The sequence below is a fragment of the Vicugna pacos genome, unplaced genomic scaffold (assembly GCF_048564905.1).
Source record: "Vicugna pacos unplaced genomic scaffold, VicPac4 scaffold_20, whole genome shotgun sequence".
Taxonomy (NCBI): Eukaryota; Metazoa; Chordata; class Mammalia; order Artiodactyla; family Camelidae; genus Vicugna; species Vicugna pacos.
In genome coordinates, this window is record NW_027328741.1 from 17,474,143 (window position 1) to 17,546,231 (window position 72,089).

Here is a 72,089-nt window from a genome sequence, read left to right on the forward strand (position 1 = left end):
CTTGTATATCAGTTCCTTACACAGGTTTGGGAAGTTATCAACTATTACTTCTTTAAATAAACCATCAGCTACATTCTAACTTTCTTCTCCCTCCAGGATTTCACACTAAAGTGCATTTCCTGAAGAAGTCTGATGGCTATTGTAGAATTTCCTCACTTTTTAATATCTTGTATCTCTGCCCTCTTCTATCATTTCTAGTTTTGTATTGGTCAGCTTGGTAAATTCTCTTCCACATAGGCAGTCTGCTTCCAGTGCTTTCTGTTGCATTCTTCGTCTCAGTTTTTGAGTTCATCTCGTCCTCCAATTATGTTTGGTTATTTTATAGTTTCAGTCTCTTTGGTAATGTATTGCTTATCAGCATTTAATTTATTCCTAAGCTCACTAAACTGCTATCTGAGTTTTGTTTTATGTATTGAGATTCTGTATGACACCTATTTGGAGTCTCTATTAATTATATGGCAATATACCATGACTTTAAGTTTGCTGCAGGGTTGACATTGTGTGTGTGTGCGTGTGTGTGCTCATGTGTGACTGTGTCTGTTTTGGTGTCTGTGTCTGTGTATCTGTATGTTACCATGCCGTATAATTTTACTGTGGTTGGTCATGGTCTTGGTAATTTACTGCTCTGATGACACTAAATAACAGATTGGGAGTTGAAGACCTTGCTTTTGTTTTCTGGTAGTTTGCAATATTGCACAATTTTTGGTTTTACTTACCTGAGCTACCTCTGATAATATTTCAAAATGGCACTTTCCAGTCGCTACTGTCTGGATAAAAGATGTGCTTTCATTGTCACTTCTTAGAATTCTCCAGTAGTTAATGCCACTCTTGTCACTGGTATGGTGAACACTTCCTTTTATCTGATATGCCTTAAGACTCAGTGTACACATTGAGGAAACATGCAAAGACAGGTGGGTAATTGGAATCAGGCAAGTGCCTTTCCCATGACCAGTTTTGCAAGGTAACTTGTCTCCACCAATATGAATTGGGAGTTAGGACAATGTCATGAATGTCTGAGTGTCTGAAGGATGGAATTTCTGTCTCCATTGTGGCTCCCTCCTAGTTACCTGTGACCATGAGTACTGGTGCAGTTTGAGGCTGAAGCTGTGTGAACCTCTGAGACCCTGTTTCTACTGGGTTCTCTGAACCTGTAGGCTCAGATACCCTAGTCAGTGGTCCTTGGTTGCAGGCACCAAATCTTCTCTTCCCTCAGTAGAGCCTCCTTTATGTGTTTTAGCCCACCAAACGTCAGCTGTACATATGCGTTCTGGAGTATTGTTTTGTGTTGTAGTTATTTTTGTTGAGATGTGAACGTTTTACTGACTGTAGATTTAAGGGGAGAGACAGAAATAATTTAAACTTATGTCACTTTTTTCAAAGCATATACTTTTTCATTTAAATGCTTAAATTATAATAAGGACATTATAAGAAGAATAAAGAAATTGAACAAATCACCCCCCTTAATGTCATAGTACTACAAAATATTTTATTTTCCTGGGTTCTTTTCTTCAATATTTTTCCCACATACATGCACATTTTACTAAAATATATGCCTATAATTTCTTTAAAATCATTTAAATTATTAAAATATTTCTGTGCTGTAATTATAGCACTGTTGCTCCTCTAATTTATAACTAGTAGCTTGCATATTTTTGTCTTCCCCATCCTTCTTGTCTGTCCCCAAAGGAAACCACTACTTGGAACAGTACACATATATATGTGATTATGTTACTGTTTCTTTATGATTATTACACTTATATCTTTAATTTTCTCATGTAAGTTATAACTTAAAGTGTTTTTGTCTGTATGATTTATTTTCATATATACAACACTCTCTGGGTCCAGTCACATTGTTCCAATTTGAAGAATTTTATTTTTTGATATGGCAATGACTATTTATTATGTTATCTATATCTCACATCTACTTCAGCCAATCATCTCTTGATGGGCAGTTGATTTGTGCATCTATCCTTGGCTTTTATAAATGATGATGTAAAGAACATTGGGGTAAAATATCCTTTAAAGTTAATGTTTTCATGTTTTTACAGATCTATACCAAAAACTGGAATTGCTGCAACATATAATGCTTCTATTTCTAGTTATTTGTGCACTGTTTATACTTTTATACAAGTGGATGCATCAATTTTTATTTCCACCAACAGTGTACCTGGGTTCCATTTTATCCTTTGATGGTTGTCATTTGAAGACTTTTCTAATAGCCATTTTGGTTGCTGTGAGATTATATTTCATTCTGGTTTTGATTTATGATTCCCTTATGAATAGCAAAATTATGTTTCTTTTTATGTGCATGAAAATCATCCACATGTCTGTTTTTGAAAAGTTTACATGAAGACCCTTAAACTGTTTTTAAGATGGGGCATGTGTTTTAAAATATTGGGTCTAATATGCTACATATATATTATGGCTATTAACACCATCTTGGTCTCATTGTCTGAAGTTTTTCCTTCTATTCTATGTGTTGTCATATTTCTTGTAGAAGGTTTCCTTTGCTCTGAAAACGGTTTTGCACTTCACACTTATACAAGAATTAGAATCCCTGTATCACGTAGAAAATCTAATTTTTCCTTAGTAAACTTAAAACTATTATTAATTTTCCTTTTTTTAATTAGGAGACATATCAAAAATAAATATTGCTATGATTTATCTCAAAGTAAGTTCTCCTCATGTTCTTGGTCAGAAATTGTATAGTTTCAGGTTTTACATTAAGGAAATTAATCCATTTATTTTTGTATTCTATGGAAGGAAGTGCTCATACATCTTCTTTTTACATGTACTGTCCTGTTTTCCCAGAACTACTTGTTGAAGGGATTGCCAATTTTCCATTGTATACTCTTGCCTCCTTCATTGTGGACTAATTGACCATATGTGTGTGGGTTTATTTCTGGACTTTTTATATTGTTCCATTGATCTATGTGTGTCTTTTAGTGATAAATTTTGATGTTTTGAATACTGTAGCTTTGTAATATGTTCTAAAGTCAGGGAGGGTAATACCCACAGCTTTGTTCATTTTTCAAAATTAATTTTAGAAAATTTGTGTCTTCTGATTTTGAATATTATTATTTTTCTCCTTGTTTTGTGAAGAGACATATGGATTCTGGGAGAATAGAAATTTTCTAAAGGAAAAAACAAAAGAAAAATACTAAAATTTAGATTATAAATCATACAATATTAAACAACCAATGGATTGCTGTATAAATCAAAGGAAATATATATAAAGAAAATGACAACAAAAACAAAGTCCATGGGGTATAGCAAAAGCAGTATTAATAGGGATGAATATAGCAAAATAATCCCACTTATTCAAATAAGAAATATCTCTCTCTTATAACATAATCGTACAAACAGATGATGTAGCAAAATATGAAACAAACTTGTTAGTAGAAGGAAAGACAGCTGAAAGATCATAAGATACACGAATAAAAAGATTAAAAATAGAACCATTCAATCATACTAAATAATGGCTATTGAAAGATAGATAAAATTGATAAAATTTAACCAGACTCATGAGTAAAACCAGAATACAGATAAATAAGCTCATAAATAAATGGAAGTTACAGTTTATATCAAAGAAATACAAAACATTATAAGAAGATACAACAAATTATATGTCAATAAAATGGAAACCCAAGAAGAAATGGACAATTTCTTAAAAAGACATAATCTCCAGGATGGAATGAGAAAGAGAAAATATGAACAGATTATCACTAATGAATTTGAATAAGTTATTAAACAAAATCTTCCAAGAAACAAAATTCCAGGCCTAGACAGCTTCACAGGTGAATTCTGACAAACAATTAGAGAAGAGCTATCACCTATACTTCTCAGAGAATTCCAAAAATTTGCAGAGGAAGGAAGGCTTCCTACCCCAACTTTCTGTATCACACTACTATTAAAACTGGAACAAATACCTCAAAAAATTACAGGTTAAATACTACTGATAAGCATAGGTGTAAAAATCATCACTAAAATGTTAGCAATGAAAAAAATACAGTAAAAGGATTATACAGTATGATTAGTCCATTTTATTCAAGGGATGCAAAAGCGATTCATTACCCACAAATTAATTAATATGATACACCACACTAACAAATTGAAGAAAAAAATAATATGCTCACTTCAAAAGAGTCATAAAATGTTTTGAAATATTCAGTATCTATTTATGAGTAAGTTTCTCCTCAAATTGGGCATGAGGAAACATACCTCAACACAGATAAGATCATATATTACAAGAACTCAGCTAACATGACACTCACTGATTAAAAGCTGAAATCATCTCCTTTATGGACAGGAAAAAGACAAGAATGCACACTCTTTCAACTTTTATTCTGAATAGTATTGGAAATTCTAGCCATAGTTATCCAAAATAAATGTAAATAAAATATGGCTAATTTAGAATAGGAATAAAAGTATCTGATTGCAGATGACATACTTTAAACAGAAATCCTTAAGATGGCACCTCAAAACTACTAGGGCTTATCAATGCATTTGATAAAATTTCATATTGTAAAATTAACATTCAGAAATCTTGCATTTCTGCACACTAACAACAAGCTAACAGATAGAGAAAGTGAGGGAACTGTCTCACTTAGAGTTGCATTACAAAAAAAATAAACCTGGAAATATATCCAATCAAGGAGGTAAAAGAACTGTACACAGAAAACTATGAAATATTTATAAAAGAAATTGAAGATAATGCAAACAGATGAAAGTATATATTGTGTTCATTGATGAGGTAATAATATTGTTTCAATGACAGTATTAGCAAAGAAAATACACTAATTAAATTCAGTGCCTATCAAAATACCAAGGGCATTTTCATAATTTACAATAAATAATTCTAAAATTTACATGTAAACACAAAATTGTTGAAATCACTAAAACAAATAACAAAAGAAAAAAACAAACCATAAATACAAATTTATTTTATAAACAACAAAGAGGATGTATCACTTTCCCTGATTTAAAACTATAATACAAAGCTACAGTAATAAAAAGAATTTGGTAGTGGCACAGAACAAAGGGAATAATGGCACACAAAGAATGCCTAAAAATGAAATCAGACAGTTATGGTCATTTAGACCATTACAAAAAATGAATATACAGTGGGGAAAAGGTAACCAACAGGCATATGAAACCGGTCAACATCACTAATCATCAGAAGAATGCAAGTCCAAAACACAATGAGAGTTTATGTCAGCCCTGTCAGAAAGAATATAATCAAAAAGATAACAAATATAAGTGTTGGTGAGTATGTAAGAAAAACAAACCTGATGCACTGCTGGAGTGAATGTAAATTTGTGCTGCCACTGTGGAAAACAGTATGCATTTTTCTCGAAAAATTAAAAATGAAATATAATCCAACATTTCCATATCTGGATACTTATTCCAAGAAAATAAAAACACTAACCAGAAAAGATAAATTCAAACATATATTCCCTGCAGCATTATATACAATAGACAGGATATAGAAGCAAATTAATTGCTCATCAATAGATGATGGATAAAGATAATGTGTGTTTATAATATATATATCTACACAGCTATATTTTTATCTTTGATTTTATTGATTAATCTATATTTACATGTATATATAAATATATATGTATATATATATGCACACACACAGATAAAATTCCAATGGGTTATTACTCAGCTATAAAAAGAATAATTTTTTCATTTGCAACAAATTTGTAGACCAAAAGGGTAATATGTTAAGTGAAATAATTCAGAAATAGAATGACATATGATATATGATTTTACTCATATTTGTAATTTAAAACAAATGAAAATAACACAGCAGAAAAGGAGATATAGATATACAAAGAAACAGGTTGTTCACAAGAATGGGGGAAATGGGGTGAGGAAAAAGAAATATTTCATGAAAATTAAGAGAGAAAATTTTCCAGTTGCAAATTAAATGAGTCAGGGTCAAGAAATGTGCTGTATGGGGAATAGTAAATAACTACGAAATATCTTTAAATAGCAACATATCATATCTAGATATATTCTGGTTATCAGTTTGAAGTGTACTAAAAGTTGCAAAGAGTTTGATGTTTAAGAGATACTAACACAGTTTATAAATTAATGTTCACTTCGAAAAGAAACATACTTTTAGAAAGAAATTAGATTTGTAGTTAACAGGGGCAGGGGTTGGGAAAGGAGAATTTGATTAATGCACTCAAATGCTATAAACCTCCAGCCATAAAATAAACGTGTTCAAGGGATGCCCCGTAGTAATATGAAAATTACAATAAATACTGCTTTATGTTATATATGAATGTTGTTAAGGAAGTAGACAATAAGGTTTTATATCACAACCAAAAGGCAAATCGTATTTCTTTAATATTGAATCTAAATGAGATAATGAATTCTCCCTAATGTTGCTATGATATTTGTTTCAAGATACTTGTTAATCAAGCCAATATCCTGGACACCTAAACTTACACAATGTTCTATGCCATTTATATCTCAATAGATGCAGAAGGAAAAATGGAAAGACAATATTCATTTTTCCCATGATATTTCTCATGATTGTTTCTGCAGCAAGTAAATTTGAGTTATGATATACTTATCCTAGGTAAAGATACTAATAAATATGTGATTCTAATAAATAATACATAAAGATACTAATATAATTAGTTTTACCATGCCTTAAACATTGTTCATGTTAACAGCCCACTGCTTCTGTAGGCATCAAAATTTCACTCTGTGTATTCATCTGAGATTAGGAAATGGATGCTCTTCTGCTGAGTGATAAAGTTCACTGTCTCTGACCGATGGTCTCATCTCCATGACAGCATCAGTAAGAAAGGAACATGCTAGGTTGCTAAAAATCTCAGCATGGGAAAATCTCAGAACCCCTACAATTCTTAACTGTTTTGCAATGGGAAGTCAATACTGACAAAGACTTGATTTTGGATAACAATGTGGTGTTTTCTCATGGTTGCATTAGAGAATGTGAGGATAATCATTGAGACCCACAACAAATATTCTCGCTCAAGAGCTGGGCAAAGAACTGTAAATGTTCTGCATTATTAGGACTGAGGACTGCTTTCAAAATGATGACAATGCAAACTCTACTCCATGTAGTCCAAGGAAAGAAAGATTATTGCAATTTCTAGGTGAACAGGAATAAGTCAGTGGTTCAGTCTCTATAAATTGGTCAACGGGTTTTCAAAGCCAAAATAAGTTGTGACAACAATGAGAATTAAAAGAAAAATAACTTAGATGTAAGCTTAAATTAAAAAGGAGACACAATCCTGTTCTGGGCTCTGTGGACTGAAGAATGTACCTGCCTCAGTCCAATTCAAGGGTTCAGAGGCTTGGCCCTAGCTTCAGCTCGGGATTCAATGAACAGTTAACAATTAGTATACTGGAAGAAATATAATCTACCTCTCCCTGATCGGTAGAAAATCTGGTGGCTCAATGAAACTCTTAATACACAGATATTCTGCCAAATGCAGAGGAATATTTCACTGATGACTCAGCTAAGACAAACTTAACAATCCATCTTCACACACACACAGTGGTAGACAGATTTGTAGTATTTACTGGGAAGAATTCAGTGGGCAGTGCACAGAGAATAGTTTTCAAAGCACCAGCCAACTTTTGTACTTTTGCCAATGGTCTAGATTTTACCAGGGAGAAAACTACAGATGGACAAACAAACAATATTCTTCTTTAGGATTTTGAATTTTGAAAGTAAACTGTAGCTTTTGGCTTATAAGTATAGAACCTTGTTAAGATGATTACGGTAAGACCCACTGTCTGATAAGAGAGCTGGAAACTAGCTGCTGAACCAGCCCATCTGAACCCAAGACTGCTAATGTAAGCAAAAACATAGCCACCATCAGATTTGAGCTGACAAACTTAAAAGCGTGATGTTTCTGTTGTAGGAAAAACCACTGCTGTCAATACACAGATCTCCTACTGCAAGTGGTCTCTTTCTTCTCTTGATAAAGGTCATATTGGTGGGATGTTCCAAGAGCTTACCCTGGACCATTTGCCCATTCTCCAGATAATCAAATACTTTCTTCACAACTGGTGACACATTTTCAGGACTCAATTTTACCATTCCAGTCTTATCAGCTGACACTGGCTGCATGATTATGACCAGAAGCCTTAGACACCCTGACCTTGCCTACAATTTTTCCAGCCTTTCAGGGCATTTCACATTCTGAAAATGCTTCACCTTTTATTTTAAATAAATGGGAAATACTCAAAGTCTTCCAGGAATATATTATATTTCCTAATATCTGCAGAAATTTGGTAATCTTGCAGTTGGACAAATTTTAATTCCACCACCCTCACCTCCTACTATTCCACACATATTAGATTGCAATTTCGTTACTGAATACGACCACCACAACCAAGGGTCTAGTACCTCTTAGATACTTCCTGTGTTAAGGTTAGAAGGGGCACAAATTATGTGGGGTGTATAAATCTACATTAAAAGTTTGAAATGGCACTGTCTCTTCTGGACAAAGCTCTAATTCTAAGAAGTAAATTAATTAGAAGGCAGTATAGTTATTGGTATGGGGAAGAGAATCAGCTATTTTGGGTGGGTGTGTGATGAAGAGATAGGAAGAAATCCAGCAAATGAGAATGGAATACTTTATGCCTCTCGAGGCATGAATTAAGAAGAAAATAATACTTTGTCTACTTTACCTACTTCCACTTACTGTTTTGAGTGACTAGTCCTTGGGCTATGAAAAGAGCTAGTTTGTGGGGAAGAGTAAACACCATAACGAAATAGTTTGAAAAGTATGAGAGATTTGTTGTTTCAGGAAAGTAGATTTTCCTTAAAGTCAACATGTATCTTTCATTCACTAAATATTAAATTGCATCCTGTGGCATGTGCTGTGCTTACAGTGCTGGTATCCAAGTTAGACAATGAAAGGGGGATAGACAGAAAACATCTGGAGGAGGTGGTTTCATGCTGAGACTGGGAAAGTCTAAGAAGGTAAAAGGAGGATACCTAAAGTCCATGGATGAGCTGGAACAAAAGTGGTAAGGTTGGAGCTTACATTGTTGACAAGCATTTGCCTGGATATATCTCCAGATACTGTGAAACATAAAGATATTCCAAGGAAGTCAGATACCAGATTTATTAAGGAATGACTAAACTAAGTTGAGTTTCTGGGCTTAGAGATGGATAGGCATTAAGTGCCAACCTGAGGACATAAGCTTGTCTTTAGCTGGAACGTAAAAGCAACATAAATTATTGACTTGTTAATATACTGTAGACTCTTTAGTTCAGGAAATGAAACCACCAATTGGAATGTTTTGAGAACAGCACAAAGAAGACCATAGATAAAATTGCTTCTTAAATTCTACCACATGCTTATTATGCTATCTGAGACTACATTATGTGAACTTTATGGTTCCAGGAGTGACACAATAGAGACCATGATCCCTGGGCTTGTCCTACATTTACCTTCTGTTCCAACCTATCCTAACTTAACACTATTAATACTTTCAAGGATGAACCAGAAACCATTTAGTACATTTGTCTCTCTCCATGTGTTAGTTTTTTTCCAAATTCTTCCATTTTCTCTTCTTCCTTACAAGAAATTATTTAAATTTACTTACATATTGTTCCATCAAATGATCAAATCAATCAAATATTTTTTTTCTTAAATGGTTACTTAGTCTCACATTTAAATTTTAACTCCATTTAAAACAAATAAGGAAAATACAGGTACAAATCTATGTTTATTGTTCAAAAAAGAAATTTGCAGATATTTGTGGACATTTGACAACATCAATTTTAATCTTTGTTATCTTGCATAATCTGGTAGTCCTCTGGTAGATCAGTTTTAATTAGGATGACGTTGATAAACTGAAGATGGTTGATGAGTTGGCTTTGAAAGAGAGGTAGTTGATGTATCAGCTATCCCTGGCACTGGAAACCGTGGGTTGCTCCCTGGTTGAAGTTTAGAAAAACGACCTTCACTGGCAGATTTGTTGTGATATCTATTTGGAAAAGTAGAAGGCTCCAACATCAGTCCATAACAATTGCTCTGTATGGGAGACAAGATGCTGTATTGAGAATTAGAAGTTGTAGTTGTAATGAAGTTCACAACAGTGTCATTTGCTTCATTGAAGCTGCTTTGAGAGTGCCCGTGGACAGTGGTAAACTGACTTAAAATAGCACGTTGATCCACTGCAATTTGCACTCGTGGTCTAACTGATATTGATGATGGAGGAGAAAAATCACCTCTGATCGGGGTATTTGTATCACCAATAATGTGGCTAGTAGGGGGCTTACTTATTAGATTCATATTTAAATTTGCAGGAGATAAAAATGGACTTTCTCCACTAGTGTCAGCCACAAAACCAGAATTAAGATTATCCACATTACCACCTGATTTAAAGTGCTTCTTTTTGAAATCTTCATCCAATGAAGATACCAGAGAGGCATTTTTAATCCCAACTCTTCTTTTTATTCTCACTAAAAGCTGGGGACAGACTCGTTTAAAATTTGGATAATGATAGAATTGCAGCTACAACCAAAGGAGAAAAATTTTAGTAATATTTTAAACCAAAATACAAGACTACAATAAGCCTAACTAATAAAACCTCAGATTTCACGTTTACTGTGCATAGAAAATATCATCAAAATATGAACAATGCTGATGATATTTTGAAGTTCCTTATTTGGAAAATACAAATTTAAATTTTATAGTCATCAAATTTAAGAAGTTAACATTTGCAGCAATGGTGAATTCCAATTTTTAAAGCAACTTTAATACCTTTATTTAGATTTCTGGTGTGATTCATAGTTGCAAGCAAAGTTTCTCATAATCTTGACTACTTAAGGCACTGTCCTCATTTTTTTGAAAAAATAAAGGATTTTAGTCTTAGTAGTTCTATACAATTTTCAAAATCTAGCTTTACATTTATATTACCATAGATTGATGTACAAAATAAACTTTTATATATAAGTTACCAAGTCGTAACTAATATTTCTGAATATCTTGCTTAAAACAGAGACTAATTTTTCTTCTGCCAGAATGTCAGCTAGACAAGCAGATCTTTGAAAATTCTGCCACTCTTTACTAAACCCATAAAGCTTAAGCTCTCTAACTAAACTTTTCATACTTCCAGTTTCAAATATAGTGAAAGGGGACTTTCTTTCCAAAACTTCCTTCTTAAAGACATCTTCATCAATCACTACAGAGGTTCCATTATCATCCCAACAGATGGATTTAAATTGGTCACTCCCAGTCATTTTCCAGAGTATTCTGGGAAATGTCAGAGAATGAAAATTATTATCTTCATCTGGTTCAGAGACACAATGTGTGTAACATGGTCTTTTTATCATGGATTCTTCAGAGAAAGTCTGGAAAATATTTTCCTCAATCATAGACCTCAAGTCCAAGTCCCCAGAGAATGTTTGATCACACAATAGAGATCTACCGGGGTTTCCTGAACCAGTTTGTTCATCTTTACGAGACACATCTTGAATTTCTGAAGAAACATGTACCATCTCAAATAAATTTTTCCACAGCTACTTTTCTAATCAGCATGATTTTGAGCACTGCAGCTACAAATGCAGCTTTGGCAGTCTTGCACAGATAAACTGCTAGGCCATCACAATGGTTCTCAATCTGAGTAGCTGTCACATCACAAAGCGACTGATCTCCTACCAACCCAAGAGTAACATTCAGCCACTGTTTACTTCTCATTCATCCAGTTAAAATGAAACATATAGGATGCTTATGTTTATAGTGTTATCTGCAAATCTTATTCCCACAAAATCTTTTTAAATAATTTAATTTTGGGGTCTATGAAATAAAACCAATCTCCATCCTTTTGTACACAAATTTATACCAGATTGGTGAACAGAGTATAAATAATGCACAAAATATCTATAGTAATTTTAAAGTTTTGGAATTTAAAGTGAAATTTGTGTAAAAACTGTAAAGAAATGGTATAATGATTTCATCATCATTTGTAATTAAAGTGAAACTTAGTTTGATTTGGAAATGGAAGTAGTTATTTATCTGTGTACTTTAAAATATGTATCTCTATATTCAAAACGTGAAGAATAAATATGTTTATTTTTTATGTTTATAAATAAATGGTAAATATTTATGAAATAAAATTAGATTAAAATAATCATTAAAATTTAAGAAATCCCAAAGGGTGGCATTTTTGTTTTAAATTGTAATTCAGTGCTATAAGTAAAACAAATGTAATTTAATATACTACTTTAAAATTACAAGAGAGACAATCTTATTGTATATTTACAAATGTTTGTTTTTGCCATTCTTTCACTCAGAGGTTTCTCAGTGCATAGAACTAATAAATTTTCTTGTCATCTATATAATACATACCCTTGGGGCTTCTGTTATGTGTTCCAAAATGATGTTGATTAATACTCTTATGCACAATATCCTGGGTTCAATAAATGTGCCTCCATTAAGGGGGAAACAAACAATCAAAAAACAAAGAAATAACAGTGTATGTGGGTTGGGTTGGAAAAGACCAGGTAATGCATTTTAGGAAGCAACATATTTCTCAGTCCTGAAACATTTGTCATTGTAAGTATAATATGGCATTTTAAGGCAAGTGTCTTGTGCACTAATTGTAACAATAGCTATGTTCTGTATCAGTAAACTGTGGTAAATCCAGTTCTACCAATACTTATATACTTATTTAGAAATAAATTCCGTTAAACATAAGCCAAATTCAAAATGGGAGATAAAATTTTTAAATAAATAAATGTACCCTCAAGCTACAATGTAAAATTTTCCTTCAGTATCTGTAAATTCCATTCTAAATAAATAATAGCAACCTGAATTTATTGCACGTTATAAGTATTAGAAATTATAGTTAAGTTGGGTTTAGTCCTCATTCATAAATATTACTTAACATATGTAAATGAATATATGTGATACCGTCCATTAGAAAACAAAGAATTCAAAAATAACAATCTGAAAATATGTAGGAAAATTATTCACAGATTGGATATTACCTTTTTTTATAAAAATATTCTTAACAAATTTGCTCTAGATTGAATGTAACTAAACATAATAAAAGCCATATATGGGAAACCCATGACTAACATCAAGTTCAATATTAACATACAGTAATGTTTTCATCTGGCCCAGTAATAAGAAGAAGTAGCTCATTTTCAGAAGTCCTAAATTACAGTACTAGATGTCCTAGCCAGAACAAGTAGTCAAGAAAAATTATAAAAGGCATCCAACTTGTAAAAATGCAGTAAAATTTTTACAGATGACATAATTATGCATAGATAGAAAACTCCATATACTCCTCCAGTGACTGTTAGAAATAATGAACAAACTTAGTAAACTTGCAGAATACAAAATCAATATACAAATATCCGTTGCATTTATGTATACTAAAAACACATTATCAGAAAGAGAAATTAGGGAAACAATTGTGTGTAAATTAATACCAAAAATATTAAAATACGAATAAATTTGATAAGTGAAATAAAAGATCTAAGCATAGATGTATAAATTACAGGTGCAAGAAATAAAAGCAAACAAAATAAATACAAAGATATTCTGTGCTCATGGATTGTATACATTGTGAGGAAATATTCTAATCTATCTTTTACATGTTCAATCTCCCAGCACTAATTATTGAGGAGAATGTCTTTTCTTCATTTTATACTCTTGCTTCCTTTATCATGGGTTAAAAGATCATAGGTGTGAGGGATTATATTTGGTTGCTCTATTCTCTTCAATTCATTGGTGTCTGTTTTTGAGCCAGTATCATGTTGTTTTAAATACTAAAGCTTTGTAGGACTATTTAACGTCAGAGAACTTTACACCATTATATTTAATACACTTTTTGAAGATTATTTTGGCAACTCATGTTCTTTGTGGTTACATATAAATTTTGAAATTATTTGTTCTATTAAATGGAAAAATATCATGGGTATTTTGACATGAATCACACTAAATGTAGATTGCTTTGGGTAGTAGGGTTGTTGCAACCACATTGTTTCACATTATTAACACAAGAGATTTTTTTCATTTCTTTGGACCAGTTTTAATTTCATTCATCAATATTTTCTGTTTTTTAATGTATAGGTTTTCTCCTTATTTGTTAACTTATTTGTAGGTTTTCTTTACATATATATAATTAAATACATTGTATTTGTAAATACATTTCCTGCACAAATACAACAGGCAGAAGGCAGTGGCAAGTCATATTCAAAGTCCTGAATGAAAATAGCTGTAATCTAAGATACTTTATCAAGCTAGGCTACCTTTTAGTGTAGAAGGCGAGATAAATAGCTTCCACACAAGCAAATACTAAAAGAATTAAGCAAGAGAAAAAGAAATAATGAAAGATATACTCTAAATAAAAAACAAGCAGGAAGCTATAGAAAAGAGAAAGGTATAATTAGAAAGGAAATAGCTACAATGACTTACAACAGAATAAATATGATGTTGTAAAACAGGACGTCAAAATTTTATGCGTCACCGACTGAAACATGAAAATACAGAGTGTTTTCTTCTTGTTTCTCTTCTCTGCAGGATGGGTTTGAGTTATATTCTTATCAGTTAAAATAAACAGAAATATCATAGGTCAATATAAATATAAAACAACGTAATAATAAGTCAAAAGCTTACAATGAATTCACAAAGCAAAAAAGAAACCAAGATTATAAAAGAATACTTATCAAGCCACAAAAAGAAAAAGAAATGAACAAAAAGGAAATACCAATCAACTGGAAAATGAAGTTAAAAATGGAAATAAACACTAGTCTATTAATAATTATCGCAAATGTTAATGGATTTAGTACTTCAATCAAAAGATATATATTGTCAGATGGGATAATATAACAAGACCCTACATTATGACGAATACAAGAGAACCACTTTTGCGAGAGGAACACACATCAAATTTATGTCAGAAGATGGAAAAATATATTCCATTCAAATGTACATATGAAGAATGCAGGACTAGCAGTACTGACTTCACACAATAGAGACTTTACAAGAAAGGCCATAGAGAAAGATAAACAAGGACATGATATAATGATTAAAGGAACAATGCAAAATGGGGGTATTATACTCATTAATGTATATGCACTCAATATAGTAGCCCCTAAATATATAAAGCAAATACAAATAGATAAAAAGACAGAAATCCCTGGGAACACAATCAGAGTTGGAGACTATAACTCCCCATTACATCACTGGACTGGTCTTTCACACAGAAAATTAATAAGGGAACAAAGATACTAAAAGACATTATAAAATAATTGGAGATGGTTGATATTTTTAAAACAGTAATTCTCCCCAAAACAGAATATGCACTCTTTTCTGTGCACATGGAACATCTTCTAGGAAAGATTATGAACTCAGGCTCTGAAAAAGCCTCAACAAATTTAAGAAGATAAAAAATATTTCAAGCATCTTTTCTGAGTATAATACCATGAAACAGAAAAACAGGGAGAAAAAATGACACCATCCAGAATAAAAAACATGGTACTAAAACAAGGGGGAGAGTTGATGAAGTAAAAGAAGAAATTACAAAATATCTTGAGAAATATGACAAAACACAGCACAAATTCTATGGAAAACTTAAAGCAGTCTTAAGAGGGAAGTTCATAGTGAAACGGCCTTCGTCAAAGAAGAAGAAAAATTTCAAATAAATAATCTAACATTCTATGTAAACTAATCAAGAAAAGAAGAGCAAACAAAACCAAAAGTCAACAGAATGATGTAAAAAATAAAGACCATGGAAGGAAGATTTGGAATAGAGATTAAAAAATAGAAAAAAATTAATCTAATTATTTTTTAAAATAGTAAACAAAATTGACAAATCTCTGTACAGGCTCACCAACAAGAAAAGAGAGAGAACACAAATAATATAAGAAATGAAAATGGAGAAAATACAAAGAGTACAACAAATTTGCAAAATATCATAAGGGATTACCATGAGCAACTGTATGTAAACAAACTGGGCAACCAGGAAAAATGGAGAAGTTTTTGGAAACATTCAGCCCACCAATATTGCATCAAGAAGAAATTAACCATTTGAACAGACAGATCACCAGAAATCGAATAGAAATATCAATAAAATAAAATTCTCTGCAAACAAAATCCAGACCCAATTACCTTCACTGGGGAATTTGATCAAACATACAAAGAAAAATCCATACCAGTCCTCCTCAAACTCTTCCAAAAGATTGATATGGAGAGAGTACTCCCAAACTGACACCATAGGCCAATATCAAACTGATACCAAAAGCAGAAAAAGACACTACCCCAAAAAGAAAACTATAGGCCAATATCATTGATAAACATAGATGTAAATGTCCTTAAGAAATTATTAATAAACAGAATCCAACAGCATGTAAAAAAAGATCATGCACCATTTACACTTTAGGTTCATCCCAGGAACACAAGGATGGTTTACCATTTGCAAATCAATCAAACAATTGTGATACACCATATCAACAAAAGAGAAGACAAAAATGATATGATCATCTCAGTAGATGCAGAAAAAGCATTTGATAAAATTTAACACCTATTTGTGATAAAAGTTCTTATCACAGTGGGCATAGAAGGACCATATCTCAACATAATGAAAGCTATTTATGACAAATATTTAGCCAGCAAATACTCAATGGTGAAAAACTGGAACCCTTTCCACAAAAACCTGAGACAATACAAGGATGCACATTCTCACAATTTCAATATAGTCTTGGAATTCCTAGCCACAACGATCAAGCAAGAAAAATAAATAAAATGATTCAGACTGTAAAAGAAGAGTTAAAACTGTCATGATATGCAGATATGACACTATATATAGAAAACTGTAAAAGCTTCACAAAAAATACTTAGGGTAAAAAAGGAATTGGGCAAGGTAGCCAGTGTAATGTACAAAAACCAATTAGATTTCATTACACTACCATTGAATCAACAGGAAAAAAAAAGTATAGAAACAACCCCTTTTATAACTGCACCCAAAACTATAAAATGCTTAAAAAAACTCTGACCAAGTAGGTGAATGACTTATACATGGAGAACAGGAAATCATTGTTTCAGGAAATCAAAAAGGATTTTAAGAATTGAAAAGATAACCAATGGTCTTGTAATGGAAGAAATAATATTGTTAAAATGGCCATACTGCCCAAGGCAATCCCCAGGCTTAATGTGATTTCCTATCAAATTATTCAAAACATTTCTTTTTAGGACTGAAACAAATGATCATAAGAATTATATAGATACACTAAAGATCTATAATTTTCCAAACAATATTGAAGACAAAGAAAGAGGCTGGAGGAATAACCCTCCTGGTCTCCATACACTATTGCAGACCTACAATAATGAAAACGACATGATATTGGTACAGAAATAGACATATGGCCAATGCAACAGAATTGAGAGACTAGGAATAAATCTACAGGCCTATGTTCAATTAATCTTTGACAGAGTAGCCAAGAATATGACTGAGAAAAGACCATCTCTTCACCAACTGGTGTTGGGAAAACAGGATAGCAGCAAGCAGGGCAATGGAGTTAGAACACTCCTTCGCTCCATACACAAGAATAAACTCAAAATGGCTTGAATACTTAAATGTAAGGCAAGACAGAGTAAATCTCCAAGAAGAAAACATAGGCAAAACACTCTGAGATAAATCTCAGCAATGATCTCCTAGTACAGTCTACCCAAGTAATGGATGTAAGAGCAAAATTATTAAAATTGGACCTAATTAAACTTATAAGCTTTTGCACAGCAAAGGGAACCATAAACAAAGCAAAATGACTAACTACAGGATTAAGGAAAATATTTAGAAATGATGCAACTGACAAAGGCTAAATTTCCAAAATATAGAGTTCATACAACCTAATAATAATACAAAAAAAACGAAACCCAATCTGAAAATGCACAGAAGCCCTAAACAATACATTATCCATTAGAGACATACAAATGCCACATAGAAATTTGAAAAAAAAATTGCTAACTCTCATTATCAGAGAAGGGCAATTCAAAACTATAATGAATTATCACCTCACATTAGTCACAATGGCCGTCAATAAAAAGTCCAAAAACAATAAATGCTGGGGAAGCTATGATGAAATGGAACCCTCTTACACTGTTGGTAGGAATGTAGTTTGTTGAAGTCATTGTGGAAACCAGGATGGGTATTCCTCAAAAGAATAAAAATATATTTAACTTATCCAGCAATCCAACTCCTGGGTATATATAAAAGAGGACCCTAATTCAAAATGTCACCTGCACACAAATGTTCTTAGCAGTGCTATATACAAAAGCCATGACATGGAAGCACCCTAAATGTCCATCAACAGATGACAGTATACAGAATTTATGCCTTATTTACAAAATGGAATAATATTCTGCCATAAAAATTGATAAAACAATGACATTTGCAGCAAAATATATCTCCCAAAATGTGTCATTCTAATTGAAGTAAGCCAGAAAGAGAAAGAAAAATTATACATGGCATGACACATGGAGAAACCTAAAAAAAAAAATTTGGATGAGAACACTATGATTTCATCTACAACTATGAAACACACTTGCAGATCTACATAATAATCTTATGGTAACTGCCGAAATGGTCAAGGATAGGATATATTTGGGAGCTGTAGATTTATAAATGTTATCCACTATATATAAAAATAAATATTTTCAAAATGTCTATTGTATGACACAGGGCAGTATGTTAAATATCGTGAAGTTAAATTTAATAGGCATGCAAACATATGCATGAAGTGGGTCACTGTGTTATGCACCACAGATTGACACGTTGTAAATGGAAGTAGTTCAATGATAAATAAATGAATATATAAGTAAATAAGAAAATAAATAAGTAAATAAATAGACAAATTAAATAAATAAATAAATAAATAAATAATATTTAATAATGAATGTAATACAAAGATTCACGCTACTTAACTTTACACATCAAGAACCTAGGAGAAAACAGAAAGAATGAAGAAGAAAATTGAATGAATGAGAGTAAGGCAAATAACAAGAGAAACAATTGAAAAGATAACAAAAAATATACCTAAGTGTGATTCTTTTAAACATAAACTGGACAAAAGTTTAGGTTGGCTAAGAAAATAAAGACAAATAAAATTTGAAATAGAAGAGAAGATATTAACACTGATGTTGTAGAGATGCATAGCATCATAAAAAATGACCACTAGATAACAATTTGAATGACCTAGAACAAAAGACAAATTCCCAGAAATATGTCTTCCAATACTGAATCAAGAAGTAATTAGAAAGTTAAATATAGCAAAACTGTGTATGAGCAAATCAGTAATCCAAACCTCTGAAACCAGAAAATATTTACAAAAAGTGTTTACTGGTATATTCTGTCATATATTTGAAGACAATTTTTCACCAATTCTACCCCAAATCTTCCAAGAATTTGATGGGGTGAAAGTTTCCAAACTAGATTTATGATGCCAGCTATATTTGCATAAAATGCTAGAAAGGACATTATATGCAATATATATAATATAACCCTCATGAACATATAATCCAAAATTCTCAAGAAAACACAAGCAAAATGGATTCAATAAAACTTTTAATGTATCATACACATACATGAGTAAAGGGATTTATCCCTGGGTTTAAGGAAACTTCAAAATATTCAAATCAATAAAGATGACATGCCACACTAATAGAATGAGAAATAAAACTCACATAATCATCTCAATAGGTGCAGAAAGAGTATTGTATATAATGCAACATCTTTTTAAGTTACTCCCAACAAATTAAATTAAACCTGTCAGAGGCACGATATAATATACACACAAACACTGTGTGGAGATAAGCGAAGCAGTTCTCTGTTTATTGATTCTTAGGAAAAGGGTTTATATACATCATGCACAATGCCTCACATATCATCTAAGTTATAACAATGTTAATAATCGTAAGCTATTTATGTCCCCATGCTCCTGCAGTAAGCATTGGATGTTAAATGATCAAGGATTGTTTAAAAGTTCATCACAGAACTTCATTAAGTAGGCCATCTCTTATCCAGCCGGCTCTGCCTGTCTTACGTTGTCCTCCTATGAGTATCTTATCCAGCATAGGCTATCCAGCCAACCATACAGGATACATTGAATAGGCCATTTCTTTTCCAGCCTGGATATGTAACACTCCTCACAGCTTGTTTATTAGTTCAGCCCATGGGCTTATTCTCTAGAGCCTTCAGACAGGGGCCTACGAACCAAACATCCCTTGACAGAAAACTGGATGAAGAAAATTTGATGTTTATATGTTATGGAATCAATACTTTGCATTCCTATCAACAGTTTCCATGGTGTTCCCTTTTCTCCACAATCTCACCAATATCTATTTCTTTTCCTTTTGTTGAGAGCCTTCTGACAAGTGTGAGGTGTTGTCTCATTTTTGGTTTATGACTTTCCTAATAATTTATAACTCTGAACATATTTTCATGTGTCATTTAGCAAACTGTATGTTTTCTACAGAAAATTGATTCAGATCTATCTATTCAGTACCTATGGACTTTTTTTAATTGAATTGTTTGGTCTTTATTTTGTTGTGGTGTATGAGTTTGCCATATATTTTGGATATTAACACTTGATAGGAAAATATCACTTGCATATATTTTCTCCCATTGTCTTGGTTGACTGTTCATTTTATTGATCATTTCTTCTGCAGTGTAAATCTGTTTAGACTGATACAATCATCTTTTGTTAATTTTGCTTCTGCTTCCCCTGCCAGAGGAGACATATGAAAAATCAAATTAAGTCAAGTGTACTTCTTTTGTTTTACCCTAGGATTCGTTGTTTTCAGGTTTTATGTTTTATATGCCCAGGAGTGGGATTACTGTGTCATAAGATAGGTCTATTTTTATTATTAAAAGGAACTTCCGTACTGTTTCCAAAGTGGTTGCACTAATTTTCATTCCCACCAACAGCGTTGGAGAGTCCCTTATTCTCTACAACCTCCACAGTCTTTATTATTTGTAGACATTTTGATGACAGCCCTTCTCACTAGTGTGAGGTAAAACATTATTATATTTTTGTCTTTCCTTTGTATAATGATTAGCAATATGAGCATGTTTTTATGTTCCTGTTGGTCATCTGTGTGTCTTCTTTGGAGAATTGTCTTCTGCTCATTTTCTGGCTGGGTTGTTTGTAGATTTTTGAAATGGAGTTTTATAAACGATGTGTGTATTTTAGAAATTAGCCTCTTGTTGATTGCATTTTTTCCAAATGTTTTCTCCCATTTGGAATTTCATGTTTTCATTCTGTTTATTTTGCTGTGTATAAGCTTTTAATTTTAATTCAGACTAATTTGATTATTTTGCTTTTATTGTTTTCAGCTTGGGAGAGTGAGATAAGAAAATCTCAGTACAATTTATCTATTGTTTTCCTTATGTTAGTTTCCAGGAGATTTATTGTGTCATGTGTTAGATTCAGATAATTAAATCATTTTGAGTTTATTTTTGTACTGTATGAGGGAGTGTTCAAATTTCATTGATTTACATGTAGCTGTCTAATTGCCTCAACATCACTTGCTGAAGACTGTCTTTTAGGCATTGTATATTTTTGTTTCCTTTGTCATTGTTTAGTTGACCATGGGTGTGATGTTTTATTTCTACCTCTGTGTTCCGTTCCAGTGATATAGATGTTTGTTTTCCAGTATTGTGCTGTTTTGATTACTGTATTTTTGTAATATTGTCTGAGATCTGGGAGGGTTATGGGTTATGCTTCCAACTTTGTTCTTTTCCCACATTGTTCCTTTTGCAGTTCTGGTTCTCTTGCAGTTCCTTACAAATCTTAGGACTGTTTTTATTTCTATGGAAAATATCATGTATTTCGATCTGAATCACTTTATATCTGTAGACATTTTTGTAGTATCTATATTATAGCAATATTATTTCCTCTAAGCTAGGACCTTGAGATTTCTTTCCATTTCTTGCATCATCTTCAATTTTCTTTATCAGTGTCCTAATGATTTTTTATCTTGATTTTTAATAGGTTTTTCATTTTTCATCTGATTTCATATGGTTTTTTAAATTATGGAATATTTCATTGTTAAAGAAATGTGACAGTATTTTATATTAATCATGAATCATGCAACATTGGTAAATGTCTTTATTAGTTTTAGTTGTTCTGATGTGGAGAATCTTTAGAGTTCTCTATATAGATTATTATGTCATCTAAAATAATGACTGTTGTACTACATTCAATCCAATTTGAATACATTTTTTTCTATTCCAATTGTTGTTGCTAGGGCATCCCATACTGTGTTTAATAGAAATCTTGAGAGTGGGCATCCTTGTCTTATTTCTTATTTTGGCTTTCAGTTTTTCACTTTTACATATTATATTTTCTGTGGGTCTGTAATTAATGACTTTAGTTATGTTGAGATTTATTTCCTGAATCCTACTTTTGTAAGAGGTTTCTGTTGTTGTTGTTGCTGTTGTTGTTGTTGTTGTTGCTGTTGTTGTTGTTGCTGTTGTTGTTGTTTTAATGAATAAATGTTGAATTTTTTGAAATGCTTTTTATGGATTTATTGGGGTGACCACATCATTTTCACTTTTTCTTTTGTTAATTTGGTGTATCAAACTGATTTGTGTATGTTGAACCTCTCTTGTGACCCTGCAATAAATCCAAGTTGATCATAGTGCATGATTCATTTTAGCTATTGTTGCATGCAGTTTGCTAATGATATTTGGTAGAACTTTTGCAACTAAATCAATCAAATATATTGGCTTGAAATTCTCTTTGCCTGTACTTTGTTGGCTTTGCTATCACATTGATGAAGTCTTCATTGAATTAATTTGGGAGTTTCCCACATCTTCACTATGTTTGAATAGTTTGAACAGTATAAGTCCTGTTTTGTATGTTTGTACAGTACTCCACGACAGCTGTTTATATCTGCACTAATGTTTAACGATTTTTTTAAATGAAGATTCTAACTTTCTTCTAGTAATTAGTTTGTTCAAATTATTTGTTTTTCCTTATCTCTGTCTCTTTCTAGACATTTGCCTATTTCTTCTAAGTTGTCCAGGTTATTGGCATGTATGTGTTGACAAAATGATCCTTTTTTTGTATATCTGAGGTAACAATTATTATTTCTCTTTTTATTTCTTATTTTATTTCTTTGGAGCATCTCTCTTTTCTTCTTGGTGCACCTGGCTAGAGGTTTTTTGATTTTGCTTACCTTAAAAAGAAAACATAAAACAAAATCTGGTGTTTTACTACTCTTTTGCATAGTGTTTTTGCTCTCTAATTTATATTTACACCTGTAATATTTAGGATCATGTTTTCTTCTATTATTAACTTTTTTTATTCGTTTATATTCATTTTACAAAGTTGACTCAAATTCCAGCGAAGAGCACAATCTTTCAGTTACAATGAACATAACACATTTGTTTTCCCATTTTTTCCTCAGTGAGCTGCCGTAAGATGTTTTCTATATTTCCCTGTGCTATATAGTACAATCCTGTTTATCAATTCTACAATTTTGAATTCCCAGTCTATCTCTCCCTGCCCCGTGCCCCCTTGGCAACCAAAACATTGTATTCTATATTTATGAGTCTATTTCTGTTTTGAATTTCTGTTTTTTTTTGTTTTTTGTTTTGTTTTGTTTTTAGTTTCCACTGATGAGCCATCTCATATGGTATTTCTCTTTCTATATATGGGTTACTTCACTTAGACTGGTTTTCTCCAGGAGCATCCATGTTGCTGATAATGGCATTATGCTGTCAGTTTATAAGCCTGAATAGCATTCCATTGTATAAATATACCACCTCGTCTTTATTCAATAAACTGTTGATGGACATTTTGGACTTTTCCACATCATGGCTATTGTAAATAATGCTGGCTATGAACATTGGGGTGCAGGTGTCATCCTACAATAGGGTTTTTTCTGGATTTATGCCCAGGAGCGGGATTCTTGTGTCATATGATAAGTCTATTCCTTGGCTTTTGAAGAATCTCCATCCTGTTTTCCACAGTGGCTTCACCATACTGCATTGCCACCAGCAGTGAAGGACTGTTCCCTTTTATCCACAGCTCCTCCAGCATTTGTCATTTGTGGATTTTTGAATGATGGCCATTCTGAGTAGTGTGAGGTGATACCTCACTGTAGTTTTGATTTGCATTTCTCTGATAATCAGAGATATTGAGCATTTTCTGATGTGTCTTTTGGTCATTTGTATGTCTTCCTTGGAGAATCGCTTGTTTAGGTTTTCTGCCCATTTTTGTATTATGTTGTTTATTTTTTCTTATTCAGTTGGATGAACTGCTTATATACTTTGGAGATCAAGCCTTTATAGATTTCATATGCAAATTATTTTCCCATTCCGTAGGTGGTCTTTTTGTTTCACTTCCGATTTCTAACTGTGCCGAAACTTGTAAGTTTCATTACGTCTCACATGTTTATTCTTGTTTTTATTTCACCTGCAAGAAAATTTTGGAGACGTAAGTTAGATAACGTTTTGCCTATATTTTCCTCTAGGAGGTTTCTTGTATCTTGTCTTATGTTTAAGTCTTTGACCCATTCTGAGTTTATTTTTGTGTATGGTATTCTAGCTTCATTGGGAGTGTTCTAGCTTCATTGATATTCCTGCTGCTGTCCAGTTTTCCCAACACCATTTCCTGAAGGGACTGTCTCAATTCCATTGTATTTTCTTGCCTCCTTTGTCAAAGATTAATTGACTAAAAGTTTGTGGGTTCATTTCTAGGCTCTCTATAATGTTCCACTGGCCTATATGTCTGTTTTCCTACCAATACAGTGCTGTCATTTTTACTGTAGCTCTTTAGCATTATCTGAATCGTTAGCGTAAAGAAATGCCACTGATTTTTGAACCTTAATCTTGTAAACTGCTACCTTGCTTAATTCTCCGTTCAGCTGTAGTAGTTTTTGGTTGGATCTTGCAGGGTTTTCTCTATATAGTAACATATTATTTGCATATAGTGAGAATTTTACCTCTTCCTTTCCAATTTGCATCCCTTTTACTTCTCTCTCTTGTTTGACTGCTGTGGCTAGGAATTCCATGATTATATTGAGTTGGAGTGGTGATAGTGTGCATCCTTGTCTTGTCTCAGATTTTGGTGGGAAGGTTTAATTTTCTCACCATTCAGTACTATGCTGGCTGTAGGTTTATCTTTAGCTTTCATGATGCTGAGATATGTTGGTGAGATTTTTTATCAAACTTGAGTGTTGAATTTTATCAAATAATTTTCCTGCATCTATTGAGAAGATCATGTGGTTTTGTTCCTTTCTCTTGTTGATGTGCTGTATTACACTGATTGATTTGCATATGTTGAACCACCCCTGTGTCCCTGGCATAATCCCCAATTGGTCATGATGTATAACCTTTCATCTGTGTTGTTGGATTCTATTTGCTACAATTTTTGTGAGGAGTTTTGCATCTGTGTTCATCAGTGATATTGATCTAGAATCCTCTTTTTTGGTAGTGTCTTTGCCTGGTTGTGGTATCAGGGTGATTGTGGCTTCATAGAATGACTTTGGGAGTATTCCTTACTTTTCAATCTTCTGGAAGAGTTTGAGAAGGACTGGTATGAGTTCTTCTTTGTATGTTTGGTAGAATTCTGCACTGAATCCGTCCTGTCCTGGAGTTTTATTTGTAGGGAGCTTTCATATTGCTATTTTGATTTCATTTCTAGTGCTCTCCTTGTTCAGGGGGTCAGTTTCTTCTTGATTCAGTCTTGGTGGACAGTATGTTTCCAGAAAATTGTCCATCTCCTGTAGGTTATCCATATACTTTTAATAATACTTTCGTATGATATTCTGTATTTTTTATTTGTTGTTATTTCTCTATTCTCCTTCCTAATTTTGCTAATTTGTGGTCTCTCTCTTTCCTTCTTTTCGAGTTTGGACAGAGATTTGTTGAATTTACTTACTTTTTCGAAAAACCAGCTTTTGGATTTGTCGATATTTTTCTATGGTGTTTTTAATCTCTATTTTATTTATTTCCTCCCCAATATTTATGATTTCCTTCTTTCTGCTGCCTTTTGTTGTTTTTTGTTCTTCTTTTTCCAGTGCATTCTGCTGGTGGTTTAAATTTTTTTTGAAATTGTTCTTCTTTTTGTGGAAGGCCTGTATTGCTGTAAACACCCCTCTGAGCACTGCTTCTGATGTGACCCATAAATTATGTGTGGTATTGCTTTCATTTTCTTCTGTCTCAAAGTATTTTTCATTTCAGCTATGATTTCTTCATTGACCCATTGGTTTTTTATTAACATATTTTTTAATCTCCGTGTTTTCCTTTTGTTCCCCTTTGTTTCTCTGTTGTTGATTTCTAGCTTCATGGGTTTGTGGTCTGTAAAGATGCTTGAGATAATTTCTATCTTCTTAAAATTGCTGAGGTTTCTTTTGTGCCCAAGTATATCATGAATCCTGGAAAATGCCCCATGTGCACTTTATTCTATTTTTTGTGGTTGCAATGCTCTGAAAATATCCACCAAGTGTAATATTTCTACTGTATTATTTACCTTCTCTGATGCCTTATTCATTTTCTGTCTCAGTGATCTTTCCAGTGATGTTAATGCAGTGTTGAATTCTCCAACTATGATTAGATTCCCATCACTATCCCCCTTTATATCTGTAAGTAATAATTTTATGTACTTAGGTGCTCCTTTTTTTCATGCATATGTATTAACGAGTGGGCTATTCTCATTTTTTAATCACTCCTTCAATCATTATAAAATGTCCTTTTTTATCTTTCTTTATGGCCTTTGTTTTAAAGAATATTTTGTCTGAAATCAGTACTGTAACACCTGCTTTTTTGGATTTCCTATTTGAATGTAATTCCCTGTTCCATCCTTTCACTCTCAATGTATATGTGTTCTTCTATCTGAAGTGGTTCTCTTGTATGCAGCATATTGAAGGTTCGTGCTTCATTATACAACATGCCACTCTTTGACTTTCTACTGGAGCATTTATTCCATTAACATTTACAGTAATCAATGATAGGTTTCTGTTTATTGCCATTTTTACCTTATCTTTGCTGTTGATTTGTTATTTCCTCTTTGTTCATATCACCTTCCTTTTATGGTTTGGTCATTTTCCTTTGTATTTTCATGAATTTTATTTTGTTTTAGTGACTCCCTGATATGTTTTAGTCTTGTTGTCACCCTTCATTATAAGTCTTTTAGACCATTATTATAACTGCTTTTATTAAACTGATAGTAACATGATCTCAATCCCATTTAACCAAAAACAAAAGAATTTTTAAAGACTAAAAAAAAAAATGTTCTATTTTCCTGCTTCCCTCTCCGACTCTCAATGATTTGGATATCTTATTTTAAAATTTTGTGCATATTTTATTTGTAATTCATGAGTTATCATGTTTCCAGCTGTGAATTTCACATTTCTGAAGCATCCTGCTTCTTTTCTATTTAGAGTAGACTTTTCAATATTTCTTCTAGCATGGGTCTAGTGTTGCTAAACTCTTGAAGCATTTTCTTGCCTGTGAAATTCTTTATGTCTCCTTCTACCAAAAAGGATAGACTTGCTTATTAAAGTATCTTAGGGTATATCTTTTTTCACTCAGGCCTTTGAATATATCTTTCCACTCCCTTCAGGCCTGTAGTACTTGTGTAGTGAAATTAGCTGGGAGAGTTATGGGTATTCCCTTGTATCTCACTCTTTGCTATTTTCCTGCTGCCTTTAGGATCATTTCTTTATCCTTGGCTCTGGCCATCTTAATTATATGTCTTGGTGTGGGTATATTTGTGTTCTTCCTGTTTTGGACACTCTGAGCTTACTGTACCTGAGTATCTGATTCCTTCTTTATGTTTGGGAAGTTCTCAGTCATGAATTCTTCAAACGGCTTTGCAATCACCTTTGATCTTTCCTCCCCTTCTTGGACTTCTATCATACCAAGATTGGCATGCTTTATAATATCCCATAGATCTCATGCATTTTTCATTTGTTTCTCATTGTTTCTCTTGTAGCTATTCTGATTGTGTGCTTTCTATTGTCCTGTCTTCTAAGTCAATAATTCTTTCCTCTGCATTGTCTAGTCAGCTTTGTGATGCTTTTATATCATTCCTCATCTCAGTCAATGGGTTTACTAATTCTACTCGGCTCTTCTTTATACCTTTCATTTCATTTTAAACATATTTTATATCTCTAAACACTATCTTTAATTTCCTTCAATAATAAGATCACTATTTTTTTGAAATTTTGATCTTGTAGGATATTGATGTCTATTTCACTGATCATTAATTCAGGGGATATCTCTTGTTCTTTTAATTGTGAATGGTTTCTCAGCTTCTTCATCTTGCACCTACCTCTCTGGCACTGTGATTTATGGAGTATCAGTTATCTACTGCGGTCCTAAAAGAGTTTATCTACCTAATACCTATGTAGTAATACAAGTTAGAAAATGGAAAAAAGAGAGAGAGAGATGAAGAATTTTAAAGAAGGGAGAACAAAAGCTTTGAAGACATTGTATAATGAATAATAGAAAAGCAAGTTGAAGCAGAAATCTGATAAATAATAATAATAAAAATATTTTTAAAAATTTCAAAGGGATTTAAATGGGGGTATATATAATTGCATAAGAAGTAAAAATTAGGAGGGTAATGGAAAATGGAATAGGTAAAACAGATTAAAACATGGGGGTGGTCAGTGTCCTCCTGGAGACTGTGAAACTTTTCTGTATTCATCCTGTTTTGGAATCTCAGCCTGCTGTTTCCTGAGACCCTCCATTGGAGCCCTCATCTGTGGTGCTCCCAGGGCATGTCGGCAAGCAGATAGCTCCCAAACCCAACACTGGGTCAGGTTCAGCTCTCTTTACTATGGGCTGGCTTATCACTGCCCTGCCTGATGCTGCAGTCAGATGTTGCAGACTGACAAGGCAGGATTGGGCATCACAACCTTTCCCAACACCATTTTCAGGGGCTGCATTCCAGCCCAAAATGTAGGGGGCCACATGCACCCTCAGGGTGCCGGTCACTCTGCTGCACTGTGACACTGTACTTTCTGCCTCGGGTTTGCACAACAGAAGTGGGCTCAGGGTAGACTGAGTATCTGCCCTGTCCCTGTTCTGGGCCAAAATCCAGCTCCTTGTTTGTCTTGGTGGACAAGATCTCTGAGAAACCAGGACAGTAGTATCCTATCTGCTTCAGGCTGTAGGCAAGTCTCCATCTGGCTCTTGAGGCATCTAGGTTCTTAGGTGTAGATGCAGGTTTTGCCCCCACTGTCACCTGGGTGCAAAACACCAGAGGTTATGGTGGCTGTGTCTTAGCCCCAACTCTCTTCACCTAGAACTTTTTGCAGATTTCCAGAGATGGGGATAGTACCCTTCCCCCCAAAAGGGCACATCTGCCCTGTCGTTTTATGGAAGGCCCAGGTTGTTCTGCCCTTTGCACCCACAGCAATGGCACAAAGCCTTTTCCATTCCACTGGGATGCCTCAGTGCAGCCATCCCCATCTTCCTCCCAGCTCGGGCAGCAAGGCCCTGCCCCCTGCATCTGGGGTGCATTTTTGGCTGTGTTTCAGAGTGATCCTCTGTGCCTGTTAACTTAGAATTGTCAGTCAAATTATACTTTGTAAAGGTCAAACCTTGGAGGCTCCCCTTCCGTCCTGCCAAACTCTAAGTTGTAGAGGGGAGATACAGTGAATGAGCACCAGTCCTTCTTTGCTGCTCCCTCCCCATGGGATCTGTCCCACTATGTTTTGCCTTTTCTTCTTTCTTTCTTCATTTCTCCTACCAGATTTTTCGCACCTTTATCTATTGAAGAGGACAATGTTCTGGCAGAGTTTTGCAGGTCCTCTGGTTAGCTGAGTGGGTCTGTGGATGTGAGTCTTGGTGCATTTGTGTGAAAGGGTGAGCTACGGGCATCCTTCTGCTCTAACATCTTTGCCTCCCTCCCAAAAAAGTCTCACTTTATGGTGGAAGATAAACATAGTCTGGAAATAAATGGAAATGATATTCCCTGGAAATGACAAGAAAGTGCAGATTGCAATGCTCAACTCATAGGAAATACATTTTAAAATAAGGGCCAAAATGAAAGAAACATGAGATTATATAAAGAAAAAGAGATCAATAAAAAAATAGGGTATTACACTCATTAAATTATATATGGACCCAACACCATAGATCCTATGTATAAAAAGAAATTTTAGTAGACAACAAAGAATTAATTCATTATAAAACAATAATAGTAGATGAGTTTAAGACCTTATTATAATGAAGGCCAGATCATCCAGAAAGAATATCTGTAAGAAAACAGAGGTCTTAATAGCATATTAGATCATTTGAACCTAACTGAAATGTTAGACACTGCATCAGAAAAGCAGAACACATAAACTTTTCAAGTGTGCACAGGATGTTGTCTAAGGAATTAACCACACATTATGTCATGAAATGAGCCTCAGGAACTTTAAGCAAATATAGATTACAGCAAGTATTTTTACATACACAAAAGTATGAAACTATGAATCAACTGTTGAAAGAATAGGAAAAGCACAAACATGAGGTCAAACCACATCCTTTAAAAAAATAAAATAAAACATGTTCAATGATGAAATCAAAGAGGTAATAAAATCATACCTGGAGACAAATTACAATGACAACACAGCTTCATAAAATGTATGGGTTGCAGCAAAGACAAATCTAAGAGGGAAGTTGAGAAGAAGCCAGGGCTTCTACAAGGAACAAGAAAAACCTCATAGAAAGGACAAAGCATACCACCAAAAATAACAAGAACTTAAAGAAACAAAACCCAAAGGCAATAGAAAGAGAAATCTTTAATGATTAAGTTGAAAATAAATAAAGTAAAAGTTGAAAAATAAATTACAATTCATATCATCAACATCTTTAATTTTTCTTAAAAATTTAACAAACATGTAAGCATTTAGCCAGGCTTATCAAGAAATACAGAGACTGGACCAAAACAAAATAAGAAATGAAAGAGTAGAAATAACATCTGATATTTCAGAAATACAAAAAAAAAAAAGGTTATGAAAGCACTATGAGCTTTTACATGACAACAAACTGGACTACCTAAAAGAAATGCACAATTTTCTAGAAATGTACAGCCTGCCAACAGTGAAGTAAGGGAAAACTGAGAACTTGAAAAGAGCAATCAGTATAAGTTAAATAAAATCTGTAATTTTAAAAACACCCCTTGAACAAAATGCCTGGATGCATTCCCTAAAACCACTTTCCCCCCAACTATTTTAAAAAATGAAGATAGAAGGAAAATTCCCAAAGTTATTCTATGAGGCCACCATTACACTGATAACAAAACCAGTCAAAGAAAATACCAAAAAAAAATGAAAATGAAAATCCAATATCCTAGATGAATATATATTCAAAAATCCTCAAAAAACATCAACAAATTAATCCAGCAATACATAGAAAAGATTATACATTATGATCAGTTGGATTCCTTCCAGAGACACAAGGATGGTTCAACATACACAATTCAATCAGTATGACAATTATCTAATAAAGGAAGGACAATATTCACAAGACCATGTCAATACACAAAGAAAAAGCACATGAAAATTCAACATACATTAACCTTAAGAACTCTCATGAAAGTGAGTAAAATGGGAACATCTCTCAACATACTAAAGGCCATTTATAACAATTTATAATACTCAGGGGAAAGGCTGAAAGCCTTCTGGGTAAATTCGGGAACAAGACAAGGGCTCCTACTGTCACCACTTGTGTTCCACACTAATACAAGAAAGGAAGAGGAAAAGAAAAAAAGTAAAAGAAATGCAAAATGGAAAAAGAGGCCAAATTTTCACCAGTACTGATGGCATAAAAATCTACATAGAGTGTCCTAAGGGCTCCACACTGACTATTATGAACAATAAATAATTTCATTAAGGGAGCAGGGTACAAGATTAACCTAAAAAAGTCTCTTGCATTTCTACACATTAATGAAGAGATACCATAAAATGGACATTGAAAGCAATAATGTTTAAAACCCCATTCCCCAGAATATTTTGGATTAAATGTAGCAACATATGTGAAATATCTACACACTGAAAATCACACAACATTGACAAAGAAATTAAAAATGTTTCAAAGAAATGGAAAGATGTCTTGTGCTCTTGGATTGAAATGTTTCAAAGAAATGGAAAGTTGTCTTGTGCTCTTGGATTGAAAGATGTCTTGTTAACATGGCCGTACTACACAAAGAAACCTACAGATCAAGTGCAATTCTTGTTACGAAGCTGTAGTATTTTCTACAGAACCAGAAATTAAATAACTCTAAGTTTTACATGAAACCATTAAAAATTGCCAAAATGATCTTGAGGAAAACAACATATCTGGAGGTATAACCCTCCCGGACACCTTACTATACTACAAACCTACAGTAATAAAAACAGTATGGCATTGGGAAAGAGATATAATCAATTAGAAACAGATAGAGAGCCTAGAAATAATTCCACACACCTATGAGCAATGAATCTATGATAAAAGAGGCAAGAGTACACAATGGAGAAAAGACAGTCTCATCAATGGATGGTGTTGGGATAGCTGGACATCTACATGTAAAACAGTGAAATGAGAGCATTCCCTGACATCATATACAAAAATAAACTCCAAGTATATTAAGGACCTAAATATAAGACCTGATAATATAAAACGTCTAGAAGGGAATGTAGGTGAAACCCTATTGGATATATATCATAGGAATATTTTCTTATATCAATCTCCTAAGGCAAAAGAAATAAAAGCAAAAATAAGCAAGTGGGACCTAAACAAACTTGAAAATTTCTGCACAGCTAAGGACAATATCAATGAAATGAAAACACTGCCTGTGTAATAGGAGAACATATTTGCAAACAATGCAAGTGACCAGGGGTTAATAGATGTATGTTAATAGATGTAAGATGTATTTAGATTACACAACACAAGGTGAAAAACAAAAACCCAATCAATAACAAGAGCAGAGTACCTGAGTTAATATTTTTCCAAAGAAAACTTACAGATGAGTAACAGGCAAGTGATAAAATTGCTCAACATAACTAATTATTAGGTAATTGCAAATCAAAACTGAAATGAGTTATCACTTCACATAGGTCAAATGGCTATTATCAAAAAGTCTACAAATAGTAAGTGTTGGAGATGATGTTGTGGTAACAAATCTCTTGTATACTCTTGGCAGGAATGTAAATTGCTACAACTTCTATGGAAAACAGTATTCAGATTTCTTTAAAACCTAAAAAGTTAACTACCATATGACCCAGTAATGCCTCTCATAGAAAAAATCTGGGGAAACACCCTAAATTGAGAGGAACCAATGTTCCCAATAGCAGTGTTTATAATATACAAGACAGGGAAGCAATCCAAGAGTCCACAATAGACTATGGACTTAAGAAGATATGATGTTTCTATAAATATGCCATAGAATATTACTCAGTGATGAAAAAGTATAACACTATGTTATTTCAGCATCATGAATGAACCTAGTAAATACTCTGCTTAGTGAAGTAACTTAGAAAAAGACAAAAGAATATAACATAATTTATATGTGGAATATAAAGAATAACAATTATCAGTTTACATCAATCTATAGCTATCTTTTGATAGATGACAGATAAATAGATGGACAGATACATACATACATGGTAGGTAGATAGATAGATAGATAGATAGATAGATAGATAGATAGATAGATAGATACATGGATAAATAGACAGAGACATGATGGAGAGGTAAAGAGATTAGATAGACAAGACTTAAGCAGGCTCAAAGATATGGGAAAATATTTATGTTTACCAAAGCGGAAGGAAAAGAGAATTTAATGGTAGGACATTGACAGATACAAACTAGTATAAATAAAGGAGAGAAGCAACAAGAATAATCTGCATAGGTCAGGGAATTATACACAATGGCTTAAAATAATTGTATGTTACAATCATTTTAATAATTCATAATGCAATAAAATCTACAAACTGGTAAAAATAACTATGCTTTACTTCTGAAACTACACAATATACTACATCTACTGTACTTCAATTAAAAATAAAACATCTCATGTGTAATTTAGTCCTTTATCAGCTGATAGAAGCTTCCTTAAATATTATTTTATTTTTAATCTTTACCTTTTATGATTACTGTTTCAATTTATTTCTTTTACTGCTATGAACATGTAACCAGTTTGAAGTATCTATATTTATTGCAACTGATTTCCTATTTTTCTCTCTTTAATCCATATATTATAGTAGCATTTAAAAACATACCCAAAGAAACAGTTGCAAACTTCTCGTGGTCTCTCCTTAGCATTTTGGTCAATGTTTTGCATATTTTTGCCATTTTATATTTCTTGGAAAGCTTCTTTTTTACACCTATTATAAGTTATCTCGGTTGTTTATTTTACCTCATTCAGGTATTGTTTGTCTGTTAAAGTCTTTATTTTCACTGTATCTCTAAGTGATAATTGTGTAAGTATTAATGGGTGAGACATTTTGTATTTTAGTATTTGAAAATGTAATTTTATTTACCCTTGGCCTATGTTTTCTTCTCAGAAATCTGCTGATAGCCTAATGGGGGTTCATTTGTAGATTATCATAACTTTTTTGGATGCTTTTAAAATTTTACTCTGTCATTGACTTGCCAATTTGCATATGACGTATCTTGAAGGAGGTCCCTTTTTCTTATAGTTATTGGTGTTGGCTCACGGACATGTATATCAGCTTCTTACACAGGTTCGGAAAGTTATCAACTATTACTTCTTTAAATAAACCATTAGCTGCCTTCTAAATTTCTTCTCCCTCCAGGATTCCAGTCTAATGTGTACTTCCTGAAGAAGTCTGATGGCTATTGTAGAATTCCCTCACTTTTTAATATCTTGAATCTCTGCCCTCTCCTATCATTTCTAGTTTTGTATTGGTGAGTTTGCTAATCTCTCTTCCACAAAGACAGTCTACTTCCAATGCTTTCTGTTGCTTTCTTCATCTCATTTATTAAATTCTCCTGGTCCTCCAATACTATTTGGTTATTTTATAGATTCAGTCTCTTTGATAATGTATTCCTTATCATCATTTCATTTATTCCTGAGCTCACTAAACTGCTTTCTTAGTTTTGTTTTTTGTATTGTGATTCTGTATGACACCTATTTGGATTCTCTATTAGTAATGTGGCAATATACCATGACTTTAAGTTTGTTTGCTGCAGGGTTGACATTGTGTGTGTGTGTGTGTGTGCAGTTGCATGTGCGTGTTTGACTGTGTCTGTGTCGGTGACTTTGTGTGTCTATCTGTGTGTGTGCACGCCCTATAATGTTACTGTGATTTGTCATGGTCTTGATAAGTTATTTCTCTGTTGACACTAAATAACAGATTTTGAGTTGGAGTCCTTGTTTTTGTTTTCTGGTTGTTTGCAATATTGCACAGATTTTGTTTTACTTACCTGAGCTACCTGTGATAATATTTCAAACTGGCACTTTCCAGTCACTATTTTCTGGATAAAGATATGTTTTCATTGTCACTTCTTAGACTTCTCTGGTAGTTAATGCCACTCTTGTCACTGGGACTGTGAACCCTTCCTTTTATTTGATATCCCTTGAAACTCAGTGTACTCAGTGAGGAAACATGTAAAGACAGGTGGGTATTTGGAATCAGGCAAGTGCCTTTGCCATGTCCAGTATTGCAAGGTAACATGTCTCCACCACTGTGAATGGGGAGTAGGGACAGTGTCATGAATGTCTGAGCGTCTGAAGGATGGAAATTCTGTCTCCATTGTGAGTCCCTCCTAATTACATGTGACCATGAGCACTGGTGAAGTTGGAGGTCGAATCTGTGCGAACCACTGTGACTCTGTTTCTACTGGGTTCTCTGAACTTGTGGACTAAGATATCTTAGTCAGTGGGCCTTGGTTGCAGACACCAAATCTGCTCTTCCCTTAGTTCAGCCTCATTTGTGTATTTTAGTCCATCAAACTTTACCTGTTCACATGCCTTCTGGATTATTGTTTTGTGTTGTAGTTATTTTTCTTCAGATGTGAATGCTTTACTGACTGTAGATGTAAGGGGAGAGACAAAAATAATTTAAACTTATGTCACTTTTAAAAGTATATACTTTTTCAAATGAAAGCTTAAATTCTACTAAGGACATTATAAGAACAGTAAAGAAAGTGAACAAATCACATCCCTTAATATCATAGAACTACAAAATATTTTGTTTTTCCTGGGGTTTTTCTTCAATGTTTTTTACACCCACATACACATTTTACTATAATATATCCATATAACATCTTTAAAATCAATTAAATTATTAAAATATTTCTCTGTGCTGTAAATATAGCCCTTTTGGTTTTCTAATTTATTACCAGTATCTTGCACATTTCTGTCTTCTCCATCGTTCTTCCCTGTCCCCACAGGAAACCACTACTTGGTACAATACACATATATACGTGATTCTGTTTCTGTTTTTTTATGATTATTTCTCTTATATCTTTATTTTCCTCATTTAAGTGACAACATAGTGTGTTTTTCTCTGTATGACTTATTTTACTATGTGCAATAATCTCTGGGTCCACTCACATATTTCCAAATTGTAGAGTTTTATTTTTTAATATGACAATGACTTAGTATTTATTATGTTATCTATATCTCACATCTACTTGAGCCAATCATCTGTTGATAGGCAGTTGAGTTGTGCTTCTATCCTTGGCTACTATAAATGATGATGTTAAGAACTCTGTGGGTAATTTATCCTTTAAAGTTAATGTTTTCATTTTTATCAGATTTATAACAAAAACTGGAATTGTGGCTACATATAATGTTTCTATTTCTAGTTTCCTTAGCACTGTCCACACTTTTATAATAGTGGATGCATCAATTTATATTTCCACCAACAGTGCACCTGGGTTCCCTCTTATTGATATTCTTATTAATATTTGTCATTTGTAGAGTTTTTATTAAAAGCCGTTTTGGTTGTTGTGAGATTATGTTTCATTCTGGTTTTGATTTTTAATTTCCTAATGAATAGCAACAATATGTTTCTTTTTATGTGCATGAAAATCATCCACATGTCTGTTTTTGAAAAGTTTCCATGAAGATCCTTCAACTGTTTTTAAGTTGGGGTCTTTGTTTATTAAATATTTTGTCTAATATGCTATATATATATTATGAATATTAACATCTTGTTGGTCTCATTGTCTGAAATTTTTCCTTCTATTCTGTCTGATATCATGTCTTGTTGAAGGTTTCCTTTGCTCTGGAAAAGGTTTTGCACATCACACATATACAAGAATTAGAATCCCTGTGTCACATAATACATCTATTTTTTCCTCAGTAAACTAAAAACTGTAATTGTTAGTTTTCCTTTATGCTTGAAATTTGAAGACAAATCAAAAATAAACATTGCTATGATTTATCTCAGAGTCACTTCTGCTCCTGTTCTTGGTCAGAAATTGTATAAATTTGTGTTTACATTTGGGAAATTAATCCATTTTTACCTCATTTTTTATACTTTGGAAGGAAGTGCTCTTACATCTTCATTTTACATGTACTGTCTACTTTTCTCAGAAGTACTTGTTGAAGAGACTGCCTTTTTTCCATTGTATACTCTTGCCTCCTTCATTGTAGACTAATTGACCTTAGGTGTCTGGGTTTATTTTTGGACTCTTTATTTTGTTCTACTGATCTATGTGTTTCTTTAAGTACCATATTTTGATGTATTGATTGCTGTAGCTTTGTAGTATGTTATAAAGTCAGGGAGGGTAATGCCCACAGTTTTGTTCATTTTTCGAAATACTTTTAGAAAATTTGGGTCTTTCAGATTTATGTATAAATTTTAGTATTATTCTCCTTGTTTTTTGAAGAAACTTATGGATTCTGTGAGAATGAAAATTTGCTAAAAGAAAAAACCTGAGAAAAATACTAAAGTGTGGAGGATAAATCATGCAATATTAACAACAAATGGATTGCTGAATAATTGAAAGAAAAAATATATATAAAACATGACAACCAAAACAAAATCCATGGGGTATAGCACAAGCAGTATTAATAGGGATGCTTATAGCAAAATAATCCCACTTATACAAATAGGAAATATCTCTCTCTTATAAAATATAGTTACCAGCAAATGTTGTAGAAAATAATAAACAAACTTTTTGCTAGAAGGAAAGACAGCTGAAAGGACAGAACATAATTAAATAAAATAAAGATTAAAATAGAAACATATAATCAAACTAAATAATGCCTTTTGAAAGATAAATAAAGTTGATAAACTTTAACCAGACACAAGAGCAAAAAAGATAGTTACAGATTAATAAGCTCAGAGATGAATGAGAAGTTACATCTTATTTCAAAGAAATACAAAGCATCATAAGATGATACAACAAATTATATGCCAATAAAATGGAAAGCCTAGAAGAAATGGACAATTTCTTAGAAAGAACTAATCTCCAGAATGGAATGAGAAAGAAAATATGAACAGATTATCACTAATGAAATTGAATATGTAATTAAACCAAATCTTCCAAGAAACAAAATTACAGGCCTACACAGATACTCAGGTGATTTCTGCCAAACATTTTGAGAAGAGGTTTCACCTATACTTCACAGAGTATTCCAAAAATTTCGAGAGGAAGGAAGGCTTTCTACCCCACATTTCTGTATCACACCACTAGTAAAACTGGAACAAATACCTCAAAAAATTAGAGATTAAATACTACTGATAAGCATAGATGCAAAATCATCACTAAATTGTTAGCAAATCAAACAATATTTTCAGAGGATTATACAATATGAATAAGTCCATTTTTTTCTAGGGATGCAAAATTGATTAAATACCCACAAATTAATCAGTATGATACACCACACTAACAACCTGAAGAATAAAAATTATATGGTCACATCAATAGAGTCATAAAATGTTTTGACAAATTTGGTATCTTTTTAAGAATATATTTCTCCTCAAAGTGGGTATAAAGAAACATACCTCAACATAGTTAAGGTCATATATGACAAGAACTCAGCTAACATGACACTCACTGATTAAAAGCTGAAAGCATCCCCAATAAGAGAAGGAAGAAGACAAGAATGCTCATTCTTACCACTTTTATTCAGTATAGTACTGGAAATTCTAGCCATAGCTATCCAAAATAAAAGTAAATAAAATATAACTAATTAAGAAAAGGAGTAAAAGTATCTGTTTGCAGATGAAATACTTTAAACAGAAATCCTAAAATTGGTGCCACAAAATTTCTAGGAGTTATCAACGCATTTGGTAAAATTTCCGAATGTAAAATTAACATACAGAAAACTTGCATTTCTACACACTAACAACAAGCTAATAGATAGAGAAAGTGAGAGAAATATCACTTTTACAGCTGGATTACAAAAAACAAAAAAAAATCAAGAAATGTTTCCAACCAAGGAGTTAAAAGACCTGTTCTCAGATAACTGTATAATATTTACAAAAGAAATTGAAGATAATGCAAACAGATGAAAGGATATACTGTGTTGGTAGATGAGAAAATAAATTCTTTAAATGACAGTACTAGCCAAGAAAATAAACAAATTAAATTCAGTGCCTATCAAAATACCAAGGGCATTTTCAGAATTTACAATAAATAAATCTAAAATTTACATGTAAACACAAAATAGTTGAAATCAATTAAAAAAAAGAAAGAAAAGAAAACAAACTAAAAACACAAACGCTTTGACAAAGAACTAAGAGGGTGTATCACTGTCCCTCATTTTAAACTACAATTAAAAGCTACAGAATTAAAAGAATATGGTAGTGGCACAGAACAAACAGAATAATGGAACACAAAGAATGCTTCAAAATGAAATCAGACACTTATGGTCATTTATCCCATTACAAAAATTGAATATACAGTGGGGGAAAGGCAACCAACAGGCATATGAAACCGATCAACATCACTAACCATCAGAAAAATGCAAGTCCAGAACACAATGAGATTTTATGTCACTCCTGTCAGAATGACTATTATCAAAAAGATAACAAACATAAGTGTTCATGAGGATGTAAGAAAAACAACCATGATGCACTGCTGGAGTGAATGTAAATATGTGCTGCCACTGTGGAAAACAACATGGAGATATATCTGAAAATTAAAAATGAAATATGTACCAACATTTCCATATCTGGATAATTATTTCAAGAAAATGATAACACTAATTAGAAAAGATAAATTCAAACCTATATTTACTGCAACATTATTCACATTAGACAGGATATAGAAGCATATTTATTGCTCATCAATAGATGATTGATAAAGAACATGTGTGTTTATAGTATATATATCTACCCAACTTAAATGCAGATTTATCAATATTTATATATACATACACACAATATATATTTATATGCACTATATATATGCACACACACACATAAAAATACAATGAGTTATTACTCAGCTCTAAAAAGAATAATTTCTTGTCATTTGCAACAAATTCGTAGATCAAGAGGGTAATATGCTAAGTGAAATAAGTCAGAAACAGAATGACAAATGCTGAATGATTTTACTCATATGTGTAATTTAAAACAAATGAACATAACAACACAGAAAAGGAGTTATAGTTATAGAAAGCAACAGGTTGTTCACAAGAAGGAGGGAAATGGGGTAAGGAAAAGAAAAAGTTGAGGGAAATTAAGAGAGAAAATTTTTCAATTGCAAATTAAATGAGTCAGGGACAAGAAATATACTGTATGGGTATTAGTAATTAACAATAAAACTTCTTTACATAGCAACAAGTCATAACTAGGTATATTCTGGTGAGCAGCTTGAAATGTATTAAAAACTGCAAACAGTATGTTGTGTAAGAGAAACCAACACAGTGTTTAGATTAAAGTACACTTCAAAAACAAGGAAACATTTTTATAGAAAAAAATTAGACTTGCAGTCAACAGAGGCAGAGGTTGGGAAAGGAGAATTTGATTAATGCACTCAAAATCTACAAACCTCCAGCCATAAAATAAACGTGTTGTAAGGATGTCCCATAGTAAAATGAAAATTACAACTAATAGTGCTTTATGTGCTAAATGAATGTTGTTAAGAGAGTAGACCATAATGTTTCTCATCACAACCAAAAGACAAGTTGTATTTCTTTCAAATTGTATCTAAAAGAGATAATGAATTCTCCCTAAAGTTGCTATGATATTTATTTCATGATACTTGTAAATCAAATCACTATCCTGTGCACCTAAACTTACACAATGTTTTATGCCAATTATATCTCAAAAAAAAGTGGAAGAAAAAATGGAAAACCAATGGTCATTTTTTCTCATGTCATTTCTCATGATTGTTTTTGCAGCAAGAAATCTTGAGTCATGATATACTTATCCTAGGTAAAAATACTAATAAATAAGTGATTCTAATAAATTATACATAAAGATACTAATAAAATTAGTGTTTTGTCATGCCTTAAACTTTCTTCATGTTAAAAGCCCACTGCTTCTGTAGGCAACAAAATATCACTCTGTATATTCATCTAAGATTAGAGAATGGAAACAAATGGTAACCCTGGCTGCTTTTGCTGTGAGTGATAAAGTTCACTGTCTCTGACCGAAAGTCTCATCTCCACGACAGCATCTGTAATAAAGGAACCTGCTGGGTTGCTAAAAATCTCAGCATGGTAAAATCTCAGAACTCCTACAATTCTTAACTGTTTTGCAATGGGAATGCAATACTGACTAAGACTTGATTTTGGATAACAATGTGGTGTTTTCTCATGGTTGCAACAGGGGATGTGAGGATAATCCCTGTGATCCACAACAAACATTTTCGCTCAAGTGCTGGGCAAAGAACTGTAAAGGTTCTGCATTATTAGGACTGAGGACTGCTTTCAAAATGATGACTACGCTCACTCTATTCCAGGTAGTCCAAGGAAAGAAAGGTTATTGCAATTTCTAGTTGAACGGGAATAAGTCAGTGGCTAAGTTGCTATAAATAAGACAACGGCTGTTCAAAGCCATAATAAATTGTGTCAACAATGAGAATAAGACAAAAAAAATTAGACATAAGCTTAAATTAAAAAGGAGACACAGTCCTGTGCTGGGCTCTGGGGACAGGAAAATGTATATACCTCAGTCCAATTCAAGGGTTCATTATAATGGCCCTAATATCAGCTTGGGATTCAATGAACAGGTAACAATTAGTATACTGGGAGAAATAAAAACAACTACCTATCCCTGATTGGAAGGAAATCTGGTGGCTCAATGAAACTCTTAACTCACAGAGATTCTGCTAGATGCAGAGGAATAATTCGCTGATGACTCAAATAAGACAAACAGTTGCTGCTTAACAATCCATTTTCACACACACACACACAATGGTAGACATATTTGTTGTACTTAGTGGGAAGAATTCAGTGGGCAGGTCTCAGATAATAGTTTTCAAACACCAGACTACTTTTCTACTTTTGCCAATAGTCTAGCTTTTGCAAGGTAGAATACTACAGATGGACAAATAAACAATATTCTTATTTAGGATTTCTAATTTTGAAAGTAAACTGTAGCTTTTCACTTTTCATTATAGAACCTTGTTAATATGATCGTGGTAAGAACCACTGTCTGATAAGAGAGCTGGAAACTAGCTGCTGAACCAGCCCATCTGAACCCCAGACTGCTAATGTAAGCAAAAACATAGCCACCATCAGAGTTGAGCTCACAAACTTAAAAGCTTGAAATTTCTGTTGTAGGAAAAAACCACTGCCGTCCAGACAAAGTTCTCCTGCTGCAAGTGGGCTATTTTCTTCTCTTGGTAAATTTCATATTGGTGGGATGTTGCTACAGTTTACCCTGGCCCATTTGCCTTTTCTCCAGATTATCAAAGGCTTTCTTCACAACTGGTGACGCATTTTCAGGACTGAATCTTGCCATTTCAGTCTTATCAGCTGACACTGGCTGCATGATTATGAGCAGAAGCCTTAGGCTCCCTGAACTTGCCTACAATTTTTCCAGCATTTCAGGGCATTTCACATTCTGAAAATGCTTCACCTTTAATTTTAAAATAATGGGAAAAAGTCAGAGTCTTCCATGAATATTTTATATTTCTAATATCTGCAGAAATTTGGTGTTCTTGCAGTTAGATAAATCTTTAATTCCACTACCCTCACTTCCTCCTACTCCACACATTTTAGATTGCAATTGGGTTACTGAATATGACCACTCCAACCAACGGGCTAGTACCTCTAAGATGCTTCCTGTGTGAAAGTTAGAAGGGGCACAATTTATGTGGGGTGTATAAACATACATTAAATATTTGCAATGGCACTGTCTCTTCTGTGTAAATTTCTGATTCTAAGAAGTAAATTAATTAGAAGTCAGTATAGTTATTGGTAAGGGGAAGAGAATCAGCTATTTTGGGGTGGGTGGGTGATGAAGAGACAGGAAAAATTCCAGCAAATGGGAATGGAATGCTTTAGGCCTCTGGAGGCATGAATTAAGAAGAAAATAATACTTTTTCTCCTGTACCTACTTCCACTTACTCTCTTGAGTTATTAGTCCTTGGACTATGAAAAGAACTAGTTTGTGGTGAAGAGTAAAGACCATAACGAAATATTTTGAAAACCATGAGAGTTTTGTTGTTTCAGGAAAGTAGATTTTGCTTAAAGTCAACATGTATTTTTCGTTCACTAAATAGTAAAATTCATCCTTTGGCATGTGCTGTGCTTACTTTGCTGGTATACAAGTTAGACAAGGAAAGTGGGATAGACAGAAAACATCTGGAGGAGGTGGTTTCTGTGCTGAGACTGGAAAAGTGTAAGTAGGTAAAAGGAGGACACACAACTTCCAAGGATGAGCTGGAGCAAAAGTGGTGAGGTTGGAGCTAAAATAGTTGACAAGCATTTGCCTGGATGTATCTCCAGATACAGTGAAACATTAAGATATGCCAAGGTAGTCAGATGCCAATTTATAAAGAACTGACTAAACTAAGTTGAGTTTGTGGGCTTAGAGTTGGAAAAGCATTAAGTGCCACCCTGAGGATGTAAGCTGGCCTTTGGCTGGAACAGAAAAGCAATATAAATTATTGACTAGAAAATATAGTGTAGAATCTTGAGGGCAGGGAATGAAAGCACCCATTCGAATGCTTTGAGAACAGCGCAAAGAAGACCATTGATAAAATTACTTCTTAAATTCTACCACGTGCTGAATGTGCCATCTGAGACTACATCATGTGACCTTTATGATTCCAGGGATGACATAATAGAGACCATGATCCCTGGGCCGATACCTGCATTTATCTCCTGTTCCAACCTATCCTAACTTAACACTTTTAATACTTTCCAGTATGAACCAGAAACCATTTAGTACTTTTCCCACTCTCCATGTTTTAGTCTTATTCCAAATTCTTCCATTTTCTCTTCTTCCTTACAAGAAATTATTTAAATTTACTCCCATATTGTTTCATCAAATGATCATATCAAATATCTCTTTTTTTTTAAATGGTAACTTACTCCCCATTTAACTCTTAATTCTATTAAAAAATAAAAGGAAAATACAGCTACACATCTATGTTTATCGTTCAAACAAGAAATTGGCAGATATTTGTCGACATTTTTCAACATCATTTTAATCTTTGTTACCTGTATAATATGGTAATCCTGTGGTAGATCAGTTGTAATTAGGATGACGTTCATAAACTGAAGATGGCTGATGAGTTGGCCTTGAAAGAGAGGTAGCTGATGTATCAGCTATCACTGGCACTAGAATCCGTGGGTTGCTCCCAGGTTGAAGTTTATAAAAACGACCTTCATTGGCAGATATGTTGTGATATGTATTTGGAAAAGTATAAGGCTCCACCATCAGTCCAAAATAATTGCTCTGTATGGGAGACAATATGCTGTACAGAGAAGTAGAATATTTAGTTGTAATGAAGTTCACAACACGGCCATTTGCTTCAGTTTAGCTGCATTGATAGTGCCAGTGGACAGTGGTCAACTCATTTAAAATAGCACGTTGATCCACTGCAATTTGTTCTGTTGGTCTAACTGACCTTGATGATGGAGGAGAAAAATCACCTCTGATAAGGGTAGTTGTATCACCAATTATCTGGGTGGTAGAGGGCCTTCTTATTAGAGGCATGTTAAAATTTGCAGTAGGTTAAAAAGCACTTTCTCCACTAGCGTTAGCCACAAAACCAGAATTATGATTATCCACATTACCCCCTGCTTTAAAGTGCTTCTTTTTGAAATCTTCAGCCAATGAAGATACCAGAGAATCATTTTTAATCCCAACTCTTCTATTTACTCTAAGTAAAATCTGGGGACAGCCTCATTTAAAATTTGGATTATGATAGAACTGCAGCTACAACCAAAGGTGAAAATTTTTAGTAATATTTTAAATCAAAATACAAGCCAAAAATTAGCCTAACCTGTAAATCCTCAGATTTCACGTTTACAATGCAAAGATAATGTCATCAAAATATGAACATTGCTGACGATATTTTTAAGTTTCTTGTTTGGAAACTACACATTTAAATAGAATAGTCATCAAATTTAAGAAGGTAGTATTTGCAGTAATGGTTTATGCCACGTTTTAAAAGCAGCATTAATACCTTTATTTTGATTTCTGTTAAGATTCAGAGTTTCAAGCAAAGTTTCTCATAATTTTGACTTCTTAAGGTACTGTCCTCATTTTTTAGAAAAAATAAAGTATTTTAGCCTTAGTAGTTTAATACAATTTTCAAAATCTATCTTAACATTTATATTACCATAGGATGATGTACAGAATAAAATTTTATATATAAGTTACCAAGTGGTATCTAAAATTTCTGTATACCTTTCTTAAAACAGAGACTTCTTTTTCTTTTGCCAGAAAGTCAACTAGACAAGCAGATCTTTGAAAATTCTGCTGCACTTTACCAAACCCATAAAGGTTAAGCTGTCTAACTAAACTTTTCATACTTCCAATTTGAAATATTCTGAAAGGGGGCTTTCTTTCCAAAACTTCCTTCTTAAAGACATCTTCATCAATCACTATGGAAGGTCCATTATCACCCCACCAGATGGATTTAAGTTTGTCACTCGCACCTTTTTTCCAGAGTTTTCTTGGAAATGACAGAGAACGAAAATCATTATCTTCATCTGGTTCAGAGACACAATGTATGTAACATGGTCTTTTAATCAAGGATCTTTCAGACAAATACTGAACAGCATTTTCTTCAATCATAGTCTTCAAGTCCAAGTCCACAAGGAATGTTTGATTACACAATAGAGATCTACCGGGGTTTCCTGAACCAATTGGTCCATCTTTATGAGACACAACTTGAATTTCTGAAGAAAAATATGCCATCTAAAGTAACTTTATCTACAGCTACATTTTTATTCTGCATGATTTTGAGCACTGCATCTTCAAATGCTGCTTTGGTAGGCCTGCACAGATAAACTGCTAGGCCATCACAATGGTTCTCAACCTGAGTAGCTGTGACATCACAAAACGACTGGTCTCCTAGCAACTCAAGTGTAATGTTCAGTCAGTGTTTACTTCTCATTTATCCAGTTAAAATGAAACATGTTTGATGTTTATTTTTATAGTGTGATCTGCAAATATTATCCACACAAAATCTTTTTAATAATTTAATTTTGGGGTCTATGAAATAAAACCAATATCGATCCTTTTGTACATAAATTTACACCAGATTGGGGAACAGAGTATAAATAATGCAGAAAATATATAAAATAATTTTAAATTTTGGAATTTACAGTGAAAACTGTTTAAAACCTCTACATAAAATTTATAACACTTTCATGATCAGTTGTAATTAAGGTGAAAAATAATTTGATTTGGAAATGGAAGTATGTATTTATCTGTGTACCTTACAATAAATAACTCTATATTCAAAATATTAGCAGAATAAATATCTGTTTATTTGGTATGTTTATAAATAAATGGTAAATATTTATGAAATAAAATTAGGTTAAAATAAGCAATCAAATTTAAGAAATCCCAAAGGGGGGAATTTTTGTTTTAAATTTCATTTCATTGCTATAAGTAAAACAAATGTAATTTAATATTCTACTTTAAAATTACAAAAGAGAACATATTATTGTATATTTACAAATGTTTATGTTTGCCATTCTTTCACTCAGAGGTTTTTCAGTCGCTAGAAGAAATAAATGTTTTGTCATGTTTATTATCCATACTCTTGTGGGTTCTGTTATGTGTTCCAAAATGATGTTGATAAATACATTTATGCACAAGATCCTTGGTTCAATAAGCAGTGCCTCCATTAAGGGGCAAAGAAATAAACAATCAAAAACAAAGAAACAACAGTATATGTGGTTTGGGGTGAAAAAGACCAGGCAATTCATTTTAGGTAGCAGTACATTTCTCAGTTCTGAAACAGTTGGCATTGTTAGTATAATACGGCATTTTAAGGCAAGTGTTTTGTTCACTAATTGTAAATAATAGCTATGTTCTGTATCAGTAAACTGAAGTAAATGCTGTTCTACAAAACTTTATATTTTTATTTAGTAATAAATTCCGTTAAACTGAAGCCAAATTCAAAATGAGTGATAAAATTTTTAAATAAATAAATGTACACTCAAGCTACAAAGAAAATTTTTCCTTCAGTATCTATAAATTCCATTCTAAATAAATATTAGCAACCTGAATTCATGGCATATTACAAGTATTATAAACTATAGTTAAGTTGTGTTTAGTCCTGTTACATAAATATTATTTAACATACACAAATCAATATATGTGATATCATCCCTTAAAAAACAAAGAACTCAAAAATAACAATCTCAAAAAATGTAGGAAAATTATTGACAGATCTGATCATAACTATTTTATAAAAATATTCTTTACAAATTTGCTCTACAAAGAATGTAACTAAACATAGTAAAAGCCATATATGAAAAAACCATGACTAACATCAATTTCAATATTAGCATACAGGAATGTTTTACTCTGGTCCAGTAATAAGAAAAACTAGCTCACTTACACAAGTCCTAAATTACATTACTAGAAGTCCTAGCCAGAACAATCAGTCAAGAAAAATATAAAAGTCATCCTACTTGTAAAAAAGCAGTGAATTTTTACAGATGACATAATTATGCATAGATAGAAAACTCCATAGACACCTCCAGTGACTGTTAGAAATAACCAACAAACTCAGTAAACTTGCAGAATACAAAATCAATATACAAATATTCATTGCATTTTTGTATAGTAACAACACATTATCAGAAAGAGAAATTAGGAAAACAATTGTGTGTTAACTTATATCAAATAGAATAATATAGGAATACATTTGGTATGTGAAATAAAAGATCTTAACATAGATCTATAAATTTCAGGTGCAAGAAATAAAAGAAAACAAAATAAATAGAATGATATTCTTTGCTCATGGATTGTATACAATGTGAGGAAATATTGTAATCAATCTTTTACATGTTCAATCTCTCCAGCACTAATTATTGAGGAGAATGTCTTCATTTTGTACTCTTGCTTACTTTACCATGGGTTAACTGATCATAGGTGTGAGGAATTATATCTGGTTGATCTATTCTCTTCTTTTGATTGGTGTCTGTTTTTGAGCCAGTAACATGTTGTTTTAATTACTAAAGCTTTGTAGGAGTGTTTAACATCAGAGAACTTTACACCATTAAATTTAATACTCTTATTCAAAATTATTTTGTCAACTTATGGTCTTTGTGATTATATATAAATTTTGAAATTATTTGATCTATTTAATGGAAAATTCTCATGGGTATTTTGATATGAATCACACTAAATGTAGATTCCTTTGGGTAGTATGGTTGTTTCAACCACATTGTTTCACATCTTTAACATAAGAGATCTTTTCATTTCTTTGGATAAATTTTAATTTCTTCATCAATGTTTTCTGTTTTTTTATGTTTAGGTTTTCACCTTATATATTAACTTCATTTCTAGGTGCTCTTTACATAAATATATATAATTATATATATAAAATTTGTAAACTAGTTTCCTACACAAATACAGCAGGCAGAAGGCAGTGACAAGACATATTCAAAGTCATCAATAAAATAAAACTGGGTTCTAAGATACTTTATGAAGCAAGGCTATCTTTGAGAATTGAAGGAGAGATAAATAACTTGCACACAAGCAAATACTAAAAGAATTTAGCAAGAGAAAAAGAAATAATGAAAGATCTACTCTAAATAAAATAGAAGCAGGACACTATAAAGAAGAGAAAGGCATAATTAGAAAGGCAATAGATTCAATGACTTACAACAGAATAAATATTATGTTGTAAAACAGGACATTAAAATTTTTAAGTGTCACAGAGTGAAACAGGACAATACAGGGAGTTTTCTTCTTGTTTCTGTTCTCTGTAGGATGGATTTGAGTTTGTGTTCTTTTCAGCTAAAATAAACAGATATAGTACGGGTCAATATAAATACAAAACAATGTAACCATAAATCAAATACTAACAATGAAGTCACAAAGAAAAAAGAAACCAAAATAGTAAAAGAAAACTTATCAAGCCACAAGGAGAAAAAAAATTAACAAAAAGGAAATACCAAATCACCTGGGAAATGAAGTTCATAATGGAAATAAACACCAGTCTATCAATAATTATCACAAATGTTAATGGACTTAGTGCTTCAATAAAAAGATATATATTGTCAGATGGGATAATATAACAAGACCCTACATTATGAAGCATACAAGAGACCCACATTAGTAAGAGGAACACACATCAATTGAAAATCAGAAGATGGAAAATTATATTCCATGCAAATGCACTTGACAGGAAAGCAGGACTAGCAGTACTGACTTCACACAAAATAGAATTTACAAGAAAGGCCATAGAGAAAGATAAACAAGGACATGACATAATGATTAAAGAAGTAATACAACGTGAGGATATTATACTCATTATGATATATGCACTCAATATAGGAGCACCTAAAAGAAAAGCAAATACTAATAGATAAAAAGAGAGAAATCCCTGGGAACACAATCACAGTAGGAGACTACAGCTTCCCATTACCACCACTGGACTGGTCTTTCACACAGAAAATTAATAAGGGAACAAAGATACTAAAAGTCATTATAAAATAATTAGAGATGGTTGACATTTTCAAAACAGTACTTCTCCCCAAAAGAGAATATACGTTCTTTTCCTGTGCACATGGAACATTTTCTAGGAAAGATTATGAACTCAGGCACTGAAGAAGCCTCAACAAATTTAAGAAGATAATAATAATTTCAAGCAGCTTTTCTGAGTATAATAGCATGAAACTAGAAATCAATCACGGAAAACCAGGGAGGAAAATAACAGCATCCAGATTAAAAACATGGTACTAAAACAAGGGGGGTAGGTGATGAAATAAAAGAATAAATTAAAAAATATCTTGAGAAATATGACAAAACACTACACAAAGTCTATGGAATACAGTAACAGCACTCTTAAGAGGGAAGTTCAGAGTGACAAGACCCTCCTAAAAGTAGAAGAACATTTTGTAATAAATAATCTAATTTTCTATGTAAACTAATCAAGAAAAGAAGAGCAAACAAAACCAAAAGTCAGCAGAAAGAAGGAAAAAATAAAGATGAAGGGAGGAAGAATAAAATAAAGTTAAAAAATAGAAAAAAAATCAATCAAACTCTTTTTTGAAGTAGTAAACAATATAGACAAATCTCTGGACAGGCTCACCAGCAAGAAAAGAGAGAGAACAAAAATAATATAAGAAATGAAAATGGAGAAACTACAAAGTGTACAACAAATTTACAATACATCATAAGGGAATACCATAAGCAACTGTATGGAAACAAACTGGATAACCAGGAAGAAATGGAGAAGTTTTTGGAAACATTCATCCCAGCAATATTGCATCAAGAAGAGATTAACCATTTGAATAGACAGATCACCAAAACTGGAATAGAATTATCAATTAAATAAAAAATCTCTGCAAACGAAATTCAGACCCAAATAGCTTCACTGAGGAAATTGACCAAACATAGAAGGAAAAATCCATACAATTCCAACTCAAATTCTTCCAAAAGATTGATATGGAGGAGTACTCCCAATCTCACACCATAAGGTCAAAATCAAACCGATAAGAAAACCAAAGACACTACCCCAAGAAGAATACTATAGGCCAATATCATTGATAAACATAGATGTAAATGTCCTTAAGAAATTATTAACAAACAGAATCCAACAGCATTTAAAAAAAAGATCATTCACCATGAACAAGTTGGGTTCATCCCAGGAACACAAGGATGGTTTAACATATGCAAATCAATTAATAAATTATGAAACACCATATCAAAAAAAGAGAAGACAAAAACGATATGATCATCTCAGTAGATGCAGAAAAAGCATTTGATATAATTTAACACCTATTTGCAATAAAAGTTCTTATCACAGTGGGCATAGAGGGACCATATTTCAACATAATGAAAACTATTTACCACAAACTTATAGCCAGCAAAATACTCAATGGTGAAAAACTGGAAAACTTCCCACAAAAACCTGAGACAAGACAAGGATGCCCATTCTCACACTTTCAATTCAATATAGTCTTGGAATTCTTACCCACAACGATCAGGCAAGAAAAAGAAATAAAAATTCAGACTGGGAAAGAAGAGGTAAAATTGCCACGATATTCAGACATGACACTATATATAGAAAATTGTAAAAGCTTCACAAAATATAACTTAGGCAATAAAAGGAAATGGGAAAGGTAGACATAGTAATGTACAAACCATTTAGATTTCTTTACACTACCATTGAATCAACAGGAAAACAAAGTATAGAAACATCCCCTTTTATAACTTCACCCAAAACTATAAAATGTTTAATCAAAACTCTGACCAAGGAAGCAAATGACTTATACATAGAAAACAAGAAAACATTGATTAAGGTAATCAAGAAAGATTTGAAGAATTGAAAAGATACCCAATGGTCTAATAATTGAAGAAATACTATTGTTTAAATGGCCATACTGCCCAAGGCAATCCACAGACTTAATCGGAGTTCCTATCAAATTATGCAAAACATTTCTTTTTAGGAATGAAACAAATGATTATATGACTTATATATAATCAAAAAAAAATCCATAATTTCCAAAACAATATTGAAGACAAAGAAATAGGCTGGAGGAATAACCCGCCTGGACTCCATACACTTTTGCAGAGCTACAATAATCAAAACGACATGATATTGGTACAGAAACAGGCATATGGACAAATGCAACAGAATAGAGAGCCTAGGAGTAAATCTACAGGCCTATGTTCAATTAATATTTGACAGAGTAGCCAAGAATATGACAGAGAAAATTCCATCTCTTCACCAACTGGTGTTGGGAAAACTGGATAGCAGCATCAGAGCAATGGAGTTGGAACACTCCTTCACTCCATACACAAGTATAAACTCAAAATGACTTGAAGACTTAAACATAAGCCAAGACACAGTAAATCTCCTAGAAGAAAACATACGCAAAACACTCTGAGATGAATCTCAGCAATTATCTTATAGAACAGCCTACCCAGGTAATGGATGTAAGAGCAAATTTAATAAATGGGACCTAATTAAACTTATGAGCTTTTGCACAGTAAAGTGAACCATAAACAAGTCAAAATGACAACCTACAGGATTAAAGAAAATATTTAGAAGTGATGCAACTGAAAAAGGCTAAATTTCTAAAATATAAAGGGTTCATACAACCTAATAATAATAAAAAAAAAAACAAGAAACCCAATATGAAAATTTTCAAAAGCCCTAAGCAAGCAAATCTCCATTAGAGACATACAAATACCACATAGAAATATGAAAAAAAAATTGCTCACTATCTTTATCAGAGAAGGGAAATTCAAAACTTTAATGAAGTATCAACTCACAATAGTCACAATGGCCATCATTCAAAACTCCACAAACAATAAATGCTGGGGAAGCTGTAGAGAAAGAGACCACTCCTACACTGTTGGTAGGAATAGAGTTTGTTGCAGTCTTTGTGGAAAACAGGACGGTGATTCCTCAAAAGAATAAAACTAGACTTAACATATGATCCAGCAATCCCACATCTGGGTATATATCAAAGAGAACCCTAATTCAAAAAGACACCTGCACCCCAATATTCTTAGCAGTGCTATAGACAAGAGCCACGACATGGAAGCACACTAATTGTCCATCAAGAGATGACAATATGCAGAATTTATGCCATATTTACACAATGGAATTATATTCTGCCATAAAAAATGATAAAACAATGACAAATGCAGCAAAATGGATGTCCCAAATAGTGTCATTCTAATTGAAGTGAGCCAGAAAGAGAAAGAAAAATAATACATGACATCACATATGTAGAACATTAAAAAAATTTTGGATGAGAACACTATGATTCCATTTACAAAAGTGAAATAAACTTGCAGACCTACTTAATAATCTCATGGTTACTGAAGAAAGGGGCTAAGAGACGATGTATTTGGGAGCTGTAGAGTTATATATGTTATCAACTATATATAACAATAGATTTTTTCAAAATGCCTTTTGTATGACACAGGGCTGTATGTAAATATCATGAAGTTTATTTTAATAGGCACAAAAACATATGCATGAATTTGGACATTCTGCTATAAACCATAGATTGACACATTGTAAATGGTAGTACTTCATTGATAAATAAATGAATAAATAAGTAAATAAGTAAATGATTATGTAAGTAAATGAATAAATAATAACTATATAAATAATATTTAATAATAAAAGAAATACAAATATTCACACTACTTATCTTTACACATCAAGAATCTAGGAGAAAACAGAAAGAATAATGAGAAAATTGAATGAATCAGAGTAAGGGAAATAACAAGAGAAATAATTGAAAAGATATAAAATATACATAAGTCTGTTTCTTTTAAACATAAATTGGACAAACATTTAGGTTGGCTAAGAAAATAAAGATTGAAATTAAATTAGAAATAAAAGAGAAGATATTGTAGATGTGTAGAGATACAGAGCATCATAAGAAATTACCACTAGCCAACAATTTGAATGACCTAGAACAAAAGACAAATTCCCAGAATCATATGTCTTCCAATACTGAATCAAGAAAAAATTAGAAATTTAAATAGAGCAAAAGTGTGTATGAGTAAATCAGAAATCCAAACCTCCCAAACAAGAAAATATATAGTAGATGACTTTACTGGTGAATTCTGTCATAAATTTGAAGACAATTTTTCACCAAGTCTTCCCCAAATCTTCCAAGAATTTGAAGGGGGTGAAAGTTTCCAAACTTATTTTATGGTGCCAGCTTTATTTGCAATACAATGCTAGAAAAGACATTATATGCAAAATATAGAATATTATCCCTGATGAAAATATGTGCCAAAATTCTCAACAAAACACAAGCAAAATGAATTCAACAACACATTTAATGTATCATACACATACATGAGTAAAGGGATTTATCCCTGGGTTTAAGGAGACTTCAAAATATTCAAATCAATAAAGGTGACATGCCACACTAATAGAATGAAAAGCAAAACTCACATAATCATCTCAATAGGTGCAGAAAGAGCATTGTATATAATGCAACATCCTTTTAAGACACTCCCAACAAATTAAATTAACCCTGTCAGTGGCACGATAACATATATACAAAAACACTGTGTGGAGAGAAGCGAAGCAGTTCTCTGATCATTGATTATTAGAAGAAGGGTTTATATAGGACATGCACAATACCTCATATATCATCTAAGTTATAACAATGTTAATAATCTTAAGCTATTTATGTCCTGATGCTCCTGCAGAAAGCACAGGATGTTAAATGATCAAGGATTGTTTTCAAGTTCATCACGGAACTTCATTAAGCAGGCCATCTCTTATCCAGCCGGCGGCTGTGCCTGCCGTAGTTTGTCCTCCTCTGAGGAACTTACCCATCATTGGGTATCCAGCCATCTATACTGGATACATTGAGTAGGCCATTTCTTATCCAGCCTGAATATGTGACATTCCTCACAGCTTGTTTATCAGTTCAGCCGATGGGCTTAATCTCTACAGCCTTCAGACAGGGGCCTACAAACCCAACATCCCTTGAAAAAAACTAGATGAAGAAAATTTGATGTTTATATGCAATGGAATTAATACTTTGCATTCTTTGCATACACAGTGTCCTCGGTTATTCTTTTTCTCCACAATCTCTCCAACATCTATTTCTTTACTTTTTGATGAGAGCCTTCTGAGAAGTGTGAGGTCTTGTCTCATTTTTGGTTTATGACTTTCCTAAAAATTTATAACTCTGAACATATTTTCATGTGTCATTTTACCAACTGTATGTTTTCTTCAGAAAATTGATTCAGATCTATCTATTCAGTTCCTATGGACATTTTTTTAAATTGGATTGTTTGGTCTTTTTTGTTGTTGTGGTGTATGTGTTTGCCATATATTTTGAATATTAACAGTTGATTGGAAAATATCACTTGAAAATATATTCTCCCATTGTTTTGGTTGAATTTTCGTTTTATTGATCATTTCCTCTTCAGTGTAAATCTGTTTAGAATGATCTAATCATATTTTGTTACTTTTGCTTCTGCTTCCCTTGCCAGAGGAGACATATAAAGTATCAAATTAAGTCAAGTGTACTTCTTATGTTTTACCCTAGGATTCTTTGTTTTCAGGTTTTATGTTTTATATGCCCAGGACTGGGATTTCTGGGTCATATGATAGGTCTAATTTTATTATTTAAAGGAGCTTCCATACTGTTACCAAAGTTATTGCACCAATTTTCATACCCACCAAGAGCGTTGGAGAGTCCCTTTTTCTCTACAACCTCCACAGTCTTTGTTATTTGTAGACATTTGAATGACAGCCCTTCTCACTAGTGTGAGGTAAAACATTATTTTATTTTTGTCTTGCCTTTGTATAATGATTAGCAATGTGAACATTTTTTTTATGTTCCTATTTGTCATCTGTGTGTCTTCTTTAGAGAATTGTCTTCTGCTCATTTTCTGTCTGAGTTGTTTGTAGATTTTTGAAATGTAGTTGAATGAACGATGTGTGTATTTTAGAAATTAGCCTCTTGTTGATTGCGTAGTTTCCTAATGTGTTCTTAGATTTAAGTTCATCTTTTCATTCTGTTTATTTTGCTGTGTAGAAGCTTTTAAGTTTATTTTTTTTGCTTTTATTTATTTTGCTTTTATTGTTTTCAGCTTGGAAGAATGACGTAAGAAAATTTTACTACAATTTCTCTCTTGTTTTGCATATGTTAGTTTCCAGGAGTTTTATTGTGTCATGTATTAGATTCAGATAATTAAAACATCTTGAGTTTATTTGTGTACAGTTTGAGGGAGTGTTCTAATTTCATTGATTTACATGTAGCTGTCTAGTTTTATCAATATCACTTGCTGAAGATGGTCTTTTAGGCATTGTATATTTTTGTTTCCTTTGTCATAGTTTAGTTGACCATAGATGTGATGATTCATTTCTGCCTATGTGTTCTGTTCCAGTGATATAGTTGCTTGTATGTTTTCCAGTATTGTGCTGTTTTGATTACTGTATATTTGCAATATATTCTGCGATCTGGGAGGGTTTAGGGTTATACCTCCAAATTTTTCTTTTTCCTCATTGTTACTTTTGCAGTTCTTGTTCTTTTTCAGTGCCATACAAATCTTAGGAGTATTTTTAGTTATGAGGAAAATATCATGTAGTTCGAGCTGAATCACTTTATATCTGTAGACATCTTTTGTAGTATGCATATTTTAACAATATTAATTAATCTCAACTAGACCTTGAGATTTCATTCCATTTCTTTGCATCATCTTCAAATTTATTTATCAGTATCCTATTGATTTTTTTATCTTGGTTTTTCTTAGGTTTTTCATTTTTTGACCTGATTTCATATGAATTTTTTAAAATTATGGAATATTTCACTGTTAGGGTAAAGAAATGTGACAGTTTTTATATATTAATCATGAATCATGCTACTTGGCGAATTGTCTTTATTAGCTTTAGTAGTTTTGTTCTGGAAAATCTTTAGGGTTCTCTATATAGATGATCAGGTCATCTAAGTTAATATAATAACAGTTTTACTTCATTCTATCCAACTTGAATAACTTTATTTCTTGTCCGAATTCTGTTGCTAGGACTTCCCATACTGTGTTTAATAGAAATGGTGAGAGTGGGCATCATTGACTTGTCCCAGTTTTTAGTGGGAAGATTTTGACTTTCTCACCGTTGAGTACTATGCTGTCTGTAGATTTGTTATCTATAGCTTTCATGATGCAGAAATATGTTGCCTCTATGTCCACTTTGGTTAAAATTTTTATCATACTTGTGTGTTGAATTACAGCAAATGTTTTATCTGCATCTATTGAGATGATCATGCGGTTTTGTTCCTTTCTCTTTTTGATGTGCTGTATTACATTGATTGATTTGCATATGGTGAACCACACCTGTGTCCCTGGCATGATCCCCACTTGGTCAAGATGTATAATCTTTTTTCTGTGTTTTTGGATTCTATTTGCTACTATTTTGGTGAGGATTTTGGCATCTGTGTTCATCAGTGATATTGGCTTTTAATTCTCTTGTTTGGTAGTGTCTTTGCCTGGTTGTGGTATCAGGGTGAATGTGGATTCATAGAATGACTTTGGGAGTATTCCTTCCTTTTCAATCTTCTGGTAGAGTTTGAGTAAAACTGATATGGGTCCTTCTTTGTATGTTTGGTAGAATTCCTTAGTGAAGCCATCCTGTCCTGGGCTGTTATTCATAGGGAGGTTTTATATTGCTATTTTGATTTCATTTCTAGTGCTCTGCTTGTTCAAGGGGTTAATTTCTTCTAGATTCAGTCTTGGTGGACAGTATGTTTCCAGAAACTTGTCCATCTCGTCTAGGTCATACAGTTTGATTCCATATAGTCTTCAGAATATTCTCATATGATATTCTGTATTTCTATTTTATTTGTTGTAATTTCTCCATTCTCCTATCTTATTTTGCAAATTTGTGCTCTCTCTCTTTTCTTCATTTTGAGTTTTGCCAGAGGTTTGTCGATTTTACTTACTTTTTTAAAAAACCACCTTTTGGATTGGTTTAATTTTTTCCTATGCTCTTTTTAATCTCTATTTTATTTCCTCCCCAGTATTTATGATTTCCTTCTTTTTGCTGTCTTTGGCGATTTTTTGTTCTTATTTTTCTAGTTCATTCAGCTGGTGAGTTAAATTATTTTTTTGTGATTGTCCTTCTTTTTTGAGGAAGGCCTGTATCGCTATAAACTCCCCTATCAGCACTGCTTTTGCTGTGTCCCATAAATTTTGTGCCGTTTTGCTTTCATTTTCTTTTGTCTCAAGGTACTTTTTCATTTCAGCTTTGATTTCTTTATTTTCCCATTGGTTTTTTAATAATATATTTTTTAATCTCCATGTTTTCCTTTTGTTATCATTTGTTTCTCTGTTGTTGATTTATAGCTTCATGGCATTGTGTTCAGTAAACATGCTTGAGGTAATTTCTGTCTTCTTAAAATTGCTGAGGTTTCTTTTGTGCCCAAGTATATCATGAATCCTGGAAAATGTCCCATGTGCACTTGAAAAGAATGTATATACTATTTTGTGGGGGGTGCAATGCTCTGAAAATATCCACCAAGTGTAATATTTCTATTGTATTATTTAACTTCTCTGCTGCCTAATTTATTTTTTATCTCAGTGATCTGTCCTGTGATGCTAATTCAGTGTTGAAATCTCCAAATATGTTTAGATTCCCATTAGTATCCCCATTTATATCTGTTAGTAATTATTTTATGTATTTAGGAGCTCCTCTATTTGGTGCATATATATTAACGTGTGTGCTATCCTCATCTTGTATAACTCCTTCAATCAGAATAAAATGTCCTTCTTTACCTTCCTTTATGGCCTTAGTTTTAAAGACTACTTTATCTGAAATGACTACTGTAACACCTGCTTTTTTGGCTTTTCCATTTGAATGGAATACTCTTTTCCATCCTTTCACTCTCAATCTCTATGTGTCCTTCTCTCTCAATTGGGTCTCTTGTATGTAGCATTTTGAAAGTTCTTGCTTTATTATCCAGCATATCACTCTATGACATTCGACTGGAGCATTTAGTCCATTAACATTTAAAATAATCGATTATAGGTTTGTGTTTATTGCTATTTTGACATTATTTTTGCAGTTGATTTGGTATTTCCTCTTTGTTCCTTTTATCTTCCTTTTATGGTTTGGTCATTTTCCTTTGTATTATCATGTATTTTATTTAGTTTTATTGACACCCTGATAAGTTTTTGTCTTGTTGTTACCCTTTTTTATAAGTCTTTTAGACCATTATTATAAGTGATTTTATTAAACTTATAGTAACATGATCTCAAACCCATCCTACAGAGAACAAAATATTTTAAAAAGAAAGAACAAAAAAAAAAATTCTCTCTTTTCCTGCCTCCCTCTCCCATTCTCAATGATTTGTATCACTTGTTTTAAAATTTTGTGTGTATTTTATTTGTAATTCATGAGTTAGCACTTTTCCTGCTGTGAGTTTCACATATTTGTTGTATCCTGCTGCTTTTCTATTTAGAGTAGACTTTTAAATATTTCTTCTAGCATGGGTCTAGAGTTGCTAAACTCTTGTAGCATTTTCTTGTCTGTGAATTTCTTTATGTATCCTTCTACCATGAAGGATAAACATGCTGATTAAAGTATCCTAGGATACAACTTTTTTTCATTCAGGACATTGAATATATCTTTCCACTCCCTTCAGGCCTTTAGTATTGATGTAGTGAAATCAGCTGGGAGCCTTATGGGGATTCCCTTATAACTCACTCTTTGCTATTCTCTTGCTGCCTTTAGGATCATTTCTTTATTCTTGACTCTGGACATCTTAATTTTATGTCTTGGTGTTGGTATTTGCATTCTTCCTGTTTGGGACACTCTGAGGTTAGTGTACTTGGATATCTGATTCCTTGTATCTGTTTGGGAAGTTTTCAGTCATTATTTCTTCAAACACCTTTGCAATCCCCTTTGATCATTCCTCCCCTTCTGGGATTTCTATCATGCCATGATTGGCATGCTTTTTATTATCCCTTAGGTCTCATGCTTTATTCAATTGTTTCTCTTGTAGACAATCTGATTGGATGCTTTCTATTGCCCTGTCTTCTAAGTCAATAATTCATTCCTCTGCAATGTCTAGTCAGCTTTGTGACCACTTTAGATCATTTCTCATCTCAGTAAATAGGTTTACCTATTCTACTCAGCTTTTCTTTATATCTTCCATTTCATTTTTTACATATTTTATATCTCTAAACTCTATCTTTTATTTCCTTCAATAATTTGATCACTCTTGTTTGAAATCTTGATCTAGTAGGCTATCAATATCTATTTCACTGATCGTTCTTTCAGGGGATTTCTCTTGTTTTTTAATTGAGAATGTTTGCTTCTTCATCTTGCTCCTACCTCTCTGGCACTGTGGTTTATGGAGTATCAATTATCTACTGTGCTCTTAAAGGTGTTTATCTACACAATGCCTATGTAGAAATACAACTAAGAAAAGAGAAAAAAGAGAGAGAGAGACATAAAGAAATTTAAAGAAGGGAGAAATAAAAGTTTGAAGACATTGTATAATGAATAATAGAAAAGCAAGTTGGTGCAGAGTTTTGAAAAATAATAATATTAAAAATATTTTTAAAAATTTCAAAGGGATTAATATGGGGGTATATATAATTGACTTAGTAGTAAAAATTAAGAGGGTAATAGAAAATGGAACAGGTAAAAACAGATTAAGACAAGGGGATGGTCAGTGTCCTCCTGGAGACTGTGTACATTTAATGTGAACTCTTTCTGTATTCATCCTGTTTTTGAAGCTGAGCTTGCTTTTTCCAGAGGCCCTCCATTGGAGCCCTCATCTGTGCTGCTCCCAGAGCCTATCAGCAAGTAGATTGCTCCTACACTGAAAACTGGTTCTGGAGCAGCTATCTTTACTGTGAGCTGGCTTCTCACTGCCCTGTCTGAGGCTGCAGTCAAATGTTTCTGACTGAGCAGGCAGGAGTGGGTGTCATGCCCTCTCCCAGCACCATGGCCAGAGGCTGCATTCAACCCCAAAATTTGGTGGGCTGCCAGCCACCTCAGGGTGCCAGTCTCTCCACTGCTCTGTGCCACTGAATGCTCCGCCTCAGGCTTGCACACCGGAATTGGGCTCAGTGTAGACTTAGGAACAGACCTGTCCCTGTTTGGGCCAAAACACATCTCCATGTTTGTCTAGGCAGAGCAAGTATTCTGAGGAAAAATGACAGAAGTATCCTATCTGCCTCGGACTGTAGACAAGCCCCATTTGGCTTTTGAGGCTGCTAAGTCCTTAGGAGAGGATACAGGTTTTGCCCCCACTGCCACCTGGGTGCAAAGCACCAGAGGGTATGGTGGCTGTGGCTGAGCCCCAGCTCTCTTCTCCAAGAAAATTTGTGGAATTTCAGAGATGGGGAATGCACCTTTCCCCTGCCAGGGAACATCTGCCCTGTTGTTTTATGGAGGGCCCAGGTTTTTCTGCCCTGTCCACCCACAGCAATGGCACACAGCCCCATCCATTCCCCTGGTCTGCCTCAGTGCACCCATCCCCATCTTCCAACCAGGTCTTGCAGCATGGCCCTGCCCTCAGCTGCCTGGATGCATCACAGGCTGGCTGTCACAGGGATCCTCTGCCTGTTTAACTTAGTACTGTCAGTCAACTTATAGACTTCAGAGATCCAATCCTTGGAGGCTCCCCGTCCGTTCTGCCAACATTTCAGTGGGAGTGGGGAGACCTAGTGAAAGAGCGCCAGTCCTTTTTAGCTGATCCCTCCCTGTGAGACCTGTCACAATCTGCTTTACCTTTTCTTCTTTCTTTCCTCCTTTTCTCCTGCCAGATTTTTTGCATCTTTATCTTTTGAAGAGGACAATGCTCTATCAGAGTTCTGCAGGTTCTCTGGTTAGCTGAGTGGGTCTGTGGATGAGTCTTGGTGCATTTGTGGAAAAGGGTGTGATGCCAGCATCCTTCTCCTCCAACATCTTGGCCTCCACCCAAAAAAATCTTACTCTATGGTGGAAGACATACACAGCCAGGAAATAGATGGAAATTATATTTCATGGAAATGACAAGAATGTGCAGATTGCAAAGCTCAAATCATACAAAATACATTTTAAAATAAGGTTTACAATGAAAGATAAATATGAGATTACATAAAGAAAAAGAGATCAAAATAAAAATAGAGTATTACACTCATTAAATTATATATGTACCCAACAATGTAGATCATAAGTATAAAAAGAAATATTAGTAGACATGAAGTAATTAATTCATTATAAAACAATAATAGATGAGTTTAACACCTCACTTTTCTGATGGCCATATCATCCAGAAAGAGTATCTGTAAGGAAACAGAGGTCTTAATGTCAAATTAGATCATTTGAATCTAAATGAGTTATTGGAAACTGCATCAGAAAAGGAGAACACATAAGATTCTCATGGGTGCACAGGATGATTTCTAAAGAATTCGCCACATATTATGTCATAAAAAGAGCCTCAGGAACATTAAGCTAATATAGTTTACAGCAAGTAATTTTCCATACACAAAATTATGAAACTATGCATCAAATCTGTAGAGAAGAACAGGAAAACCACAAACATGAGATTAAACTACATCCTTTAAAAAAATAAAATAAAACAAGGTCAATGATGAAATCAAAGAGGTAATGAAAACATACGTAGAATCAAATTACAATGAAAAGAGCTTCATAAAATTTATGGGATGCAGCAAAGGCAAATCTAAGGGGGAAGTTTAGAGCAATTCAGGCCTTCTACAAGGAAAAAGGAAACCTCACACAAAGGACCAAGCTTGCCACCCAAAATAAAGTGAAATAAGAGCAAACAAAACCTAAAGGCAGTAGAATGAGAAATCTTTAATGATTAGGTTGAAAATAAATACAATAAATAAAAAATAATTTAAAAATCATAAAAAAACCAGCTTTTATTTTCTTAAAAATTTTAACAAATTGATAAAATTTAGCCAAGCTTATCAAGAAATACAGGGAGTGGGCCCCCCAAAAATAATAAATGAAACAGTAGAAATAACATCTGATATTACAGAAATACAAACAAAGATTATGAAAGCACTCTGAGCAGTTACATGACAACCAACTGGACGATCTTAAAGAAATGGATAAATTTCTCAGCCTGCCAACACTGAATAAAGAGAAAACTGAAAACTTGAAAAGAACAATCTGTGCAAGTTAAATAAAATGTATAATTTTAAAAACACCCCTTGAACAAAATGCCTGGATGCCTTCACTAAAACCACTTTCCTCCCAAGTATTTCAAAAAATGAAGGAGGAAAGAAAATTCCCAAAGTTATTCTATTAGGCCACCAATACCATGATAACATAACCAGTCAAAGATACTAACAAAAAAAAAAAAGAAAATGTAAAGCCAATATTCTTGATGAATATACATTCAAAAATCCTCGAACAACATCAACAAACTAATCCAGCAGTAGATAGGAAGGATAATAAACGATGATCAGTTTGATTCCATCCAGATTCACAAGGATAGTTCAACATACACGAGTCAATCAGCATGACACTTATATAAAAAAGGAAGGACAAAATTCACAGGACCATGTGAATACACACAGAAAAATCATTAGACAAAATTCAACATACATCATGATCCGAAATCTCATTAAAGGGAGTGCATTGGGAACATCTCTCAACATACTAAAGGCCACTTATAACAATTTATAATGCTCAGAGGAAAGGCTGAAAGCCTTCTGAGTAAATTCGGGAACAACACAAGGATTTCTATTCTCAGCACTTCTGTTCCATAGTAAAAGAAGAAAGAAAAAGGAAAGAAAAAGAAGTAAAAGAAATGCAAAATGGAAAGAAAGAGGCAAAATTGTCACCAGTACTGATGACATAACAATCTACATAGAGTCCTAAGGGCTCCACACAGACTATTATGAACAATAAAAATTTCCTCAAGGGAGCAGGGTACAAGATTAATGTAAAGAAGTCTCTTGCATTCCTACATATTAATCATGAGATACCTTAACATGGATGTTGAAAGCAATACTATTTAAAATCACATCACCCCGAATATCTTGGAATAAATGAAAACACATATATGAAAGATCTACACACTGAAAATTAAAAAACATTGACAAAGAAATTAAAAATTATTCAAAGAAATGGAAAGATGTCCTGTGCTCTTTGATTGAAAGAGTTAATATTGTTAACATGGCCGAACAAAGAAACCTACAGATTTAGTGCAATTCCTGTTACGAAGCCGTGGTATTTCCCACAGTACCAGAAAATAAATAACTCTAAGTTTTACATGAAACCATTAAAATTTGCCAAAATGATCTTGAGAAAAAAACAACAAATCTGGAGGTATAATCCTCCCGGATACCTTACTACACTACAACCCTACAGTTATAAAAACAGCATAGGATTGACACAGAAATGTAATCAATAAAAACAGATAGAGAGCCTAGAAATAATTCCACACACCTATGAGTAATGAATCTATGATAAAGGAGGCAAGAGTACACAATGGAGAAAAGACAGTCTCGTCAATGGATGGTGTTGGGAAAGCTGGATATCTACATGTAAAAGTGTGAAATTAGAGCATTCCCTGACATCATATACAAAAATAAACTCCAAGTGTATTAAGGACCTAAATGTAAAACCTGATACTAAAAAACTGCTAGAAGCGGATATAGGAGATACACTATTGTATAGATATCATAGGAATATTTTCTTATATCAGTCTCCTAAGGCAAAAGAAATAAAAGCAAAAATAAGCAAATGGGACCTAAACAAACTTGAAAACTTCTGCACAGCTAAGGACACTATGAATGAAATGAAAACACTGCCTGTGTAATTGGAGAATATATTTGCAAACAATGCAAGTGACCAGGGGTTAATAGATGTAGGTTAATAGATGTAACATGGATTTAGGTTACCCAACTCAATGTTAAAAACAAAAACCCAATCAAAAAATAGAACAGAGTTCCTGAGTTAATATTTTTCCAAAATAACAAAAAGATGAGTAACAGGCAAGTGATAAAAATGCTCAACATTACTAATTATTAGGTAATTGCAAATCAAAACCACAATGAGATATCATTTCACACTGCTCAAATGGATAATATCAAAAAGTCTACAAATAGAAAGTGTTGAAGATGATGTGGAGGAAACAAATCTGTTGTATCCTTTGGTAGGAATGTAAAATGTACAACTTCTATGGAAAACAGAATTCAGATATTTTAAAAGTAAAAAGAGAACTACCATATGACCCAGTAATATCTCTCCTAGGAAAAATCTGGGGAAAAACACTAAATTGAGAAAAACCAATGTTCACAACCGCACTGTTTATAATATGCAAGACAGGGAAGCAATCCAAGAGTCCACATTAGACTATGGATTTAAGAAGGTATGATGTTACAATAAATATGCAATGGAATATTACTCAGCCATGAAAAAGTACAACACATTTCTCTTTCAGCATCATGAATGGACCTAGTAAATATTGTGCTTAGTGAAGTAACTTAAACAAAGACAATAGTATATAATATAACTTATTTGTGGAATCTAAAGAATAATAAGTATCTGAGTACATCTATCTATAGCTATTTATTGATAGATTACAGATAAATAGATAGAAGTATAGATACATAGATACATGATAGATAGATAGATAGATAGATAGATAGATAGATAGATAGATAGATAGAGATATGGTAGAGAGATGGAGAGATTAGATAGACAAGACTGAAGCAGACTGAATCATATGGGAAAATATTTATGTTTACCAAAGGGGAAGGGAAAGACAATTTAATGGTAGGATATTGACAGATAAAAATTAGTATATATAAAGGAGAGAAGCAACAAGGATAATCTGTATAGATCAGGGAATTATGCACAATAACATATAATAATTGTATGTTACAATTATTATAATAATTTATAATGCAATATAACCTACAAAGTGGTTGGAATCACTATGCTATACATCTGAAACTACACAAAAGAGTACATCTACTCTATTTCAATTAAAAATAAAATATCTCATGTATAATTTAGTCCTTTTTCTGCTGATAGCATCTTCCTTTAATATTGTATTATTTTTACAAGTTACCTTTTATGAATACTGACTCAAATTATTTCTATTACTGTTGAGAACATCTTACCAGATTGATGTATCTTTATTTATTGCAACTAATTTCCTATTTTACACTATTTTATCCATATAGAATAGCAGCCTTTAAAAACATACCCAAAGAATCAGTTGCAACTTTCTCGTGGTCTCTGCTTAGTATTTTGTTCAATGTTTTGCATAGTTCTGCCATTTTATTTTTCTTAGAATAGCAGTTTTCCTCATATCTTTTAAGGTGTCTTGGTTTTTTTTTTTATCTCATTCAGGATTTGTTTTTCTGGTAAAGACTTTATTTTAATTTTATACTGAAGTGACAACTGTGCGAGGTAGAATAATCTTAGGTGAGGAATTTCTAAATACAGTAGTTTGAAAATGTCATTTTATTTAACCTTGGCACATATTTTCCACTCAGAAATCTGCTGAGAGCCTAATTGGGGTTCTTTGTACATTATCAAAACTTTCTTTGGCTGCCTTTAAAATTTTACTCTGTCATTGACTTGCCAACTTGCATATGATGTATCTTGAAACAGGTCTCTTTGTCTTAAAGTTATTGGTGTTTTGTTGGCTCACAGAGTTGTATATCAGTTCCTCAAATAGGTTCGGGAAATTATCAACTATTTCTTCTTTAAATAAACCATCAGCTGCCGTCTAACTTTCATCTCCCTCCAGGATTTCACTCTTATGTTCACTTCCTGAGGAAGTCTGAAGGCTACTGTAAAATTTCCTCACTTTTTAATATCTTGAATCTCTGCCATCTCCTATCATTTCTAGCTTTGTATTGGTGAGTTTGCTAATCTCTCTTCCACAAAGACAGTCTTCTTCCAATGCTTTCTGTTGCATTCTTCATCTTATTTTCAAAGTTCATCTGGTCCTCATAATGTTGGGTTATTTTATAATTTCAGTCTCTTAGGTAATGTATTCCTTATCAACATTTATTTTAATACTGAGCTCATTAAACTGCTTTCTGAGTTTTGTTTTTTGTATTGAGTTTCTGTATCACAACTGTCTGGATTCTCTATTAGTTATATGGCAATATTCCATGAATTATGTTTCTTTGCTGCAGGGTTGACATTGTGTGTGTGTGTGGGTGCGAGTGTGGGTTTGTGAGTGTGTTCTTGTGTGTCTGCATCTGTGTTGATGTCTGTGTGTGAGTATCTCTGTGTGTGCGTGCCCTACACTGTTACTGTGATTGGTCATGATCATGGTGAATTATTGCCCTGATGACACTAAATAACAGATTGGGAGTTGGAGTCCTTGCTTTTGTTCTCTGGTATTTTGCAATATTGCACAATTTTTGGTTTAACTTACCTGAGCTACCTCTGATAATAATTCAAAATGGCACTTTCCAGTTGCTACTGTCTGGATAAAAGATTGCTTACATTGTCACTTTTTAGACATCTCTGGTAGTTAATGCCACTGTTGTCACTGGGCCAGTGAACCTTTCCTTTTATCTGATATCCCTTGAGACTCAGTGTACACATTGAGGAAAGGTGTAAAGACAGGTGGGCATTTGGAATCACACAAGTGCCTTTGCCATGTCCTATGTTGCAAGGTACCTTGTCTCCACCACTGTGAATGGGGAGTAGGGACTGTGTCATGAATATCTGAGTGTCTGAAGGATGGAATTTCTGTCTCCACTGTGCCAACCTCCTGGTTACCTGTGACCATGAGTAATGGTGCAGTTGGTGGCTGAAGCTGTGTGAACCAATGAGACACTGTTTCTGCTGTGTACTCTGAAGTTCTGAGCTCAGATACCCTTGTCAGTGGGCCTTGGATGCAGGCACCACCTCTGCTCTTCCTTCATTTTAGCCTCCTTTATGTGTTTTAGCCCACCAAACTTCAGCTGTACACATGCGCTCTTGAGTATTGTTTTGTGTTGTAGTTATTTTTGTTGAGATGTGATCCTTTCACTGACTGTAGATTTAAAGGGAGAGACAGGAATAGTTTAAATTTATGTCACTTTTTTAAAAGCATATGCTTTTTCATTTAAAAGGTTAAATTCTACTAAGGACATTATTAGAACAGTAAAGAAAGTGAACAAATCACCTCCCTTAATATCAGAGTACCACAAACTATTTTGTATTTCCTGGGTTCTTTTCTTCAATGTTTTTCCCACCTACATGCAAATTTTACTATAATATATGCCTATAATTTCTTTAAAATCATTTAAATTATTAAAATATTTTTCTGTGCTGCAAATATGACAGTGTTGCTTCTCTAAATTATATCTAGTTCCTTGCACATTTCTGTCTTCTCCATCCTTCTTACCTGTCGTCACAGGAAACAACTACTTGGTACACTACACATATAAATGTGATTCTGTTTCTCTTTTTTATGATTATTTCTCTTATATCTTTAGTTTCCTTATATAAGTGATAACGTAGATTGTTTCTCTCTGTATGACTTTTTTTTTATGTACAACACTCTCTGGGTCCAGTCACATTGCTCCGAATGGCAGAATTTTATTTTTTGATATGACAATGACTAAGTATTTTTTATGTTATCTATATCTCACATCAACTTCAGCCAATCATCTGTTGATGGGGGGGTTGAGTTGTGCATCTCTCCTTGACTATTATATATGAAGATGTTAAGAACATTGGGGGTAATATTTTCTTTAAAGATAATGTTTTCATTTTTTTAAGATTTATATCAAAAACTGGATTTGCTGCAACATATAGTGCTTCTATATCTAGTTTTCTGGGCACTGTCCACTCTTTTATCATAGTGAATGCATCAATTTATATTTCCACCAACAGTGTATCTGGGTTCACTTTTATCGACATTCTTATTAATGTTTGACATTTGAAGACTTTTTTAATAGCCATTTTGGTTGCTGTGAGATTATTTTTCACTGTGGTTTTGTTTTACAATTTCCTAATTAATAGCAACATTATGTTTCTTTTTATGTGCATGAAAATCATCCACGTGTCTGTATTTGAAAAGTTTCTTTGAAGATCCTTCAAATGTTTTTAAGTTGGAGTCTTTGGTCTTTAAATATTGAGTCTAGTATGCTATAAATATATTATGGATATTAACAAAATGTTGGTTTCATTGTCTGAAATTCTTTCTTCTATTCTGTGTGTTGCCATATATCTTGCTGAAGGTTTCCTTTGCTCTGCAAAATGTTTTGCACTTCACATTTATACAAGAAGTAGAATCCCTGTATCACATATTACATTTATTTTCTCCTCAGTAAAATTAAAAACTGTTATTGTAAATTTTCCTTTTCTTTTTACTTAGGAGATAGATCAAAAATAAATATTGCTATGATTTATCTCAAAGACAGATCTGCTCCTGTTCTTGGTCAGAAAGTGTTAATTATCAGGTATTACTTTTAGAAAATTATTCCATTTTTATCTTATTTTGTATACTATGGAAGGAAGTGCTCTTACATCTTCCTTTTACATGAACTGTCTAGTTTTCCCAGAACTACTTGTTGAAGAGATTGCCTTTTTTCCATTTTATACTCTTGCCCCCTTCATTGTAGACTTATTGACCATATGTGTGTGGGTTTATTTTAGGACTCTTTATTTTGTGCCATTGTTCTATGTGTCTCTTTTAGTGCCATATTTAGGTGTTTTCATTACTGTAGCTTTGTTGTATGTTCCAAAGTCAGGGAGGATATTACCCACAGCTTTGTTCATTTTTCAAAGATAATTTTAGAAAATTTGGGTCTTTCATATTTTTTATAAATTTTATTATTTTTCTCCTTGTTTTGTGAAGAGACTTACGGATTCTGTAGAACAGAAATTTACTAAAAGAAAAAACCTGGGAAAATTGTAAAGTGTGGAGGATAAATCATACAATATTAAACAAAAAATGGATTTCTGTATAAATCAAAGGAAATATATATAAAGAAATATTACTACAGAAACAAAGTCCATGGGGTAAAGCAGACGCAGTATTAATAGGGAAGCTTATAGCAAAATAATCCCACTTATACAAATAATAATTATCTCTCAATTATAACATAATCTTACAAACAAAATATGTAGCAAAACAATTTAAAAAAACTTGTTAGTAGAAGGAAAGACAGCTGAAAGTTCAGAATATAAATTAATAAAATAAAGATTAAAAACAGAAACATCTAATCAAACTAAATATTATCTTTTGAAAGAATAATGAAATTCATAAAATTTAACCCGACTCATGAGCAAAATAGAGAGTACAGATTTATAAACTCCAAAATAAATGAGAAGTTACAGCTTATATCAAAGTTACACAAAGCATCATAAGAAGATACAACAAATTATATGACAATTAAAATGGAAACCGTAGAAGAAATGGACAATTTCTTAGAAAGACTTAATCTCCAGGATGGAATGATAATTAGAAAATATGAACAGATTATCACTAATGAAATTGAATAAGTAATTAAACAAAATCTCCCAAGAAACAAAATTCCAGGCCTAGGCAGCTTCACAGGTGAATTCTGCCAAACACTTAGAGAAGAGTTATCACCTATACTTCTCAGAGAATTCCATAAATTTGCAGAGGAAGGAAGGCTTCCTACCCCACATTTCTGTATCAGACTGCTACAAAAACAGGAACAAATACCTCATAAAATTACATGTTAAATACTACTAAAAAGCATAGTTGCAAAAATCATCATTAAAATGCTAGCAAACAATACATTAAAAGGGTTATACATTATGATTAAGTCCATTTTATTCCAGGGATGCAAAAGTGATTCATTACCCACAAATTAATTAATATGATACACCACACTAACAAATTGAAAAAAATTATATGGTCACCTCAAAAGAGTCATAAAATGTTTTGACAAATTCAGTATCTATTTATGATTATATTTCTCCTCAAAGTGGGCATAAGTAAACACATCTCAACACATTTAAGGCCATAAATGACACGAAATCAGCAAACATGACACTCACTGATTCAAACCAGAAAACATCACCTTTAAGAGCAGGAAAAAGGCAAGAATGCTTACTCTTACCACTTTTATTCAGTACAGTATTGGAAATTCTTGCCATAGCTATCCAAAATAAATGTAAATATAATATAGCTAATTAAGAAAAGGGGTAAAAGTATCTGTTTTCAGATGACATATTTCAAATTGAAATCCTAAAGAAGATGGCATAAATCCTCTAGGGCTTATCAATGCATTTTGTAAAATTTCAGAATATAAAATTAACATAAAGAAATCTTGCATTTCTACACACTGACAACAAGCTAACAGAGAAAGTGAGGGAACTGTCTCATTTACAGTTGCATTACAAAAAAAAGCCAAAAATCAAGTAATGTGTGCAGCCAAGGTGGTAAAAGATCTGTGCTCAGAAACCTATAAAATATTTATAACAGAAAATGAAGATAATGCAAACAAATGAAAGGAGATTCTCTGTTCATAGATTAGGAAAGAAATATTGTTTAAGTGACAGTACTAGACAAGAAAATACACAAATTAAATTCAGTTCCTATTAAAATACCAACGGCATTTTTAGACACTTACAATAAATAATTCTTAAATTTACATGTAAACACAAAAGAGATGAAATCACTAAAATAAAATGAAAACAAAGAAAACAAACTAAAAACAAAAATAACTTTGACAAAGAACTAACAGGATGTAACACAGTCCCTGATTTTCAACTAAAATACAAAGCTACAGTATTAAAAAGAATAAGGTAGTGGCACAGAATGAACAGAATAATGGAACACAGCAAAATCCATAAAAATGAAATCGCACAGTTATGGTCATTTAGCCCATTACAAAAATGAATATACAGTGGGGGAAAGGTAACCAATAGGCACATGAAATCGGTCAACATCACAAATCATCAGTAAAATGCAAGTCCAAAACACAATGAGACTTTATGTCAGTCCTGTCAGAATGACTATTATCAAAAAGATAACAAATATAAGTGTTGGTGGGGATGTAAGAAATAGAACTCTGATACACTGTTTAAGTGAATGTAAATTTGTGCTGCCACTGTGGAAAACAGTATGCAATTTTATCTAAAAATTAAGAATGAAATATTATCCAACA

General features: G+C 33.0%; 1 long non-coding RNA gene across 1 annotated transcript; it reads right to left on the reverse strand.

Moving 5' to 3' along the window:
* Positions 1-9,766: 9,766 nt before the first annotated feature.
* On the reverse strand, positions 9,767-46,264 carry LOC140693823 (uncharacterized). The gene is made up of 4 exons (XR_012069523.1): positions 45,992-46,264; positions 44,546-44,802; positions 35,927-35,997; positions 9,767-10,043 (listed from the first exon to the last, which is right to left on the reverse strand). It is a non-coding gene; the product is annotated as an uncharacterized lncRNA (long non-coding RNA).
* Between the last annotated feature and the right edge of the window lie 25,825 nt (positions 46,265-72,089).